Here is a 67,833-nt window from a genome sequence, read left to right on the forward strand (position 1 = left end):
CTAGTGGGTAAATTAGACTGTAACAAGGACCCAATTGCTCTCACATGACAAGTCTACCCTGTAATAAATTCCAAGATGAATTTTGCTTGGAAAGTTAAATTTAAGTTTCTTTTACATGTAGTCTCAGATGGACTATCCTCCACTCAGAGTGTGGAATTGTGAAAGGAGGCTTGTTTTTTGTTTGTTTGTTTGTTTGTTTGTCTGTTTTTGAGACAGAGACTCTGGCTTTCCTGGGACTTGCTATGTGGACCAGGCTGGCTTCAAACTCCCAGAGAGTTTGCCTTTGTGTGTGCCACCATCCCTGGGTATTTTGATTCATGACTTGATTTGTAAAACAAGTCCTATGTTTCTGTAGGAGCCATGTTTTCTGCATCCATCTTCTCACTGGCCAGAAGGTCAAGGAGAGAGACCATGTACACTGCTCATCACAGATGTAAGGTGACTCCAGCTATCAGTGTCATTCTCAAGAAAGAAAAAGGAAAGAAAAGAAGAGAAGAGAAATGAAAAGCAAAGTAAAGGATAGAAATGAAAAGAAAAAAAAGAAAAGAAAGAAAGAAAAGAAAAAGGTGTGTCTGGAAATGCACACCTTTAATCCCAGCAATTGGAAGACAGATGTAAGAGTACCTCTGTGAGTTTGAGGACAGTTTCCTTTACAGAGTGAGTTCAAAGACAACCACCTTAAAACCAAAAATAAACAAAACAAAATAAACCACAAACCCACCAACCCAAACATCTCTGCCCAAAAGGGAAAGTCCATGGTAGTCACATTGCACAAACCCATATTCAATGACTCTTAAATATTCTGGGGGATAGGGCAACCAGGTGAACAGTGTATAGCTATATTAATTTGAACAAGAAATTCTAGCTTGTTTTCTAGAATGTTGTGTGAATGAGCCCTTACACCATAATAAATCAATGATGAGATATTACTTTAAGACCCTAGAATACTTGTTTGTTTTTCCTACACACATTTCTATTTTATTGTGACAAAGGGGAGATTGACATCTTCACCCCAGGAATAACCAGTAAAACTTATCCCCCAAAACATCCAGGGACTGAACCATCAACAAAGGGGCACACATGGTTCCAACCACATATTTGGCAGAGGAAGGCCTTGTCGGACATCATGGGAGGAATGGTCCATGGTCAGGTAAAGGCTTAACAGAGGCCCCAACAAAGGGAATCTGAGGGGGAGGGGAGACATGGGAGTGTGTTTGTTGGGTGGAACAGCATGTACTTGGAGGAAGGGGAAGGAGTAGGGGCAGTGGTTGGTGATCTTATGGGAGGGGGGATATCATTAAAAAAAAACTAAGGAAAGAAAGAAAGAAAGGAAGAAAGAAAGAAAGAAAGAAAGAAAGAAAGAAAGAAAGAAAGAAAAGAAAGAAAGAGAGAAAGAAAGAAAGAACACTAACTTGGATGTATGGCAAGGTGGGGAAAATCCAAGAGGAATTGGGGGAAGGGAATGAGTATGATCAGAATATACAACAAAATTATCAAAGGAGTTTTTAAATATATTATGTATATTTATTCTATACTTTCAGCACATGCTTTGAACTGAAAGCCTACTTTATATGTCTACATATCCAGAATAATATAAAGATTTCTTAGGGAGCTGCTGGAGTCAGCTCCCTACATTAAAAAAATAATGCCCTAAAAAACATAGTTTAAAAAAGTTTTGTGTCAGAAAAAAAAATTAAAAGAACAAAGTAAAACGTGGCATGAATTTTTAGATTTTATATCAAAACAAATAAAAAGGAAGAAATAAAAGGAGGCAAAACACTAATCCACCGTGGCCTGCACAGTTCAGGTGGCAACCCTCCCCCTGGGCATCACAGATGAGGCTTCCGGGTCCTGTTACTTGTGAGGTCTCTTGGATGTTTAGTTGGTGTCCATCATGGCTCGATAAGCATCCAGCTGTGCGTCCAACTCCTCTGCAGTAAGCTGCTGCTTCGAATTGCTGCTGGCCCCTCTACCTCCTCCCCTGTAGCCTCCACGTGTCCATCTCCTGGTGCCTCCACCGCCAAAACCTCTAGAGCCAGGGTTTCCTGTCATGCCCCTTCTGTTCATGCTTTGTGCAGGTCTTCCTTGCATACCAAACTGTGAGGTGACAAGCCGGATCTTCATAGGGTGGCAATCCAGAGGGACATCATTGTACTGTTTCATAGCCTTCAGTGCATCTGCTTTGCGTTCGAAGTGCACATCTGCTTTGCCCAAACTTTGTCCAGAGCGATCATAGCGCACAGAGGCTTTTTTCAACCTCCCAAATTCAGCAAAGAGTTCCTGAATATCATCATCAGACACTCGGAAATCCAGGTTTGACACAAGCAGCTTCCCACTGGTCTCCTCGCAGGCTCCACCCCTGAAGCCACTGTGGAATGGACCATGCTGCCACTTGTCCTGAAGTTGATTCACTCTGCTGTATGGTGCCAGCAGGTTCCTCCTGCTGTGGGCGAAGGCACGCCAGTTCCTCCTAGGCCAGCAGCCGGGTTTTACCCCTGTGGTGGACTGCACTGCTTCCCGGCCACCCTGGGATCCAGCTCTTCCCCTACCCCGGCCTCTGCCCAGGGCCTGGCCCCGACCCTGACCCCAGCCCTGGCCCAATCCCTGGCCAAGGCCCCATGCTAGAGCTCCTTGCTGACTATGGTTCAGCTTGATGATGTCATCCAAAGACATGTCCAATTTGTCTACCATAATGAGCACAGGTTCGGGCCTCAGATCCAGGGTACCTGGATTGAAAACAAAATTTTAAACTTGTCTTAACCACTCCTGGGCATATACGCAGAGGATTCCCCAGCATGTAATAAGGATACATGCTCCACTATGTTCATAGGAGCCCTATTTATAAGAGCCAGAAGCTGGAAAGAACCTAGGTATCCCTCAACAGAAGAATGGATGCAAAAAATGTGGTATATATACACAATGGAGTACTATACAGCCATTAGAAACAATGAATTCATGAAATTCTTAGGCAAATGGATGGAGCTGGAGAACATCATACTAAGTGAGGTAACCCAGTCTCAAAAGATCAATTATGGTCTAAACTCAGTAATAAGTGGATATTAATCTAGAAAACTGGAATACCCAAAACATAACCCACACATCAAATGAGGTACAAGAAGAACAGAGGAGTGGCCCCTTGTTCTGGAAAGACTCCATGTAGCAGTATATGGCAAAACCAGAACAGGGAATTGGGAAAGGGTAGGTGGGAGATCAGAGGGAGGGAAGGGGGCTTATGGGACTTTTGGTGAGTGCTGGGAGAGAGAAGAGAAAATCATTTGAAATGTAAATAAAAAATACATCAAATAAAAAATAACTAAAACAAAAAAAAAAAAACAAAAACCGTACACCCGTAGTTTCAACATATTGTATCATTAAGCAATAGGGAAGGGTTCCTGAGAACTTGATTAGGAAAAACAAGTATTTTGAACTTGAACAGTATGTACCAACAAAGGCTTGAATTTAACCCATATGGATAGAAGTATCTTCTCCTCTCTGTTTTGCAAATGATAGAACTGGTTACATACAATTCTGATCTACTCAGAATGATTCCTATGTGTCTAATAACACCGCAATTTCTAAAAAACATTGGAAACATTTCAACATACAAACCTAATGAGCTGAGCACAGTCTCTTGTTCCTAACGTCCGAGGATACAATTCACCCAGAGAAGTCTTCTGACCTCTACCCAACTGCTGTCGAAACACACTACCATGGAGACACTCTTGGAGCCCTCCTAGAAGGATGTTAAGAAGGATAATTAAAAGTATAGATATTATATTAAAAGAAGGAAGGGGCTTAGTGTTTAAGGCATTAGGCTGAGCAATCAATTCCTTTGGAATGAAACTCACTGGGTCCCAGTCTAAGATTCATCTCAATGTCCTTAAGAGTAGAGACAGAGAACATTTGTTTGTTTGTTTCTTTTGGTTACCTTTAAGACCTAGTCAGACTATGTAGCCTAGAACTTCACACATAGCCCAGGCTGGCCTCAGAATCGAGGATTTCCTTGCCCCCCTCTCCTGAGTAGTGAGATAAAACCCATGGGCCTCTATGCCCAGCTCAAAGAAATATTTTTGAGAGAAACATTTTTCTTCTAAATCTTTGAAATGAAAACCATCCTCACTCTATTAGTCAACATTCTCTAGAGAAGCAGAAGGAACAGTAAGTATCTCTACATACAGAAAGGGGATTTATTTGCATGACTTACAAGCTGTGGTCCCTCTATTTCAATGGATGACTGTGAATGGAAAGTTCGTGACTCCAGAATCCACTCAGTCCACAGGGCTGGAGGTCTCAACTGGTCTTCAGAAGAGATGCTGGGATCCCAGGGAAGGAATGGACTTGCTAGCAAGGTGAGAGCAAGCAGGCAAAGAGCAAAATCTCCTCCTCACTTGCCTTTATGTAGGCTTCCACAAGAAGGTGTGGCCCAGCTTAGATTCAGTCTAACCTGCTTGACCCTGATTGAATTGGCTGAGGCCAGATTCAGATTAAAGGTGTGTGTGTGTGTGCCTGCCTCAAGATTTGGATAACAAGTAGATCTCCCCATGATACATTAAGCCAAAATCCCAAACAGAGGTGTCCTCTGTTTTTAGATGTTTCAATAAATCCAGATGCAATCACATTGATTACAGCTGTTTGTAAATCAGAGTAGTGATCTGTTTGTTTTCAGAGATGGGGTGAGGCTTTCTTTCTGGTCTCAAACTTCTGGGTTAAGAGTTTATTAGACTGTCTTTGCTCCTCAAATGTTGTCTGTTTGTTCTGTGTTTGAGACTGTCTTTACTGTGTAACCCAGCTTCTGTTGAACTCACTGGTAGACCAGGTTGGTGAGGATCTCTCAGAGATACCCATGAGATAGTGGAATTAAATGTGTGTGTCACCTCACCCAAGCAGTAACCCTCAGAGGAGTTGGGAATATGGGCACTCAGCATGATATTTGGCTAAGGTAAAAATTTCACCTTTTAAAATTTTTGTTTTTCAGGGCTTGCTTTCTTTCTTACTTTCCCTGTCTGTCTCTCCTCCTAATTCTTGCTTTCTTTCTTTCTTTCTTCTTCTTTTTTGTTTTTGTTTTTTGTTTTTTGTTTTTTGTTTTTTGTTTTTTTTTGAGACAGAGTTTCTCTGTATAGCCCTGGCTATCCTGGAAGTCACTCTGTTGACCAGGCTGGCCTTGAACTCAGAGATCTGCCTGCCTCTGCCTCCCAAGTGCTGGGATTAAAGGCATGAGCCACCACTGCCAGGCTTTTTCCTTTCCTTTCCTTTTCTTTTTGTTTTCACCTGATGGGTAAGAGAAAAACAAAGAATGATACAAAATGCTGAGCCTGATATTTATAATTATTCTATCAGTTTTGAAGAAGAGTACCTAATAAGTTACTCTTTTTCTGAGATGAATGTTTTTCAAAATCATCACAGCCAATAAAACAGAATATTACCCTCACATAATGTCTGTGCAACCCTCCAACCAGAACCACTGTTCATTGAAGGTGTTGCTGAATGACTTCATGTATAGACCATGTAAATACACACACCATTTCTTACATGAATGTAACCTGTTGCCTGTGGCCTAAGAATGATGACAATCACTCATGTCAAATAGCTTTGGCGTTGCTTGAAGTCTGTATCCAAGCAATTGGCCTACAATTCCTTCCTTGGTGCAATAGAACTGTCAACTCTTAGCATACTTACTATGGAGGTCAAACCCTGTGGTGATGTGAGGATCATTGAAGGACAGCTTTGCTACAGTTAACTCCAGTGGCTAAACATAGTTCTCATTTTGTGTGCGTGGTATAGTAAGAGACAGGATTTTAAGCTCTACTAAAATCAAATCAAACAAAAGACTTTAACTATTTATTAAGATTTTTATCTATTTATCTATCTATTAATGGACTTTATTAATTGTAGTAGTTGCATGGAAGTCTATAATGTGGAAATATACTTATTACTCATGAGCTATTAGCAACTTTTTGCTGTTATAAAAGTAAATCCATTAGTATATGAATGCACCTTTTGTGTACTCGATGAATTTTTAACGTGGGTGGTCAAAGGGAAGATATACTCATAAATAAGATAGGTAAATATTAGGTATGAGAGTGAATATCAATTCATATTCTGTGGGGTCTGACAGTCTACTTTGTATGGACCTTCACCAGCACCATGGATGTTGTGTATTTCTTCTAACTTGTCAAACTGATGAGGAGTAAAACAAGATAAACTCTGTCTTTCTTGAAAAATAAAACTATAGCTTATCACAAAGTCTTGATTTCTAGTGGGAAAGTTAGACTGTAACAAGGACCCAATCACTGTAACATGACAATTCTGCCCTGTAATAAATTCCAAGCAGCACTCTGTTTTGAAAGTTAAATTTAAATTTTTGTTACATGTAGACTCATTGGGCTATCCTGCACTCTGGGTGTGGTATTATTGTGATAGGAGGCTTGTTTTTGTTTTCTTTTTATTTGTGTGTTTTTGAGACAGAGACTCTGACTGTCCTGGGACTTGCTATGTGGACCAGGATGGCTTCAAACTCCGAGAAAATTCCATATCATCCCTGGGTATTTTGATCCATGACTTGATTTGTAAAAAATGTACTGTGTTTCAGTAGGAGCCATTTTTTCCTGCTTCTAGCTGCTCACTGGCCAGGTCAAGATAGAGAGACCATGTACACTGTGATCATCACAGATGTAACACCCATCTGATGACTCCAGGTTTCAATGTCATATTCTGGAAAACAAAAGAAAGGAAAGGAAAGTTAAAGAAAAGACAAGAAAAGAAAAGTAAAGAAAAGAAAACAAAGGAAAAGAAAAGGGTGTGTCTGGAAATTCACACCTTTAATCCCTCCACTTGGAGAACAGATATAAGAGGATCTCTGCCAGTTAGAGGGTAGCATGCTTTAAGGAGTGAGTTCAAGGACAGCCAGGTTACAAAACAAAACAAAATGAAACAAAACGAAAAACCACCAACCCACCAACCCAAACATCTCTGCCCCAAAGGGAAAGTTCTTGGGAGTCAAGTTGAGCAAACACAGATTCAATGTCTGTTAAACATTTTGGGGGATAGGGCAACCAGGTGAACAGTGTATAGCTATATTAATTTGAACAACAAATTCTAGATTGTTTTCTAGAATGTTGTGTGAATGAGCCCTTGTATTACAATAATTTGTCATTAAGGATTTGTTATTATTTTATGACCCTACAATACTTGCTTTTTTTTCTACACACATTTCTATTTTATTGTGGCAAAGGGGAGAATGACATCTTCTCCCCAAGAGTAACCAGTACAATTTATCTCCAAAATCACCAAGGGACTAAACCATCAATAAAGGGGCACACATAGTTCCAGCCAAAAATGTGGCAGAGGAAGGCCTTGTTGGGCATCAGTGGGAGGAATGGTCCTTGGTCAGGTAAAGGCTCAACAGAGGTCCCAACAAAGGGAAACTCAAGGGGGAGGCAGGAGTGTGTTGGGTGGAACAGACTGTACATGGAGGCAGGGGAAGGAGTAGGGGCAGTGGTTGGTGGTCTGATGGGAGGGGGAATATCAAGAAAGGACTTACCTTACTAACTTGGATGTATGGCAAGGAGGGGAAAATCCAAGAGGAACTGGGGGAAGGGAATGAGTATGATCAGACTATACGACAAAATTATCAAAGGAGTTTTTAATCATATTATGTATATTTATTCTTTACTTTCAGCACATGCTTTGAATTGAAAGCCTACTTTATATGTCTACATACCCAGAATAATATAAAGATTTCTTAGGGAGCTGACTCTAGCACCTCCCTACATTAAAAAAAATTGATCCCCTAAAAAAACATAGTTTAAAACAGTTTTGTGTCAGAAAAAAAAATTAAAAAGAACAAAGTAAAACATGGCGTGAGTTTTTAGATTTTATTTCAAAACAGATAAAAAGGAAGAAATAAAAGGAGGCAAAACACTAATCCACCGTGGCCTGCACAGTTCAGGTGGCAACCCTCCCCCTGGACATCACAGATGAGGCTTCCGGGTCCTGTTACTTGTGAGGTCTCTTGGTTGTTTAGTTGGTGTCCATCATGGCTCGATAAGCATCCAGCTGTGCGTCCAACTCCTCTGCAGTAAGCTGCTGCTTCGAGTTGCTGCTGGCCCCTCTACCTCCTCCCCTGTAGCCTCCACGTGTCCATCTCCTGGTGCCTCCACCGCCAAAACCTCTAGAGCCAGGGTTTCCTGTCATGCCCCTTCTGTTCATGCTTTGTGCAGGTCTTCCTTGCATACCAAACTGTGAGGTGACAAGCCGGATCTTCATAGGGCGGCCATCCAGAGGGACATCATTGTACTGTTTCATAGCCTTCAGTGCATCTGCTTTGCGTTCGAAGTGCACATCTGCTTTGCCCAAACTTTGTCCAGAGCGATCATAGCGCACAGAGGCTTTTTTCAACCTCCCAAATTCAGCAAAGAGTTCCTGAATATCATCATCAGACACTCGGAAATCCAGGTTTGACACAAGCAGCTTCCCACTGGTCTCCTCGCAGGCTCCACCCCTGAAGCCACTGTGGAATGGACCATGCTGCCACTTGTCCTGAAGTTGATTCACTCTGCTGTATGGTGCCAGCAGGTTCCTCCTGCTGTGGGCGAAGGCACGCCAGTTCCTCCTAGGCCAGCAGCCGGGTTTTACCCCTGTGGTGGACTGCACTGCTTCCCGGCCACCCTGGGATCCAGCTCTTCCCCTACCCCGGCCTCTGCCCAGGGCCTGGCCCCGACCCTGACCCCAGCCCTGGCCCAATCCCTGGCCAAGGCCCCATGCTAGAGCTCCTTGCTGACTATGGTTCAGCTTGATGATGTCATCCAAAGACATGTCCAATTTGTCTACCATAATGAGCACAGGTTCGGGCCTCAGATCCAGGGTACCTGGATTGAAAACAAAATTTTAAACTTGTCTTAACCACTCCTGGGCATATACGCAGAGGATTCCCCAGCATGTAATAAGGATACATGCTCCACTATGTTCATAGGAGCCCTATTTATAAGAGCCAGAAGCTGGAAAGAACCTAGGTATCCCTCAACAGAAGAATGGATGCAAAAAATGTGGTATATATACACAATGGAGTACTATACAGCCATTAGAAACAATGAATTCATGAAATTCTTAGGCAAATGGATGGAGCTGGAGAACATCATACTAAGTGAGGTAACCCAGTCTCAAAAGATCAATCATGGTCTAAACTCAGTAATAAGTGGATATTAATCTAGAAACCTGGAATACCCAAAACATAACCCACACATCAAATGAGGTACAAGAAGAACAGAGGAGTGGCCCCTTGTTCTGGAAAGACTCAGTGTAGCAGTATAGGGCAAAACCAGAACAGGGAATTGGGAAAGGGTAGGTGGGAGATCAGAGGGAGGGAAGGGGGCTTATGGGACTTTTGGTGAGTGCTGGGAGAGAGAAGAGAAAATCATTTGAAATGTAAATAAAAAATACATCAAATAAAAAATAACTAAAAAAAAAAAAAACAAAAACCATACACCCGTAGTTTCAACACATTGTATCATTAAGCAATAGGGAAGGGTTCCTGAGAACTTGATTAGGAAAAACAAGTATTTTGAACTTGAACAGTATGTACCAACAAAGGCTTGAATTTAACCCATATGGATAGAAGTATCTTCTCCTCTCTGTTTTGCAAATGATAGAACTGGTTACATACAATTCTGATCTACTCAGAATGATTCCTATGTGTCTAATAACACCGCAATTTCTAAAAAACATTGGAAACATTTCAACATACAAACCTAAAGAGCTGAGCACAGTCTCTTGTTCCTAACGTCCGAGGATACAATTCACCCAGAGAAGTCTTCTGACCTCTACCCAACTGCTGTCGAAACACACTACCATGGAGACACTCTTGGAGCCCTCCTAGAAGGATGTTAAGAAGGAGAATTAAAAGTATAGATATTATATTAAAAGAAGGAAGGGGCTTAGTGTTTAAGGCATTAGGCTGAGCAATCAATTCCTTTGGAATGAAACTCACTGGGTCCCAGTCTAAGATTCATCTCAATGTCCTTAAGAGTAGAGACAGAGAACATTTGTTTGTTTGTTTCTTTTGGTTACCTTTAAGACCTAGTCAGACTATGTAGCCTAGAACTTCACACATAGCCCAGGCTGGCCTCAGAATCGAGGATTTCCTTGCCTCCCTCTCCTGAGTAGTGAGATAAAACCCATGGGCCTCTATGCCCAGCTCAAAGAAATATTTTTGAGGGAAACATTTTTCTTCTAAATCTTTGAAATGAAAACCATCCTCACTCTATTAGTCAACATTCTCTAGAGAAGCAGAAGGAACAGTAAGTATCTCTACATACAGAAAGGGGATTTATTTGCATGACTTACAAGCTGTGGTCCCTCTATTTCAATGGATGACTGTGAATGGAAAGTTCGTGACTCCAGAATCCACTCAGTCCACAGGGCTGGAGGTCTCAACTGGTCTTCAGAAGAGATGCTGGGATCCCAGGGAAGGAATGGACTTGCTAGCAAGGTGAGAGCAAGCAGGCAAAGAGCAAAATCTCCTCCTCACTTGCCTTTATGTAGGCTTCCACAAGAAGGTGTGGCCCAGCTTAGATTCAGTCTAACCTGCTTGACCCTGATTGAATTGGCTGAGGCCAGATTCAGATTAAAGGTGTGTGTGTGTGTGCCTGCCTCAAGATTTGGATAACAAGTAGATCTCCCCATGATACATTAAGCCAAAATCCCAAACAGAGGTGTCCTCTGTTTTTAGATGTTTCAATAAATCCAGATGCAATCACATTGATTACAGCTGTTTGTAAATCAGAGTAGTGATCTGTTTGTTTTCAGAGATGGGGTGAGGCTTTCTTTCTGGTCTCAAACTTCTGGGTTAAGAGTTTATTAGACTGTCTTTGCTCCTCAAATGTTGTCTGTTTGTTCTGTGTTTGAGACTGTCTTTACTGTGTAACCCAGCTTCTGTTGAACTCACTGGTAGACCAGGTTGGTGAGGATCTCTCAGAGATACCCATGAGATAGTGGAATTAAATGTGTGTGTCACCTCACCCAAGCAGTAACCCTCAGAGGAGTTGGGAATATGGGCACTCAGCATGATATTTGGCTAAGGTAAAAATTTCACCTTTTAAAATTTTTGTTTTTCAGGGCTTGCTTTCTTTCTTACTTTCCCTGTCTGTCTCTCCTCCTAATTCTTGCTTTCTTTCTTTCTTTCTTCTTCTTTTTTGTTTTTTGTTTTTTGTTTTTTGTTTTTTGTTTTTTGTTTTTTTTTTTTTTTTGAGACAGAGTTTCTCTGTATAGCCCTGGCTATCCTGGAAGTCACTCTGTTGACCAGGCTGGCCTTGAACTCAGAGATCTGCCTGCCTCTGCCTCCCAAGTGCTGGGATTAAAGGCATGAGCCACCACTGCCAGGCTTTTTCCTTTCCTTTCCTTTTCTTTTTGTTTTCACCTGATGGGTAAGAGAAAAACAAAGAATGATACAAAATGCTGAGCCTGATATTTATAATTATTCTATCAGTTTTGAAGAAGAGTACCTATAAGTTACTCTTTTTCTGAGATGAATGTTTTTCAAAATCATCACAGCCAATAAAACAGAATATTACCCTCACATAATGTCTGTGCAACCCTCCAACCAGAACCACTGTTCATTGAAGGTGTTGCTGAATGACTTCATGTATAGACCATGTAAATACACACACCATTTCTTACATGAATGTAACCTGTTGCCTGTGGCCTAAGAATGATGACAATCACTCATGTCAAATAGCTTTGGCGTTGCTTGAAGTCTGTATCCAAGCAATTGGCCTACAATTCCTTCCTTGGTGCAATAGAACTGTCAACTCTTAGCATACTTACTATGGAGGTCAAACCCTGTGGTGATGTGAGGATCATTGAAGGACAGCTTTGCTACAGTTAACTCCAGTGGCTAAACATAGTTCTCATTTTGTGTGCGTGGTATAGTAAGAGACAGGATTTTAAGCTCTACTAAAATCAAATCAAACAAAAGACTTTAACTATTTATTAAGATTTTTATCTATTTATCTATCTATTAATGGACTTTATTAATTGTAGTAGTTGCATGGAAGTCTATAATGTGGAAATATACTTATTACTCATGAGCTATTAGCAACTTTTTGCTGTTATAAAAGTAAATCCATTAGTATATGAATGCACCTTTTGTGTACTCGATGAATTTTTAACGTGGGTGGTCAAAGGGAAGATATACTCATAAATAAGATAGGTAAATATTAGGTATGAGAGTGAATATCAATTCATATTCTGTGGGGTCTGACAGTCTACTTTGTATGGACCTTCACCAGCACCATGGATGTTGTGTATTTCTTCTAACTTGTCAAACTGATGAGGAGTAAAACAAGATAAACTCTGTCTTTCTTGAAAAATAAAACTATAGCTTATCACAAAGTCTTGATTTCTAGTGGGAAAGTTAGACTGTAACAAGGACCCAATCACTGTAACATGACAATTCTGCCCTGTAATAAATTCCAAGCAGCACTCTGTTTTGAAAGTTAAATTTAAATTTTTGTTACATGTAGACTCATTGGGCTATCCTGCACTCTGGGTGTGGTATTATTGTGATAGGAGGCTTGTTTTTGTTTTCTTTTTATTTGTGTGTTTTTGAGACAGAGACTCTGACTGTCCTGGGACTTGCTATGTGGACCAGGATGGCTTCAAACTCCGAGAAAATTCCATATCATCCCTGGGTATTTTGATCCATGACTTGATTTGTAAAAAATGTACTGTGTTTCAGTAGGAGCCATTTTTTCCTGCTTCTAGCTGCTCACTGGCCAGGTCAAGATAGAGAGACCATGTACACTGTGATCATCACAGATGTAACACCCATCTGATGACTCCAGGTTTCAATGTCATATTCTGGAAAACAAAAGAAAGGAAAGGAAAGTTAAAGAAAAGACAAGAAAAGAAAAGAAAAGAAAAGTAAAGAAAAGAAAACAAAGGAAAAGAAAAGGGTGTGTCTGGAAATTCACACCTTTAATCCCTCCACTTGGAGAACAGATATAAGAGGATCTCTGCCAGTTAGAGGGTAGCATGCTTTAAGGAGTGAGTTCAAGGACAGCCAGGTTACAAAACAAAACAAAATGAAACAAAACGAAAAACCACCAACCCACCAACCCAAACATCTCTGCCCCAAAGGGAAAGTTCTTGGGAGTCAAGTTGAGCAAACACAGATTCAATGTCTGTTAAACATTTTGGGGGATAGGGCAACCAGGTGAACAGTGTATAGCTATATTAATTTGAACAACAAATTCTAGATTGTTTTCTAGAATGTTGTGTGAATGAGCCCTTGTATTACAATAATTTGTCATTAAGGATTTGTTATTATTTTATGACCCTACAATACTTGCTTTTTTTTCTACACACATTTCTATTTTATTGTGGCAAAGGGGAGAATGACATCTTCTCCCCAAGAGTAACCAGTACAATTTATCTCCAAAATCACCAAGGGACTAAACCATCAATAAAGGGGCACACATAGTTCCAGCCAAAAATGTGGCAGAGGAAGGCCTTGTTGGGCATCAGTGGGAGGAATGGTCCTTGGTCAGGTAAAGGCTCAACAGAGGTCCCAACAAAGGGAAACTCAAGGGGGAGGCAGGAGTGTGTTGGGTGGAACAGACTGTACATGGAGGCAGGGGAAGGAGTAGGGGCAGTGGTTGGTGGTCTGATGGGAGGGGGAATATCAAGAAAGGACTTACCTTACTAACTTGGATGTATGGCAAGGAGGGGAAAATCCAAGAGGAACTGGGGGAAGGGAATGAGTATGATCAGACTATACGACAAAATTATCAAAGGAGTTTTTAATCATATTATGTATATTTATTCTTTACTTTCAGCACATGCTTTGAATTGAAAGCCTACTTTATATGTCTACATACCCAGAATAATATAAAGATTTCTTAGGGAGCTGACTCTAGCACCTCCCTACATTAAAAAAAATTGATCCCCTAAAAAAACATAGTTTAAAACAGTTTTGTGTCAGAAAAAAAAATTAAAAAGAACAAAGTAAAACATGGCGTGAGTTTTTAGATTTTATTTCAAAACAGATAAAAAGGAAGAAATAAAAGGAGGCAAAACACTAATCCACCGTGGCCTGCACAGTTCAGGTGGCAACCCTCCCCCTGGACATCACAGATGAGGCTTCCGGGTCCTGTTACTTGTGAGGTCTCTTGGTTGTTTAGTTGGTGTCCATCATGGCTCGATAAGCATCCAGCTGTGCGTCCAACTCCTCTGCAGTAAGCTGCTGCTTCGAGTTGCTGCTGGCCCCTCTACCTCCTCCCCTGTAGCCTCCACGTGTCCATCTCCTGGTGCCTCCACCGCCAAAACCTCTAGAGCCAGGGTTTCCTGTCATGCCCCTTCTGTTCATGCTTTGTGCAGGTCTTCCTTGCATACCAAACTGTGAGGTGACAAGCCGGATCTTCATAGGGCAGCCATCCAGAGGGACATCATTGTACTGTTTCATAGCCTTCAGTGCATCTGCTTTGCGTTCGAAGTGCACATCTGCTTTGCCCAAACTTTGTCCAGAGCGATCATAGCGCACAGAGGCTTTTTTCAACCTCCCAAATTCAGCAAAGAGTTCCTGAATATCATCATCAGACACTCGGAAATCCAGGTTTGACACAAGCAGCTTCCCACTGGTCTCCTCGCAGGCTCCACCCCTGAAGCCACTGTGGAATGGACCATGCTGCCACTTGTCCTGAAGTTGATTCACTCTGCTGTATGATGCCAGCAGGTTCCTCCTGCTGTGGGCGAAGGCACGCCAGTTCCTCCTAGGCCAGCAGCCGGGTTTTACCCCTGTGGTGGACTGCACTGCTTCCCGGCCACCCTGGGATCCAGCTCTTCCCCTACCCCGGCCTCTGCCCAGGGCCTGGCCCCGACCCTGACCCCAGCCCTGGCCCAATCCCTGGCCAAGGCCCCATGCTAGAGCTCCTTGCTGACTATGGTTCAGCTTGATGATGTCATCCAAAGACATGTCCAATTTGTCTACCATAATGAGCACAGGTTCGGGCCTCAGATCCAGGGTACCTGGATTGAAAACAAAATTTTAAACTTGTCTTAACCACTCCTGGGCATATACGCAGAGGATTCCCCAGCATGTAATAAGGATACATGCTCCACTATGTTCATAGGAGCCCTATTTATAAGAGCCAGAAGCTGGAAAGAACCTAGGTATCCCTCAACAGAAGAATGGATGCAAAAAATGTGGTATATATACACAATGGAGTACTATACAGCCATTAGAAACAATGAATTCATGAAATTCTTAGGCAAATGGATGGAGCTGGAGAACATCATACTAAGTGAGGTAACCCAGTCTCAAAAGATCAATCATGGTCTAAACTCAGTAATAAGTGGATATTAATCTAGAAACCTGGAATACCCAAAACATAACCCACACATCAAATGAGGTACAAGAAGAACAGAGGAGTGGCCCCTTGTTCTGGAAAGACTCAGTGTAGCAGTATAGGGCAAAACCAGAACAGGGAATTGGGAAAGGGTAGGTGGGAGATCAGAGGGAGGGAAGGGGGCTTATGGGACTTTTGGTGAGTGCTGGGAGAGAGAAGAGAAAATCATTTGAAATGTAAATAAAAAATACATCAAATAAAAAATAACTAAAAAAAAAAAAAACAAAAACCGTACACCCGTAGTTTCAACACATTGTATCATTAAGCAATAGGGAAGGGTTCCTGAGAACTTGATTAGGAAAAACAAGTATTTTGAACTTGAACAGTATGTACCAACAAAGGCTTGAATTTAACCCATATGGATAGAAGTATCTTCTCCTCTCTGTTTTGCAAATGATAGAACTGGTTACATACAATTCTGATCTACTCAGAATGATTCCTATGTGTCTAATAACACCGCAATTTCTAAAAAACATTGGAAACATTTCAACATACAAACCTAAAGAGCTGAGCACAGTCTCTTGTTCCTAACGTCCGAGGATACAATTCACCCAGAGAAGTCTTCTGACCTCTACCCAACTACTGTCGAAACACACTACCATGGAGACACTCTTGGAGCCCTCCTAGAAGGATGTTAAGAAGGAGAATTAAAAGTATAGATATTATATTAAAAGAAGGAAGGGGCTTAGTGTTTAAGGCATTAGGCTGAGCAATCAATTCCTTTGGAATGAAACTCACTGGGTCCCAGTCTAAGATTCATCTCAATGTCCTTAAGAGTAGAGACAGAGAACATTTGTTTGTTTGTTTCTTTTGGTTACCTTTAAGACCTAGTCAGACTATGTAGCCTAGAACTTCACACATAGCCCAGGCTGGCCTCAGAATCGAGGATTTCCTTGCCTCCCTCTCCTGAGTAGTGAGATAAAACCCATGGGCCTCTATGCCCAGCTCAAAGAAATATTTTTGAGGGAAACATTTTTCTTCTAAATCTTTGAAATGAAAACCATCCTCACTCTATTAGTCAACATTCTCTAGAGAAGCAGAAGGAACAGTAAGTATCTCTACATACAGAAAGGGGATTTATTTGCATGACTTACAAGCTGTGGTCCCTCTATTTCAATGGATGACTGTGAATGGAAAGTTCGTGACTCCAGAATCCACTCAGTCCACAGGGCTGGAGGTCTCAACTGGTCTTCAGAAGAGATGCTGGGATCCCAGGGAAGGAATGGACTTGCTAGCAAGGTGAGAGCAAGCAGGCAAAGAGCAAAATCTCCTCCTCACTTGCCTTTATGTAGGCTTCCACAAGAAGGTGTGGCCCAGCTTAGATTCAGTCTAACCTGCTTGACCCTGATTGAATTGGCTGAGGCCAGATTCAGATTAAAGGTGTGTGTGTGTGTGCCTGCCTCAAGATTTGGATAACAAGTAGATCTCCCCATGATACATTAAGCCAAAATCCCAAACAGAGGTGTCCTCTGTTTTTAGATGTTTCAATAAATCCAGATGCAATCACATTGATTACAGCTGTTTGTAAATCAGAGTAGTGATCTGTTTGTTTTCAGAGATGGGGTGAGGCTTTCTTTCTGGTCTCAAACTTCTGGGTTAAGAGTTTATTAGACTGTCTTTGCTCCTCAAATGTTGTCTGTTTGTTCTGTGTTTGAGACTGTCTTTACTGTGTAACCCAGCTTCTGTTGAACTCACTGGTAGACCAGGTTGGTGAGGATCTCTCAGAGATACCCATGAGATAGTGGAATTAAATGTGTGTGTCACCTCACCCAAGCAGTAACCCTCAGAGGAGTTGGGAATATGGGCACTCAGCATGATATTTGGCTAAGGTAAAAATTTCACCTTTTAAAATTTTTGTTTTTCAGGGCTTGCTTTCTTTCTTACTTTCCCTGTCTGTCTCTCCTCCTAATTCTTGCTTTCTTTCTTTCTTTCTTCTTCTTTTTTGTTTTTGTTTTTTGTTTTTTGTTTTTTGTTTTTTTTTTTTTTTGAGACAGAGTTTCTCTGTATAGCCCTGGCTATCCTGGAAGTCACTCTGTTGACCAGGCTGGCCTTGAACTCAGAGATCTGCCTGCCTCTGCCTCCCAAGTGCTGGGATTAAAGGCATGAGCCACCACTGCCAGGCTTTTTCCTTTCCTTTCCTTTTCTTTTTGTTTTCACCTGATGGGTAAGAGAAAAACAAAGAATGATACAAAATGCTGAGCCTGATATTTATAATTATTCTATCAGTTTTGAAGAAGAGTACCTAATAAGTTACTCTTTTTCTGAGATGAATGTTTTTCAAAATCATCACAGCCAATAAAACAGAATATTACCCTCACATAATGTCTGTGCAACCCTCCAACCAGAACCACTGTTCATTGAAGGTGTTGCTGAATGACTTCATGTATAGACCATGTAAATACACACACCATTTCTTACATGAATGTAACCTGTTGCCTGTGGCCTAAGAATGATGACAATCACTCATGTCAAATAGCTTTGGCGTTGCTTGAAGTCTGTATCCAAGCAATTGGCCTACAATTCCTTCCTTGGTGCAATAGAACTGTCAACTCTTAGCATACTTACTATGGAGGTCAAACCCTGTGGTGATGTGAGGATCATTGAAGGACAGCTTTGCTACAGTTAACTCCAGTGGCTAAACATAGTTCTCATTTTGTGTGCGTGGTATAGTAAGAGACAGGATTTTAAGCTCTACTAAAATCAAATCAAACAAAAGACTTTAACTATTTATTAAGATTTTTATCTATTTATCTATCTATTAATGGACTTTATTAATTGTAGTAGTTGCATGGAAGTCTATAATGTGGAAATATACTTATTACTCATGAGCTATTAGCAACTTTTTGCTGTTATAAAAGTAAATCCATTAGTATATGAATGCACCTTTTGTGTACTCGATGAATTTTTAACGTGGGTGGTCAAAGGGAAGATATACTCATAAATAAGATAGGTAAATATTAGGTATGAGAGTGAATATCAATTCATATTCTGTGGGGTCTGACAGTCTACTTTGTATGGACCTTCACCAGCACCATGGATGTTGTGTATTTCTTCTAACTTGTCAAACTGATGAGGAGTAAAACAAGATAAACTCTGTCTTTCTTGAAAAATAAAACTATAGCTTATCACAAAGTCTTGATTTCTAGTGGGAAAGTTAGACTGTAACAAGGACCCAATCACTGTAACATGACAATTCTGCCCTGTAATAAATTCCAAGCAGCACTCTGTTTTGAAAGTTAAATTTAAATTTTTGTTACATGTAGACTCATTGGGCTATCCTGCACTCTGGGTGTGGTATTATTGTGATAGGAGGCTTGTTTTTGTTTTCTTTTTATTTGTGTGTTTTTGAGACAGAGACTCTGACTGTCCTGGGACTTGCTATGTGGACCAGGATGGCTTCAAACTCCGAGAAAATTCCATATCATCCCTGGGTATTTTGATCCATGACTTGATTTGTAAAAAATGTACTGTGTTTCAGTAGGAGCCATTTTTTCCTGCTTCTAGCTGCTCACTGGCCAGGTCAAGATAGAGAGACCATGTACACTGTGATCATCACAGATGTAACACCCATCTGATGACTCCAGGTTTCAATGTCATATTCTGGAAAACAAAAGAAAGGAAAGGAAAGTTAAAGAAAAGACAAGAAAAGAAAAGAAAAGAAAAGTAAAGAAAAGAAAACAAAGGAAAAGAAAAGGGTGTGTCTGGAAATTCACACCTTTAATCCCTCCACTTGGAGAACAGATATAAGAGGATCTCTGCCAGTTAGAGGGTAGCATGCTTTAAGGAGTGAGTTCAAGGACAGCCAGGTTACAAAACAAAACAAAATGAAACAAAACGAAAAACCACCAACCCACCAACCCAAACATCTCTGCCCCAAAGGGAAAGTTCTTGGGAGTCAAGTTGAGCAAACACAGATTCAATGTCTGTTAAACATTTTGGGGGATAGGGCAACCAGGTGAACAGTGTATAGCTATATTAATTTGAACAACAAATTCTAGATTGTTTTCTAGAATGTTGTGTGAATGAGCCCTTGTATTACAATAATTTGTCATTAAGGATTTGTTATTATTTTATGACCCTACAATACTTGCTTTTTTTTCTACACACATTTCTATTTTATTGTGGCAAAGGGGAGAATGACATCTTCTCCCCAAGAGTAACCAGTACAATTTATCTCCAAAATCACCAAGGGACTAAACCATCAATAAAGGGGCACACATAGTTCCAGCCAAAAATGTGGCAGAGGAAGGCCTTGTTGGGCATCAGTGGGAGGAATGGTCCTTGGTCAGGTAAAGGCTCAACAGAGGTCCCAACAAAGGGAAACTCAAGGGGGAGGCAGGAGTGTGTTGGGTGGAACAGACTGTTCATGGAGGCAGGGGAAGGAGTAGGGGCAGTGGTTGGTGGTCTTATGGGAGGGGGAATATCAGGAAAGGACTTACCTTACTAACTTGGATGTATGGCAAGGAGGGGAAAATCCAAGAGGAACTGGGGGAAGGGAATGAGTATGATCAGACTATACGACAAAATTATCAAAGGAGTTTTTAATCATATTATGTATATTTATTCTTTACTTTCAGCACATGCTTTGAATTGAAAGCCTACTTTATATGTCTACATACCCAGAATAATATAAAGATTTCTTAGGGAGCTGACTCTAGCACCTCCCTACATTAAAAAAAATTGATCCCCTAAAAAAACATAGTTTAAAACAGTTTTGTGTCAGAAAAAAAAAATTAAAAAGAACAAAGTAAAACATGGCGTGAGTTTTTAGATTTTATTTCAAAACAGATAAAAAGGAAGAAATAAAAGGAGGCAAAACACTAATCCACCGTGGCCTGCACAGTTCAGGTGGCAACCCTCCCCCTGGACATCACAGATGAGGCTTCCGGGTCCTGTTACTTGTGAGGTCTCTTGGTTGTTTAGTTGGTGTCCATCATGGCTCGATAAGCATCCAGCTGTGCGTCCAACTCCTCTGCAGTAAGCTGCTGCTTCGAGTTGCTGCTGGCCCCTCTACCTCCTCCCCTGTAGCCTCCACGTGTCCATCTCCTGGTGCCTCCACCGCCAAAACCTCTAGAGCCAGGGTTTCCTGTCATGCCCCTTCTGTTCATGCTTTGTGCAGGTCTTCCTTGCATACCAAACTGTGAGGTGACAAGCCGGATCTTCATAGGGCAGCCATCCAGAGGGACATCATTGTACTGTTTCATAGCCTTCAGTGCATCTGCTTTGCGTTCGAAGTGCACATCTGCTTTGCCCAAACTTTGTCCAGAGCGATCATAGCGCACAGAGGCTTTTTTCAACCTCCCAAATTCAGCAAAGAGTTCCTGAATATCATCATCAGACACTCGGAAATCCAGGTTTGACACAAGCAGCTTCCCACTGGTCTCCTCGCAGGCTCCACCCCTGAAGCCACTGTGGAATGGACCATGCTGCCACTTGTCCTGAAGTTGATTCACTCTGCTGTATGGTGCCAGCAGGTTCCTCCTGCTGTGGGCGAAGGCACGCCAGTTCCTCCTAGGCCAGCAGCCGGGTTTTACCCCTGTGGTGGACTGCACTGCTTCCCGGCCACCCTGGGATCCAGCTCTTCCCCTACCCCGGCCTCTGCCCAGGGCCTGGCCCCGACCCTGACCCCAGCCCTGGCCCAATCCCTGGCCAAGGCCCCATGCTAGAGCTCCTTGCTGACTATGGTTCAGCTTGATGATGTCATCCAAAGACATGTCCAATTTGTCTACCATAATGAGCACAGGTTCGGGCCTCAGATCCAGGGTACCTGGATTGAAAACAAAATTTTAAACTTGTCTTAACCACTCCTGGGCATATACGCAGAGGATTCCCCAGCATGTAATAAGGATACATGCTCCACTATGTTCATAGGAGCCCTATTTATAAGAGCCAGAAGCTGGAAAGAACCTAGGTATCCCTCAACAGAAGAATGGATGCAAAAAATGTGGTATATATACACAATGGAGTACTATACAGCCATTAGAAACAATGAATTCATGAAATTCTTAGGCAAATGGATGGAGCTGGAGAACATCATACTAAGTGAGGTAACCCAGTCTCAAAAGATCAATCATGGTCTAAACTCAGTAATAAGTGGATATTAATCTAGAAACCTGGAATACCCAAAACATAACCCACACATCAAATGAGGTACAAGAAGAACAGAGGAGTGGCCCCTTGTTCTGGAAAGACTCAGTGTAGCAGTATAGGGCAAAACCAGAACAGGGAATTGGGAAAGGGTAGGTGGGAGATCAGAGGGAGGGAAGGGGGCTTATGGGACTTTTGGTGAGTGCTGGGAGAGAGAAGAGAAAATCATTTGAAATGTAAATAAAAAATACATCAAATAAAAAATAACTAAAAAAAACAAAAAACAAAAACCGTACACCCGTAGTTTCAACACATTGTATCATTAAGCAATAGGGAAGGGTTCCTGAGAACTTGATTAGGAAAAACAAGTATTTTGAACTTGAACAGTATGTACCAACAAAGGCTTGAATTTAACCCATATGGATAGAAGTATCTTCTCCTCTCTGTTTTGCAAATGATAGAACTGGTTACATACAATTCTGATCTACTCAGAATGATTCCTATGTGTCTAATAACACCACAATTTCTAAAAAACATTGGAAACATTTCAACATACAAACCTAAAGAGCTGAGCACAGTCTCTTGTTCCTAACGTCCGAGGATACAATTCACCCAGAGAAGTCTTCTGACCTCTACCCAACTGCTGTCGAAACACACTACCATGGAGACACTCTTGGAGCCCTCCTAGAAGGATGTTAAGAAGGAGAATTAAAAGTATAGATATTATATTAAAAGAAGGAAGGGGCTTAGTGTTTAAGGCATTAGGCTGAGCAATCAATTCCTTTGGAATGAAACTCACTGGGTCCCAGTCTAAGATTCATCTCAATGTCCTTAAGAGTAGAGACAGAGAACATTTGTTTGTTTGTTTCTTTTGGTTACCTTTAAGACCTAGTCAGACTATGTAGCCTAGAACTTCACACATAGCCCAGGCTGGCCTCAGAATCGAGGATTTCCTTGCCTCCCTCTCCTGAGTAGTGAGATAAAACCCATGGGCCTCTATGCCCAGCTCAAAGAAATATTTTTGAGGGAAACATTTTTCTTCTAAATCTTTGAAATGAAAACCATCCTCACTCTATTAGTCAACATTCTCTAGAGAAGCAGAAGGAACAGTAAGTATCTCTACATACAGAAAGGGGATTTATTTGCATGACTTACAAGCTGTGGTCCCTCTATTTCAATGGATGACTGTGAATGGAAAGTTCGTGACTCCAGAATCCACTCAGTCCACAGGGCTGGAGGTCTCAACTGGTCTTCAGAAGAGATGCTGGGATCCCAGGGAAGGAATGGACTTGCTAGCAAGGTGAGAGCAAGCAGGCAAAGAGCAAAATCTCCTCCTCACTTGCCTTTATGTAGGCTTCCACAAGAAGGTGTGGCCCAGCTTAGATTCAGTCTAACCTGCTTGACCCTGATTGAATTGGCTGAGGCCAGATTCAGATTAAAGGTGTGTGTGTGTGTGCCTGCCTCAAGATTTGGATAACAAGTAGATCTCCCCATGATACATTAAGCCAAAATCCCAAACAGAGGTGTCCTCTGTTTTTAGATGTTTCAATAAATCCAGATGCAATCACATTGATTACAGCTGTTTGTAAATCAGAGTAGTGATCTGTTTGTTTTCAGAGATGGGGTGAGGCTTTCTTTCTGGTCTCAAACTTCTGGGTTAAGAGTTTATTAGACTGTCTTTGCTCCTCAAATGTTGTCTGTTTGTTCTGTGTTTGAGACTGTCTTTACTGTGTAACCCAGCTTCTGTTGAACTCACTGGTAGACCAGGTTGGTGAGGATCTCTCAGAGATACCCATGAGATAGTGGAATTAAATGTGTGTGTCACCTCACCCAAGCAGTAACCCTCAGAGGAGTTGGGAATATGGGCACTCAGCATGATATTTGGCTAAGGTAAAAATTTCACCTTTTAAAATTTTTGTTTTTCAGGGCTTGCTTTCTTTCTTACTTTCCCTGTCTGTCTCTCCTCCTAATTCTTGCTTTCTTTCTTTCTTTCTTCTTCTTTTTTGTTTTTGTTTTTTGTTTTTTGTTTTTTGTTTTTTGTTTTTTTTTTTTTTTGAGACAGAGTTTCTCTGTATAGCCCTGGCTATCCTGGAAGTCACTCTGTTGACCAGGCTGGCCTTGAACTCAGAGATCTGCCTGCCTCTGCCTCCCAAGTGCTGGGATTAAAGGCATGAGCCACCACTGCCAGGCTTTTTCCTTTCCTTTCCTTTTCTTTTTGTTTTCACCTGATGGGTAAGAGAAAAACAAAGAATGATACAAAATGCTGAGCCTGATATTTATAATTATTCTATCAGTTTTGAAGAAGAGTACCTAATAAGTTACTCTTTTTCTGAGATGAATGTTTTTCAAAATCATCACAGCCAATAAAACAGAATATTACCCTCACATAATGTCTGTGCAACCCTCCAACCAGAACCACTGTTCATTGAAGGTGTTGCTGAATGACTTCATGTATAGACCATGTAAATACACACACCATTTCTTACATGAATGTAACCTGTTGCCTGTGGCCTAAGAATGATGACAATCACTCATGTCAAATAGCTTTGGCGTTGCTTGAAGTCTGTATCCAAGCAATTGGCCTACAATTCCTTCCTTGGTGCAATAGAACTGTCAACTCTTAGCATACTTACTATGGAGGTCAAACCCTGTGGTGATGTGAGGATCATTGAAGGACAGCTTTGCTACAGTTAACTCCAGTGGCTAAACATAGTTCTCATTTTGTGTGCGTGGTATAGTAAGAGACAGGATTTTAAGCTCTACTAAAATCAAATCAAACAAAAGACTTTAACTATTTATTAAGATTTTTATCTATTTATCTATCTATTAATGGACTTTATTAATTGTAGTAGTTGCATGGAAGTCTATAATGTGGAAATATACTTATTACTCATGAGCTATTAGCAACTTTTTGCTGTTATAAAAGTAAATCCATTAGTATATGAATGCACCTTTTGTGTACTCGATGAATATTTAACGTGGGTGGTCAAAGGGAAGATATACTCATAAATAAGATAGGTAAATATTAGGTATGAGAGTGAATATCAATTCATATTCTGTGGGGTCTGACAGTCTACTTTGTATGGACCTTCACCAGCACCATGGATGTTGTGTATTTCTTCTAACTTGTCAAACTGATGAGGAGTAAAACAAGATAAACTCTGTCTTTCTTGAAAAATAAAACTATAGCTTATCACAAAGTCTTGATTTCTAGTGGGAAAGTTAGACTGTAACAAGGACCCAATCACTGTAACATGACAATTCTGCCCTGTAATAAATTCCAAGCAGCACTCTGTTTTGAAAGTTAAATTTAAATTTTTGTTACATGTAGACTCATTGGGCTATCCTGCACTCTGGGTGTGGTATTATTGTGATAGGAGGCTTGTTTTTGTTTTCTTTTTATTTGTGTGTTTTTGAGACAGAGACTCTGACTGTCCTGGGACTTGCTATGTGGACCAGGATGGCTTCAAACTCCGAGAAAATTCCATATCATCCCTGGGTATTTTGATCCATGACTTGATTTGTAAAAAATGTACTGTGTTTCAGTAGGAGCCATTTTTTCCTGCTTCTAGCTGCTCACTGGCCAGGTCAAGATAGAGAGACCATGTACACTGTGATCATCACAGATGTAACACCCATCTGATGACTCCAGGTTTCAATGTCATATTCTGGAAAACAAAAGAAAGGAAAGGAAAGTTAAAGAAAAGACAAGAAAAGAAAAGAAAAGAAAAGTAAAGAAAAGAAAACAAAGGAAAAGAAAAGGGTGTGTCTGGAAATTCACACCTTTAATCCCTCCACTTGGAGAACAGATATAAGAGGATCTCTGCCAGTTAGAGGGTAGCATGCTTTAAGGAGTGAGTTCAAGGACAGCCAGGTTACAAAACAAAACAAAATGAAACAAAACGAAAAACCACCAACCCACCAACCCAAACATCTCTGCCCCAAAGGGAAAGTTCTTGGGAGTCAAGTTGAGCAAACACAGATTCAATGTCTGTTAAACATTTTGGGGGATAGGGCAACCAGGTGAACAGTGTATAGCTATATTAATTTGAACAACAAATTCTAGATTGTTTTCTAGAATGTTGTGTGAATGAGCCCTTGTATTACAATAATTTGTCATTAAGGATTTGTTATTATTTTATGACCCTACAATACTTGCTTTTTTTTCTACACACATTTCTATTTTATTGTGGCAAAGGGGAGAATGACATCTTCTCCCCAAGAGTAACCAGTACAATTTATCTCCAAAATCACCAAGGGACTAAACCATCAATAAAGGGGCACACATAGTTCCAGCCAAAAATGTGGCAGAGGAAGGCCTTGTTGGGCATCAGTGGGAGGAATGGTCCTTGGTCAGGTAAAGGCTCAACAGAGGTCCCAACAAAGGGAAACTCAAGGGGGAGGCAGGAGTGTGTTGGGTGGAACAGACTGTACATGGAGGCAGGGGAAGGAGTAGGGGCAGTGGTTGGTGGTCTGATGGGAGGGGGAATATCAGGAAAGGACTTACCTTACTAACTTGGATGTATGGCAAGGAGGGGAAAATCCAAGAGGAACTGGGGGAAGGGAATGAGTATGATCAGACTATACGACAAAATTATCAAAGGAGTTTTTAATCATATTATGTATATTTATTCTTTACTTTCAGCACATGCTTTGAATTGAAAGCCTACTTTATATGTCTACATACCCAGAATAATATAAAGATTTCTTAGGGAGCTGACTCTAGCACCTCCCTACATTAAAAAAAATTGATCCCCTAAAAAAACATAGTTTAAAACAGTTTTGTGTCAGAAAAAAAAAATTAAAAAGAACAAAGTAAAACATGGCGTGAGTTTTTAGATTTTATTTCAAAACAGATAAAAAGGAAGAAATAAAAGGAGGCAAAACACTAATCCACCGTGGCCTGCACAGTTCAGGTGGCAACCCTCCCCCTGGACATCACAGATGAGGCTTCCGGGTCCTGTTACTTGTGAGGTCTCTTGGTTGTTTAGTTGGTGTCCATCATGGCTCGATAAGCATCCAGCTGTGCGTCCAACTCCTCTGCAGTAAGCTGCTGCTTCGAGTTGCTGCTGGCCCCTCTACCTCCTCCCCTGTAGCCTCCACGTGTCCATCTCCTGGTGCCTCCACCGCCAAAACCTCTAGAGCCAGGGTTTCCTGTCATGCCCCTTCTGTTCATGCTTTGTGCAGGTCTTCCTTGCATACCAAACTGTGAGGTGACAAGCCGGATCTTCATAGGGCGGCCATCCAGAGGGACATCATTGTACTGTTTCATAGCCTTCAGTGCATCTGCTTTGCGTTCGAAGTGCACATCTGCTTTGCCCAAACTTTGTCCAGAGCGATCATAGCGCACAGAGGCTTTTTTCAACCTCCCAAATTCAGCAAAGAGTTCCTGAATATCATCATCAGACACTCGGAAATCCAGGTTTGACACAAGCAGCTTCCCACTGGTCTCCTCGCAGGCTCCACCCCTGAAGCCACTGTGGAATGGACCATGCTGCCACTTGTCCTGAAGTTGATTCACTCTGCTGTATGGTGCCAGCAGGTTCCTCCTGCTGTGGGCGAAGGCACGCCAGTTCCTCCTAGGCCAGCAGCCGGGTTTTACCCCTGTGGTGGACTGCACTGCTTCCCGGCCACCCTGGGATCCAGCTCTTCCCCTACCCCGGCCTCTGCCCAGGGCCTGGCCCCGACCCTGACCCCAGCCCTGGCCCAATCCCTGGCCAAGGCCCCATGCTAGAGCTCCTTGCTGACTATGGTTCAGCTTGATGATGTCATCCAAAGACATGTCCAATTTGTCTACCATAATGAGCACAGGTTCGGGCCTCAGATCCAGGGTACCTGGATTGAAAACAAAATTTTAAACTTGTCTTAACCACTCCTGGGCATATACGCAGAGGATTCCCCAGCATGTAATAAGGATACATGCTCCACTATGTTCATAGGAGCCCTATTTATAAGAGCCAGAAGCTGGAAAGAACCTAGGTATCCCTCAACAGAAGAATGGATGCAAAAAATGTGGTATATATACACAATGGAGTACTATACAGCCATTAGAAACAATGAATTCATGAAATTCTTAGGCAAATGGATGGAGCTGGAGAACATCATACTAAGTGAGGTAACCCAGTCTCAAAAGATCAATCATGGTCTAAACTCAGTAATAAGTGGATATTAATCTAGAAACCTGGAATACCCAAAACATAACCCACACATCAAATGAGGTACAAGAAGAACAGAGGAGTGGCCCCTTGTTCTGGAAAGACTCAGTGTAGCAGTATAGGGCAAAACCAGAACAGGGAATTGGGAAAGGGTAGGTGGGAGATCAGAGGGAGGGAAGGGGGCTTATGGGACTTTTGGTGAGTGCTGGGAGAGAGAAGAGAAAATCATTTGAAATGTAAATAAAAAATACATCAAATAAAAAATAACTAAAAAAAAAAAAAAACAAAAACCGTACACCCGTAGTTTCAACACATTGTATCATTAAGCAATAGGGAAGGGTTCCTGAGAACTTGATTAGGAAAAACAAGTATTTTGAACTTGAACAGTATGTACCAACAAAGGCTTGAATTTAACCCATATGGATAGAAGTATCTTCTCCTCTCTGTTTTGCAAATGATAGAACTGGTTACATACAATTCTGATCTACTCAGAATGATTCCTATGTGTCTAATAACACCGCAATTTCTAAAAAACATTGGAAACATTTCAACATACAAACCTAAAGAGCTGAGCACAGTCTCTTGTTCCTAACGTCCGAGGATACAATTCACCCAGAGAAGTCTTCTGACCTCTACCCAACTGCTGTCGAAACACACTACCATGGAGACACTCTTGGAGCCCTCCTAGAAGGATGTTAAGAAGGAGAATTAAAAGTATAGATATTATATTAAAAGAAGGAAGGGGCTTAGTGTTTAAGGCATTAGGCTGAGCAATCAATTCCTTTGGAATGAAACTCACTGGGTCCCAGTCTAAGATTCATCTCAATGTCCTTAAGAGTAGAGACAGAGAACAGTTGTTTGTTTGTTTCTTTTGGTTACCTTTAAGACCTAGTCAGACTATGTAGCCTAGAACTTCACACATAGCCCAGGCTGGCCTCAGAATCGAGGATTTCCTTGCCTCCCTCTCCTGAGTAGTGAGATAAAACCCATGGGCCTCTATGCCCAGCTCAAAGAAATATTTTTGAGGGAAACATTTTTCTTCTAAATCTTTGAAATGAAAACCATCCTCACTCTATTAGTCAACATTCTCTAGAGAAGCAGAAGGAACAGTAAGTATCTCTACATACAGAAAGGGGATTTATTTGCATGACTTACAAGCTGTGGTCCCTCTATTTCAATGGATGACTGTGAATGGAAAGTTCGTGACTCCAGAATCCACTCAGTCCACAGGGCTGGAGGTCTCAACTGGTCTTCAGAAGAGATGCTGGGATCCCAGGGAAGGAATGGACTTGCTAGCAAGGTGAGAGCAAGCAGGCAAAGAGCAAAATCTCCTCCTCACTTGCCTTTATGTAGGCTTCCACAAGAAGGTGTGGCCCAGCTTAGATTCAGTCTAACCTGCTTGACCCTGATTGAATTGGCTGAGGCCAGATTCAGATTAAAGGTGTGTGTGTGTGTGCCTGCCTCAAGATTTGGATAACAAGTAGATCTCCCCATGATACATTAAGCCAAAATCCCAAACAGAGGTGTCCTCTGTTTTTAGATGTTTCAATAAATCCAGATGCAATCACATTGATTACAGCTGTTTGTAAATCAGAGTAGTGATCTGTTTGTTTTCAGAGATGGGGTGAGGCTTTCTTTCTGGTCTCAAACTTCTGGGTTAAGAGTTTATTAGACTGTCTTTGCTCCTCAAATGTTGTCTGTTTGTTCTGTGTTTGAGACTGTCTTTACTGTGTAACCCAGCTTCTGTTGAACTCACTGGTAGACCAGGTTGGTGAGGATCTCTCAGAGATACCCATGAGATAGTGGAATTAAATGTGTGTGTCACCTCACCCAAGCAGTAACCCTCAGAGGAGTTGGGAATATGGGCACTCAGCATGATATTTGGCTAAGGTAAAAATTTCACCTTTTAAAATTTTTGTTTTTCAGGGCTTGCTTTCTTTCTTACTTTCCCTGTCTGTCTCTCCTCCTAATTCTTGCTTTCTTTCTTTCTTTCTTCTTCTTTTTTGTTTTTGTTTTTTGTTTTTTGTTTTTTGTTTTTTGTTTTTTGTTTTTTTTTTTTTTGAGACAGAGTTTCTCTGTATAGCCCTGGCTATCCTGGAAGTCACTCTGTTGACCAGGCTGGCCTTGAACTCAGAGATCTGCCTGCCTCTGCCTCCCAAGTGCTGGGATTAAAGGCATGAGCCACCACTGCCAGGCTTTTTCCTTTCCTTTCCTTTTCTTTTTGTTTTCACCTGATGGGTAAGAGAAAAACAAAGAATGATACAAAATGCTGAGCCTGATATTTATAATTATTCTATCAGTTTTGAAGAAGAGTACCTAATAAGTTACTCTTTTTCTGAGATGAATGTTTTTCAAAATCATCACAGCCAATAAAACAGAATATTACCCTCACATAATGTCTGTGCAACCCTCCAACCAGAACCACTGTTCATTGAAGGTGTTGCTGAATGACTTCATGTATAGACCATGTAAATACACACACCATTTCTTACATGAATGTAACCTGTTGCCTGTGGCCTAAGAATGATGACAATCACTCATGTCAAATAGCTTTGGCGTTGCTTGAAGTCTGTATCCAAGCAATTGGCCTACAATTCCTTCCTTGGTGCAATAGAACTGTCAACTCTTAGCATACTTACTATGGAGGTCAAACCCTGTGGTGATGTGAGGATCATTGAAGGACAGCTTTGCTACAGTTAACTCCAGTGGCTAAACATAGTTCTCATTTTGTGTGCGTGGTATAGTAAGAGACAGGATTTTAAGCTCTACTAAAATCAAATCAAACAAAAGACTTTAACTATTTATTAAGATTTTTATCTATTTATCTATCTATTAATGGACTTTATTAATTGTAGTAGTTGCATGGAAGTCTATAATGTGGAAATATACTTATTACTCATGAGCTATTAGCAACTTTTTGCTGTTATAAAAGTAAATCCATTAGTATATGAATGCACCTTTTGTGTACTCGATGAATTTTTAACGTGGGTGGTCAAAGGGAAGATATACTCATAAATAAGATAGGTAAATATTAGGTATGAGAGTGAATATCAATTCATATTCTGTGGGGTCTGACAGTCTACTTTGTATGGACCTTCACCAGCACCATGGATGTTGTGTATTTCTTCTAACTTGTCAAACTGATGAGGAGTAAAACAAGATAAACTCTGTCTTTCTTGAAAAATAAAACTATAGCTTATCACAAAGTCTTGATTTCTAGTGGGAAAGTTAGACTGTAACAAGGACCCAATCACTGTAACATGACAATTCTGCCCTGTAATAAATTCCAAGCAGCACTCTGTTTTGAAAGTTAAATTTAAATTTTTGTTACATGTAGACTCATTGGGCTATCCTGCACTCTGGGTGTGGTATTATTGTGATAGGAGGCTTGTTTTTGTTTTCTTTTTATTTGTGTGTTTTTGAGACAGAGACTCTGACTGTCCTGGGACTTGCTATGTGGACCAGGATGGCTTCAAACTCCGAGAAAATTCCATATCATCCCTGGGTATTTTGATCCATGACTTGATTTGTAAAAAATGTACTGTGTTTCAGTAGGAGCCATTTTTTCCTGCTTCTAGCTGCTCACTGGCCAGGTCAAGATAGAGAGACCATGTACACTGTGATCATCACAGATGTAACACCCATCTGATGACTCCAGGTTTCAATGTCATATTCTGGAAAACAAAAGAAAGGAAAGGAAAGTTAAAGAAAAGACAAGAAAAGAAAAGAAAAGAAAAGTAAAGAAAAGAAAACAAAGGAAAAGAAAAGGGTGTGTCTGGAAATTCACACCTTTAATCCCTCCACTTGGAGAACAGATATAAGAGGATCTCTGCCAGTTAGAGGGTAGCATGCTTTAAGGAGTGAGTTCAAGGACAGCCAGGTTACAAAACAAAACAAAATGAAACAAAACGAAAAACCACCAACCCACCAACCCAAACATCTCTGCCCCAAAGGGAAAGTTCTTGGGAGTCAAGTTGAGCAAACACAGATTCAATGTCTGTTAAACATTTTGGGGGATAGGGCAACCAGGTGAACAGTGTATAGCTATATTAATTTGAACAACAAATTCTAGATTGTTTTCTAGAATGTTGTGTGAATGAGCCCTTGTATTACAATAATTTGTCATTAAGGATTTGTTATTATTTTATGACCCTACAATACTTGCTTTTTTTTCTACACACATTTCTATTTTATTGTGGCAAAGGGGAGAATGACATCTTCTCCCCAAGAGTAACCAGTACAATTTATCTCCAAAATCACCAAGGGACTAAACCATCAATAAAGGGGCACACATAGTTCCAGCCAAAAATGTGGCAGAGGAAGGCCTTGTTGGGCATCAGTGGGAGGAATGGTCCTTGGTCAGGTAAAGGCTCAACAGAGGTCCCAACAAAGGGAAACTCAAGGGGGAGGCAGGAGTGTGTTGGGTGGAACAGACTGTACATGGAGGCAGGGGAAGGAGTAGGGGCAGTGGTTGGTGGTCTGATGGGAGGGGGAATATCAAGAAAGGACTTACCTTACTAACTTGGATGTATGGCAAGGAGGGGAAAATCCAAGAGGAACTGGGGGAAGGGAATGAGTATGATCAGACTATACGACAAAATTATCAAAGGAGTTTTTAATCATATTATGTATATTTATTCTTTACTTTCAGCACATGCTTTGAATTGAAAGCCTACTTTATATGTCTACATACCCAGAATAATATAAAGATTTCTTAGGGAGCTGACTCTAGCACCTCCCTACATTAAAAAAAATTGATCCCCTAAAAAAACATAGTTTAAAACAGTTTTGTGTCAGAAAAAAAAAATTAAAAAGAACAAAGTAAAACATGGCGTGAGTTTTTAGATTTTATTTCAAAACAGATAAAAAGGAAGAAATAAAAGGAGGCAAAACACTAATCCACCGTGGCCTGCACAGTTCAGGTGGCAACCCTCCCCCTGGACATCACAGATGAGGCTTCCGGGTCCTGTTACTTGTGAGGTCTCTTGGTTGTTTAGTTGGTGTCCATCATGGCTCGATAAGCATCCAGCTGTGCGTCCAACTCCTCTGCAGTAAGCTGCTGCTTCGAGTTGCTGCTGGCCCCTCTACCTCCTCCCCTGTAGCCTCCACGTGTCCATCTCCTGGTGCCTCCACCGCCAAAACCTCTAGAGCCAGGGTTTCCTGTCATGCCCCTTCTGTTCATGCTTTGTGCAGGTCTTCCTTGCATACCAAACTGTGAGGTGACAAGCCGGATCTTCATAGGGCGGCCATCCAGAGGGACATCATTGTACTGTTTCATAGCCTTCAGTGCATCTGCTTTGCGTTCGAAGTGCACATCTGCTTTGCCCAAACTTTGTCCAGAGCGATCATAGCGCACAGAGGCTTTTTTCAACCTCCCAAATTCAGCAAAGAGTTCCTGAATATCATCATCAGACACTCGGAAATCCAGGTTTGACACAAGCAGCTTCCCACTGGTCTCCTCGCAGGCTCCACCCCTGAAGCCACTGTGGAATGGACCATGCTGCCACTTGTCCTGAAGTTGATTCACTCTGCTGTATGGTGCCAGCAGGTTCCTCCTGCTGTGGGCGAAGGCACGCCAGTTCCTCCTAGGCCAGCAGCCGGGTTTTACCCCTGTGGTGGACTGCACTGCTTCCCGGCCACCCTGGGATCCAGCTCTTCCCCTACCCCGGCCTCTGCCCAGGGCCTGGCCCCGACCCTGACCCCAGCCCTGGCCCAATCCCTGGCCAAGGCCCCATGCTAGAGCTCCTTGCTGACTATGGTTCAGCTTGATGATGTCATCCAAAGACATGTCCAATTTGTCTACCATAATGAGCACAGGTTCGGGCCTCAGATCCAGGGTACCTGGATTGAAAACAAAATTTTAAACTTGTCTTAACCACTCCTGGGCATATACGCAGAGGATTCCCCAGCATGTAATAAGGATACATGCTCCACTATGTTCATAGGAGCCCTATTTATAAGAGCCAGAAGCTGGAAAGAACCTAGGTATCCCTCAACAGAAGAATGGATGCAAAAAATGTGGTATATATACACAATGGAGTACTATACAGCCATTAGAAACAATGAATTCATGAAATTCTTAGGCAAATGGATGGAGCTGGAGAACATCATACTAAGTGAGGTAACCCAGTCTCAAAAGATCAATCATGGTCTAAACTCAGTAATAAGTGGATATTAATCTAGAAACCTGGAATACCCAAAACATAACCCACACATCAAATGAGGTACAAGAAGAACAGAGGAGTGGCCCCTTGTTCTGGAAAGACTCAGTGTAGCAGTATAGGGCAAAACCAGAACAGGGAATTGGGAAAGGGTAGGTGGGAGATCAGAGGGAGGGAAGGGGGCTTATGGGACTTTTGGTGAGTGCTGGGAGAGAGAAGAGAAAATCATTTGAAATGTAAATAAAAAATACATCAAATAAAAAATAACTAAAAAAAAAAAAAAACAAAAACCGTACACCCGTAGTTTCAACACATTGTATCATTAAGCAATAGGGAAGGGTTCCTGAGAACTTGATTAGGAAAAACAAGTATTTTGAACTTGAACAGTATGTACCAACAAAGGCTTGAATTTAACCCATATGGATAGAAGTATCTTCTCCTCTCTGTTTTGCAAATGATAGAACTGGTTACATACAATTCTGATCTACTCAGAATGATTCCTATGTGTCTAATAACACCGCAATTTCTAAAAAACATTGGAAACATTTCAACATACAAACCTAAAGAGCTGAGCACAGTCTCTTGTTCCTAACGTCCGAGGATACAATTCACCCAGAGAAGTCTTCTGACCTCTACCCAACTGCTGTCGAAACACACTACCATGGAGACACTCTTGGAGCCCTCCTAGAAGGATGTTAAGAAGGAGAATTAAAAGTATAGATATTATATTAAAAGAAGGAAGGGGCTTAGTGTTTAAGGCATTAGGCTGAGCAGTCAATTCCTTTGGAATGAAACTCACTGGGTCCCAGTCTAAGATTCATCTCAATGTCCTTAAGAGTAGAGACAGAGAACAGTTGTTTGTTTGTTTCTTTTGGTTACCTTTAAGACCTAGTCAGACTATGTAGCCTAGAACTTCACACATAGCCCAGGCTGGCCTCAGAATCGAGGATTTCCTTGCCTCCCTCTCCTGAGTAGTGAGATAAAACCCATGGGCCTCTATGCCCAGCTCAAAGAAATATTTTTGAGGGAAACATTTTTCTTCTAAATCTTTGAAATGAAAACCATCCTCACTCTATTAGTCAACATTCTCTAGAGAAGCAGAAGGAACAGTAAGTATCTCTACATACAGAAAGGGGATTTATTTGCATGACTTACAAGCTGTGGTCCCTCTATTTCAATGGATGACTGTGAATGGAAAGTTCGTGACTCCAGAATCCACTCAGTCCACAGGGCTGGAGGTCTCAACTGGTCTTCAGAAGAGATGCTGGGATCCCAGGGAAGGAATGGACTTGCTAGCAAGGTGAGAGCAAGCAGGCAAAGAGCAAAATCTCCTCCTCACTTGCCTTTATGTAGGCTTCCACAAGAAGGTGTGGCCCAGCTTAGATTCAGTCTAACCTGCTTGACCCTGATTGAATTGGCTGAGGCCAGATTCAGATTAAAGGTGTGTGTGTGTGTGCCTGCCTCAAGATTTGGATAACAAGTAGATCTCCCCATGATACATTAAGCCAAAATCCCAAACAGAGGTGTCCTCTGTTTTTAGATGTTTCAATAAATCCAGATGCAATCACATTGATTACAGCTGTTTGTAAATCAGAGTAGTGATCTGTTTGTTTTCAGAGATGGGGTGAGGCTTTCTTTCTGGTCTCAAACTTCTGGGTTAAGAGTTTATTAGACTGTCTTTGCTCCTCAAATGTTGTCTGTTTGTTCTGTGTTTGAGACTGTCTTTACTGTGTAACCCAGCTTCTGTTGAACTCACTGGTAGACCAGGTTGGTGAGGATCTCTCAGAGATACCCATGAGATAGTGGAATTAAATGTGTGTGTCACCTCACCCAAGCAGTAACCCTCAGAGGAGTTGGGAATATGGGCACTCAGCATGATATTTGGCTAAGGTAAAAATTTCACCTTTTAAAATTTTTGTTTTTCAGGGCTTGCTTTCTTTCTTACTTTCCCTGTCTGTCTCTCCTCCTAATTCTTGCTTTCTTTCTTTCTTTCTTCTTCTTTTTTGTTTTTGTTTTTTGTTTTTTGTTTTTTTTTTTTTTTTTTTTGAGACAGAGTTTCTCTGTATAGCCCTGGCTATCCTGGAAGTCACTCTGTTGACCAGGCTGGCCTTGAACTCAGAGATCTGCCTGCCTCTGCCTCCCAAGTGCTGGGATTAAAGGCATGAGCCACCACTGCCAGGCTTTTTCCTTTCCTTTCCTTTTCTTTTTGTTTTCACCTGATGGGTAAGAGAAAAACAAAGAATGATACAAAATGCTGAGCCTGATATTTATAATTATTCTATCAGTTTTGAAGAAGAGTACCTAATAAGTTACTCTTTTTCTGAGATGAATGTTTTTCAAAATCATCACAGCCAATAAAACAGAATATTACCCTCACATAATGTCTGTGCAACCCTCCAACCAGAACCACTGTTCATTGAAGGTGTTGCTGAATGACTTCATGTATAGACCATGTAAATACACACACCAATTCTTACATGAATGTAACCTGTTGCCTGTGGCCTAAGAATGATGACAATCACTCATGTCAAATAGCTTTGGCGTTGCTTGAAGTCTGTATCCAAGCAACTGGCCTACAATTCCTTCCTTGGTGCAATAGAACTGTCAACTCTTAGCATACTTACTATGGAGGTCAAACCCTGTGGTGATGTGAGGATCATTGAAGGACAGCTTTGCTACAGTTAACTCCAGTGGCTAAACATAGTTCTCATTTTGTGTGTGTGGTATAGTAAGAGACAGGATTTTAAGCTCTACTAAAATCAAATCAAACAAAAGACTTTAACTATTTATTAAGATTTTTATCTATTTATCTATCTATTAATGGACTTTATTAATTGTAGTAGTTGCATGGAAGTCTATAATGTGGAAATATACTTATTACTCATGAGCTATTAGCAACTTTTTGCTGTTATAAAAGTAAATCCATTAGTATATGAATGCACCTTTTGTGTACTCGATGAATTTTTAACGTGGGTGGTCAAAGGGAAGATATACTCATAAATAAGATAGGTAAATATTAGGTATGAGAGTGAATATCAATTCATATTCTGTGGGGTCTGACAGTCTACTTTGTATGGACCTTCACCAGCACCATGGATGTTGTGTATTTCTTCTAACTTGTCAAACTGATGAGGAGTAAAACAAGATAAACTCTGTCTTTCTTGAAAAATAAAACTATAGCTTATCACAAAGTCTTGATTTCTAGTGGGAAAGTTAGACTGTAACAAGGACCCAATCACTGTAACATGACAATTCTGCCCTGTAATAAATTCCAAGCAGCACTCTGTTTTGAAAGTTAAATTTAAATTTTTGTTACATGTAGACTCATTGGGCTATCCTGCACTCTGGGTGTGGTATTATTGTGATAGGAGGCTTGTTTTTGTTTTCTTTTTATTTGTGTGTTTTTGAGACAGAGACTCTGACTGTCCTGGGACTTGCTATGTGGACCAGGATGGCTTCAAACTCCGAGAAAATTCCATATCATCCCTGGGTATTTTGATCCATGACTTGATTTGTAAAAAATGTACTGTGTTTCAGTAGGAGCCATTTTTTCCTGCTTCTAGCTGCTCACTGGCCAGGTCAAGATAGAGAGACCATGTACACTGTGATCATCACAGATGTAACACCCATCTGATGACTCCAGGTTTCAATGTCATATTCTGGAAAACAAAAGAAAGGAAAGGAAAGTTAAAGAAAAGACAAGAAAAGAAAAGAAAAGAAAAGTAAAGAAAAGAAAACAAAGGAAAAGAAAAGGGTGTGTCTGGAAATTCACACCTTTAATCCCTCCACTTGGAGAACAGATATAAGAGGATCTCTGCCAGTTAGAGGGTAGCATGCTTTAAGGAGTGAGTTCAAGGACAGCCAGGTTACAAAACAAAACAAAATGAAACAAAACGAAAAACCACCAACCCACCAACCCAAACATCTCTGCCCCAAAGGGAAAGTTCTTGGGAGTCAAGTTGAGCAAACACAGATTCAATGTCTGTTAAACATTTTGGGGGATAGGGCAACCAGGTGAACAGTGTATAGCTATATTAATTTGAACAACAAATTCTAGATTGTTTTCTAGAATGTTGTGTGAATGAGCCCTTGTATTACAATAATTTGTCATTAAGGATTTGTTATTATTTTATGACCCTACAATACTTGCTTTTTTTTCTACACACATTTCTATTTTATTGTGGCAAAGGGGAGAATGACATCTTCTCCCCAAGAGTAACCAGTACAATTTATCTCCAAAATCACCAAGGGACTAAACCATCAATAAAGGGGCACACATAGTTCCAGCCAAAAATGTGGCAGAGGAAGGCCTTGTTGGGCATCAGTGGGAGGAATGGTCCTTGGTCAGGTAAAGGCTCAACAGAGGTCCCAACAAAGGGAAACTCAAGGGGGAGGCAGGAGTGTGTTGGGTGGAACAGACTGTACATGGAGGCAGGGGAAGGAGTAGGGGCAGTGGTTGGTGGTCTGATGGGAGGGGGAATATCAAGAAAGGACTTACCTTACTAACTTGGATGTATGGCAAGGAGGGGAAAATCCAAGAGGAACTGGGGGAAGGGAATGAGTATGATCAGACTATACGACAAAATTATCAAAGGAGTTTTTAATCATATTATGTATATTTATTCTTTACTTTCAGCACATGCTTTGAATTGAAAGCCTACTTTATATGTCTACATACCCAGAATAATATAAAGATTTCTTAGGGAGCTGACTCTAGCACCTCCCTACATTAAAAAAAATTGATCCCCTAAAAAAACATAGTTTAAAACAGTTTTGTGTCAGAAAAAAAAAATTAAAAAGAACAAAGTAAAACATGGCGTGAGTTTTTAGATTTTATTTCAAAACAGATAAAAAGGAAGAAATAAAAGGAGGCAAAACACTAATCCACCGTGGCCTGCACAGTTCAGGTGGCAACCCTCCCCCTGGACATCACAGATGAGGCTTCCGGGTCCTGTTACTTGTGAGGTCTCTTGGTTGTTTAGTTGGTGTCCATCATGGCTCGATAAGCATCCAGCTGTGCGTCCAACTCCTCTGCAGTAAGCTGCTGCTTCGAGTTGCTGCTGGCCCCTCTACCTCCTCCCCTGTAGCCTCCACGTGTCCATCTCCTGGTGCCTCCACCGCCAAAACCTCTAGAGCCAGGGTTTCCTGTCATGCCCCTTCTGTTCATGCTTTGTGCAGGTCTTCCTTGCATACCAAACTGTGAGGTGACAAGCCGGATCTTCATAGGGCGGCCATCCAGAGGGACATCATTGTACTGTTTCATAGCCTTCAGTGCATCTGCTTTGCGTTCGAAGTGCACATCTGCTTTGCCCAAACTTTGTCCAGAGCGATCATAGCGCACAGAGGCTTTTTTCAACCTCCCAAATTCAGCAAAGAGTTCCTGAATATCATCATCAGACACTCGGAAATCCAGGTTTGACACAAGCAGCTTCCCACTGGTCTCCTCGCAGGCTCCACCCCTGAAGCCACTGTGGAATGGACCATGCTGCCACTTGTCCTGAAGTTGATTCACTCTGCTGTATGGTGCCAGCAGGTTCCTCCTGCTGTGGGCGAAGGCACGCCAGTTCCTCCTAGGCCAGCAGCCGGGTTTTACCCCTGTGGTGGACTGCACTGCTTCCCGGCCACCCTGGGATCCAGCTCTTCCCCTACCCCGGCCTCTGCCCAGGGCCTGGCCCCGACCCTGACCCCAGCCCTGGCCCAATCCCTGGCCAAGGCCCCATGCTAGAGCTCCTTGCTGACTATGGTTCAGCTTGATGATGTCATCCAAAGACATGTCCAATTTGTCTACCATAATGAGCACAGGTTCGGGCCTCAGATCCAGGGTACCTGGATTGAAAACAAAATTTTAAACTTGTCTTAACCACTCCTGGGCATATACGCAGAGGATTCCCCAGCATGTAATAAGGATACATGCTCCACTATGTTCATAGGAGCCCTATTTATAAGAGCCAGAAGCTGGAAAGAACCTAGGTATCCCTCAACAGAAGAATGGATGCAAAAAATGTGGTATATATACACAATGGAGTACTATACAGCCATTAGAAACAATGAATTCATGAAATTCTTAGGCAAATGGATGGAGCTGGAGAACATCATACTAAGTGAGGTAACCCAGTCTCAAAAGATCAATCATGGTCTAAACTCAGTAATAAGTGGATATTAATCTAGAAACCTGGAATACCCAAAACATAACCCACACATCAAATGAGGTACAAGAAGAACAGAGGAGTGGCCCCTTGTTCTGGAAAGACTCAGTGTAGCAGTATAGGGCAAAACCAGAACAGGGAATTGGGAAAGGGTAGGTGGGAGATCAGAGGGAGGGAAGGGGGCTTATGGGACTTTTGGTGAGTGCTGGGAGAGAGAAGAGAAAATCATTTGAAATGTAAATAAAAAATACATCAAATAAAAAATAACTAAAAAAAAAAAAAAAACAAAAACCGTACACCCGTAGTTTCAACACATTGTATCATTAAGCAATAGGGAAGGGTTCCTGAGAACTTGATTAGGAAAAACAAGTATTTTGAACTTGAACAGTATGTACCAACAAAGGCTTGAATTTAACCCATATGGATAGAAGTATCTTCTCCTCTCTGTTTTGCAAATGATAGAACTGGTTACATACAATTCTGATCTACTCAGAATGATTCCTATGTGTCTAATAACACCGCAATTTCTAAAAAACATTGGAAACATTTCAACATACAAACCTAAAGAGCTGAGCACAGTCTCTTGTTCCTAACGTCCGAGGATACAATTCACCCAGAGAAGTCTTCTGACCTCTACCCAACTGCTGTCGAAACACACTACCATGGAGACACTCTTGGAGCCCTCCTAGAAGGATGTTAAGAAGGAGAATTAAAAGTATAGATATTATATTAAAAGAAGGAAGGGGCTTAGTGTTTAAGGCATTAGGCTGAGCAATCAATTCCTTTGGAATGAAACTCACTGGGTCCCAGTCTAAGATTCATCTCAATGTCCTTAAGAGTAGAGACAGAGAACATTTGTTTGTTTGTTTCTTTTGGTTACCTTTAAGACCTAGTCAGACTATGTAGCCTAGAACTTCACACATAGCCCAGGCTGGCCTCAGAATCGAGGATTTCCTTGCCTCCCTCTCCTGAGTAGTGAGATAAAACCCATGGGCCTCTATGCCCAGCTCAAAGAAATATTTTTGAGGGAAACATTTTTCTTCTAAATCTTTGAAATGAAAACCATCCTCACTCTATTAGTCAACATTCTCTAGAGAAGCAGAAGGAACAGTAAGTATCTCTACATACAGAAAGGGGATTTATTTGCATGACTTACAAGCTGTGGTCCCTCTATTTCAATGGATGACTGTGAATGGAAAGTTCGTGACTCCAGAATCCACTCAGTCCACAGGGCTGGAGGTCTCAACTGGTCTTCAGAAGAGATGCTGGGATCCCAGGGAAGGAATGGACTTGCTAGCAAGGTGAGAGCAAGCAGGCAAAGAGCAAAATCTCCTCCTCACTTGCCTTTATGTAGGCTTCCACAAGAAGGTGTGGCCCAGCTTAGATTCAGTCTAACCTGCTTGACCCTGATTGAATTGGCTGAGGCCAGATTCAGATTAAAGGTGTGTGTGTGTGTGCCTGCCTCAAGATTTGGATAACAAGTAGATCTCCCCATGATACATTAAGCCAAAATCCCAAACAGAGGTGTCCTCTGTTTTTAGATGTTTCAATAAATCCAGATGCAATCACATTGATTACAGCTGTTTGTAAATCAGAGTAGTGATCTGTTTGTTTTCAGAGATGGGGTGAGGCTTTCTTTCTGGTCTCAAACTTCTGGGTTAAGAGTTTATTAGACTGTCTTTGCTCCTCAAATGTTGTCTGTTTGTTCTGTGTTTGAGACTGTCTTTACTGTGTAACCCAGCTTCTGTTGAACTCACTGGTAGACCAGGTTGGTGAGGATCTCTCAGAGATACCCATGAGATAGTGGAATTAAATGTGTGTGTCACCTCACCCAAGCAGTAACCCTCAGAGGAGTTGGGAATATGGGCACTCAGCATGATATTTGGCTAAGGTAAAAATTTCACCTTTTAAAATTTTTGTTTTTCAGGGCTTGCTTTCTTTCTTACTTTCCCTGTCTTTCTCTCCTCCTAATTCTTGCTTTCTTTCTTTCTTTCTTCTTCTTTTTTGTTTTTGTTTTTTTGTTTTTTGTTTTTTGTTTTTTGTTTTTTTTTTGAGACAGAGTTTCTCTGTATAGCCCTGGCTATCCTGGAAGTCACTCTGTTGACCAGGCTGGCCTTGAACTCAGAGATCTGCCTGCCTCTGCCTCCCAAGTGCTGGGATTAAAGGCATGAGCCACCACTGCCAGGCTTTTTCCTTTCCTTTCCTTTTCTTTTTGTTTTCACCTGATGGGTAAGAGAAAAACAAAGAATGATACAAAATGCTGAGCCTGATATTTATAATTATTCTATCAGTTTTGAAGAAGAGTACCTAATAAGTTACTCTTTTTCTGAGATGAATGTTTTTCAAAATCATCACAGCCAATAAAACAGAATATTACCCTCACATAATGTCTGTGCAACCCTCCAACCAGAACCACTGTTCATTGAAGGTGTTGCTGAATGACTTCATGTATAGACCATGTAAATACACACACCATTTCTTACATGAATGTAACCTGTTGCCTGTGGCCTAAGAATGATGACAATCACTCATGTCAAATAGCTTTGGCGTTGCTTGAAGTCTGTATCCAAGCAATTGGCCTACAGTTCCTTCCTTGGTGCAATAGAACTGTCAACTCTTAGCATACTTACTATGGAGGTCAAACCCTGTGGTGATGTGAGGATCATTGAAGGACAGCTTTGCTACAGTTAACTCCAGTGGCTAAACATAGTTCTCATTTTGTGTGCGTGGTATAGTAAGAGACAGGATTTTAAGCTCTACTAAAATCAAATCAAACAAAAGACTTTAACTATTTATTAAGATTTTTATCTATTTATCTATCTATTAATGGACTTTATTAATTGTAGTAGTTGCATGGAAGTCTATAATGTGGAAATATACTTATTACTCATGAGCTATTAGCAACTTTTTGCTGTTATAAAAGTAAATCCATTAGTATATGAATGCACCTTTTGTGTACTCGATGAATTTTTAACGTGGGTGGTCAAAGGGAAGATATACTCATAAATAAGATAGGTAAATATTAGGTATGAGAGTGAATATCAATTCATATTCTGTGGGGTCTGACAGTCTACTTTGTATGGACCTTCACCAGCACCATGGATGTTGTGTATTTCTTCTAACTTGTCAAACTGATGAGGAGTAAAACAAGATAAACTCTGTCTTTCTTGAAAAATAAAACTATAGCTTATCACAAAGTCTTGATTTCTAGTGGGAAAGTTAGACTGTAACAAGGACCCAATCACTGTAACATGACAATTCTGCCCTGTAATAAATTCCAAGCAGCACTCTGTTTTGAAAGTTAAATTTAAATTTTTGTTACATGTAGACTCATTGGGCTATCCTGCACTCTGGGTGTGGTATTATTGTGATAGGAGGCTTGTTTTTGTTTTCTTTTTATTTGTGTGTTTTTGAGACAGAGACTCTGACTGTCCTGGGACTTGCTATGTGGACCAGGATGGCTTCAAACTCCGAGAAAATTCCATATCATCCCTGGGTATTTTGATCCATGACTTGATTTGTAAAAAATGTACTGTGTTTCAGTAGGAGCCATTTTTTCCTGCTTCTAGCTGCTCACTGGCCAGGTCAAGATAGAGAGACCATGTACACTGTGATCATCACAGATGTAACACCCATCTGATGACTCCAGGTTTCAATGTCATATTCTGGAAAACAAAAGAAAGGAAAGGAAAGTTAAAGAAAAGACAAGAAAAGAAAAGAAAAGAAAAGTAAAGAAAAGAAAACAAAGGAAAAGAAAAGGGTGTGTCTGGAAATTCACACCTTTAATCCCTCCACTTGGAGAACAGATATAAGAGGATCTCTGCCAGTTAGAGGGTAGCATGCTTTAAGGAGTGAGTTCAAGGACAGCCAGGTTACAAAACAAAACAAAATGAAACAAAACGAAAAACCACCAACCCACCAACCCAAACATCTCTGCCCCAAAGGGAAAGTTCTTGGGAGTCAAGTTGAGCAAACACAGATTCAATGTCTGTTAAACATTTTGGGGGATAGGGCAACCAGGTGAACAGTGTATAGCTATATTAATTTGAACAACAAATTCTAGATTGTTTTCTAGAATGTTGTGTGAATGAGCCCTTGTATTACAATAATTTGTCATTAAGGATTTGTTATTATTTTATGACCCTACAATACTTGCTTTTTTTTCTACACACATTTCTATTTTATTGTGGCAAAGGGGAGAATGACATCTTCTCCCCAAGAGTAACCAGTACAATTTATCTCCAAAATCACCAAGGGACTAAACCATCAATAAAGGGGCACACATAGTTCCAGCCAAAAATGTGGCAGAGGAAGGCCTTGTTGGGCATCAGTGGGAGGAATGGTCCTTGGTCAGGTAAAGGCTCAACAGAGGTCCCAACAAAGGGAAACTCAAGGGGGAAGCAGGAGTGTGTTGGGTGGAACAGACTGTACATGGAGGCAGGGGAAGGAGTAGGGGCAGTGGTTGGTGGTCTGATGGGAGGGGGAATATCAAGAAAGGACTTACCTTACTAACTTGGATGTATGGCAAGGAGGGGAAAATCCAAGAGGAACTGGGGGAAGGGAATGAGTATGATCAGACTATACGACAAAATTATCAAAGGAGTTTTTAATCATATTATGTATATTTATTCTTTACTTTCAGCACATGCTTTGAATTGAAAGCCTACTTTATATGTCTACATACCCAGAATAATATAAAGATTTCTTAGGGAGCTGACTCTAGCACCTCCCTACATTAAAAAAAATTGATCCCCTAAAAAAACATAGTTTAAAACAGTTTTGTGTCAGAAAAAAAAAATTAAAAAGAACAAAGTAAAACATGGCGTGAGTTTTTAGATTTTATTTCAAAACAGATAAAAAGGAAGAAATAAAAGGAGGCAAAACACTAATCCACCGTGGCCTGCACAGTTCAGGTGGCAACCCTCCCCCTGGACATCACAGATGAGGCTTCCGGGTCCTGTTACTTGTGAGGTCTCTTGGTTGTTTAGTTGGTGTCCATCATGGCTCGATAAGCATCCAGCTGTGCGTCCAACTCCTCTGCAGTAAGCTGCTGCTTCGAGTTGCTGCTGGCCCCTCTACCTCCTCCCCTGTAGCCTCCACGTGTCCATCTCCTGGTGCCTCCACCGCCAAAACCTCTAGAGCCAGGGTTTCCTGTCATGCCCCTTCTGTTCATGCTTTGTGCAGGTCTTCCTTGCATACCAAACTGTGAGGTGACAAGCCGGATCTTCATAGGGCGGCCATCCAGAGGGACATCATTGTACTGTTTCATAGCCTTCAGTGCATCTGCTTTGCGTTCGAAGTGCACATCTGCTTTGCCCAAACTTTGTCCAGAGCGATCATAGCGCACAGAGGCTTTTTTCAACCTCCCAAATTCAGCAAAGAGTTCCTGAATATCATCATCAGACACTCGGAAATCCAGGTTTGACACAAGCAGCTTCCCACTGGTCTCCTCGCAGGCTCCACCCCTGAAGCCACTGTGGAATGGACCATGCTGCCACTTGTCCTGAAGTTGATTCACTCTGCTGTATGGTGCCAGCAGGTTCCTCCTGCTGTGGGCGAAGGCACGCCAGTTCCTCCTAGGCCAGCAGCCGGGTTTTACCCCTGTGGTGGACTGCACTGCTTCCCGGCCACCCTGGGATCCAGCTCTTCCCCTACCCCGGCCTCTGCCCAGGGCCTGGCCCCGACCCTGACCCCAGCCCTGGCCCAATCCCTGGCCAAGGCCCCATGCTAGAGCTCCTTGCTGACTATGGTTCAGCTTGATGATGTCATCCAAAGACATGTCCAATTTGTCTACCATAATGAGCACAGGTTCGGGCCTCAGATCCAGGGTACCTGGATTGAAAACAAAATTTTAAACTTGTCTTAACCACTCCTGGGCATATACGCAGAGGATTCCCCAGCATGTAATAAGGATACATGCTCCACTATGTTCATAGGAGCCCTATTTATAAGAGCCAGAAGCTGGAAAGAACCTAGGTATCCCTCAACAGAAGAATGGATGCAAAAAATGTGGTATATATACACAATGGAGTACTATACAGCCATTAGAAACAATGAATTCATGAAATTCTTAGGCAAATGGATGGAGCTGGAGAACATCATACTAAGTGAGGTAACCCAGTCTCAAAAGATCAATCATGGTCTAAACTCAGTAATAAGTGGATATTAATCTAGAAACCTGGAATACCCAAAACATAACCCACACATCAAATGAGGTACAAGAAGAACAGAGGAGTGGCCCCTTGTTCTGGAAAGACTCAGTGTAGCAGTATAGGGCAAAACCAGAACAGGGAATTGGGAAAGGGTAGGTGGGAGATCAGAGGGAGGGAAGGGGGCTTATGGGACTTTTGGTGAGTGCTGGGAGAGAGAAGAGAAAATCATTTGAAATGTAAATAAAAAATACATCAAATAAAAAATAACTAAAAAAAAACAAAAACAAAAACCGTACACCCGTAGTTTCAACACATTGTATCATTAAGCAATAGGGAAGGGTTCCTGAGAACTTGATTAGGAAAAACAAGTATTTTGAACTTGAACAGTATGTACCAACAAAGGCTTGAATTTAACCCATATGGATAGAAGTATCTTCTCCTCTCTGTTTTGCAAATGATAGAACTGGTTACATACAATTCTGATCTACTCAGAATGATTCCTATGTGTCTAATAACACCGCAATTTCTAAAAAACATTGGAAACATTTCAACATACAAACCTAAAGAGCTGAGCACAGTCTCTTGTTCCTAACGTCCGAGGATACAATTCACCCAGAGAAGTCTTCTGACCTCTACCCAACTGCTGTCGAAACACACTACCATGGAGACACTCTTGGAGCCCTCCTAGAAGGATGTTAAGAAGGAGAATTAAAAGTATAGATATTATATTAAAAGAAGGAAGGGGCTTAGTGTTTAAGGCATTAGGCTGAGCAGTCAATTCCTTTGGAATGAAACTCACTGGGTCCCAGTCTAAGATTCATCTCAATGTCCTTAAGAGTAGAGACAGAGAACAGTTGTTTGTTTGTTTCTTTTGGTTACCTTTAAGACCTAGTCAGACTATGTAGCCTAGAACTTCACACATAGCCCAGGCTGGCCTCAGAATCGAGGATTTCCTTGCCTCCCTCTCCTGAGTAGTGAGATAAAACCCATGGGCCTCTATGCCCAGCTCAAAGAAATATTTTTGAGGGAAACATTTTTCTTCTAAATCTTTGAAATGAAAACCATCCTCACTCTATTAGTCAACATTCTCTAGAGAAGCAGAAGGAACAGTAAGTATCTCTACATACAGAAAGGGGATTTATTTGCATGACTTACAAGCTGTGGTCCCTCTATTTCAATGGATGACTGTGAATGGAAAGTTCGTGACTCCAGAATCCACTCAGTCCACAGGGCTGGAGGTCTCAACTGGTCTTCAGAAGAGATGCTGGGATCCCAGGGAAGGAATGGACTTGCTAGCAAGGTGAGAGCAAGCAGGCAAAGAGCAAAATCTCCTCCTCACTTGCCTTTATGTAGGCTTCCACAAGAAGGTGTGGCCCAGCTTAGATTCAGTCTAACCTGCTTGACCCTGATTGAATTGGCTGAGGCCAGATTCAGATTAAAGGTGTGTGTGTGTGTGCCTGCCTCAAGATTTGGATAACAAGTAGATCTCCCCATGATACATTAAGCCAAAATCCCAAACAGAGGTGTCCTCTGTTTTTAGATGTTTCAATAAATCCAGATGCAATCACATTGATTACAGCTGTTTGTAAATCAGAGTAGTGATCTGTTTGTTTTCAGAGATGGGGTGAGGCTTTCTTTCTGGTCTCAAACTTCTGGGTTAAGAGTTTATTAGACTGTCTTTGCTCCTCAAATGTTGTCTGTTTGTTCTGTGTTTGAGACTGTCTTTACTGTGTAACCCAGCTTCTGTTGAACTCACTGGTAGACCAGGTTGGTGAGGATCTCTCAGAGATACCCATGAGATAGTGGAATTAAATGTGTGTGTCACCTCACCCAAGCAGTAACCCTCAGAGGAGTTGGGAATATGGGCACTCAGCATGATATTTGGCTAAGGTAAAAATTTCACCTTTTAAAATTTTTGTTTTTCAGGGCTTGCTTTCTTTCTTACTTTCCCTGTCTGTCTCTCCTCCTAATTCTTGCTTTCTTTCTTTCTTTCTTCTTCTTTTTTGTTTTTGTTTTTTGTTTTTTGTTTTTTTTTTTTTTTTTTTTTGAGACAGAGTTTCTCTGTATAGCCCTGGCTATCCTGGAAGTCACTCTGTTGACCAGGCTGGCCTTGAACTCAGAGATCTGCCTGCCTCTGCCTCCCAAGTGCTGGGATTAAAGGCATGAGCCACCACTGCCAGGCTTTTTCCTTTCCTTTCCTTTTCTTTTTGTTTTCACCTGATGGGTAAGAGAAAAACAAAGAATGATACAAAATGCTGAGCCTGATATTTATAATTATTCTATCAGTTTTGAAGAAGAGTACCTAATAAGTTACTCTTTTTCTGAGATGAATGTTTTTCAAAATCATCACAGCCAATAAAACAGAATATTACCCTCACATAATGTCTGTGCAACCCTCCAACCAGAACCACTGTTCATTGAAGGTGTTGCTGAATGACTTCATGTATAGACCATGTAAATACACACACCATTTCTTACATGAATGTAACCTGTTGCCTGTGGCCTAAGAATGATGACAATCACTCATGTCAAATAGCTTTGGCGTTGCTTGAAGTCTGTATCCAAGCAATTGGCCTACAGTTCCTTCCTTGGTGCAATAGAACTGTCAACTCTTAGCATACTTACTATGGAGGTCAAACCCTGTGGTGATGTGAGGATCATTGAAGGACAGCTTTGCTACAGTTAACTCCAGTGGCTAAACATAGTTCTCATTTTGTGTGCGTGGTATAGTAAGAGACAGGATTTTAAGCTCTACTAAAATCAAATCAAACAAAAGACTTTAACTATTTATTAAGATTTTTATCTATTTATCTATCTATTAATGGACTTTATTAATTGTAGTAGTTGCATGGAAGTCTATAATGTGGAAATATACTTATTACTCATGAGCTATTAGCAACTTTTTGCTGTTATAAAAGTAAATCCATTAGTATATGAATGCACCTTTTGTGTACTCGATGAATTTTTAACGTGGGTGGTCAAAGGGAAGATATACTCATAAATAAGATAGGTAAATATTAGGTATGAGAGTGAATATCAATTCATATTCTGTGGGGTCTGACAGTCTACTTTGTATGGACCTTCACCAGCACCATGGATGTTGTGTATTTCTTCTAACTTGTCAAACTGATGAGGAGTAAAACAAGATAAACTCTGTCTTTCTTGAAAAATAAAACTATAGCTTATCACAAAGTCTTGATTTCTAGTGGGAAAGTTAGACTGTAACAAGGACCCAATCACTGTAACATGACAATTCTGCCCTGTAATAAATTCCAAGCAGCACTCTGTTTTGAAAGTTAAATTTAAATTTTTGTTACATGTAGACTCATTGGGCTATCCTGCACTCTGGGTGTGGTATTATTGTGATAGGAGGCTTGTTTTTGTTTTCTTTTTATTTGTGTGTTTTTGAGACAGAGACTCTGACTGTCCTGGGACTTGCTATGTGGACCAGGATGGCTTCAAACTCCGAGAAAATTCCATATCATCCCTGGGTATTTTGATCCATGACTTGATTTGTAAAAAATGTACTGTGTTTCAGTAGGAGCCATTTTTTCCTGCTTCTAGCTGCTCACTGGCCAGGTCAAGATAGAGAGACCATGTACACTGTGATCATCACAGATGTAACACCCATCTGATGACTCCAGGTTTCAATGTCATATTCTGGAAAACAAAAGAAAGGAAAGGAAAGTTAAAGAAAAGACAAGAAAAGAAAAGAAAAGAAAAGTAAAGAAAAGAAAACAAAGGAAAAGAAAAGGGTGTGTCTGGAAATTCACACCTTTAATCCCTCCACTTGGAGAACAGATATAAGAGGATCTCTGCCAGTTAGAGGGTAGCATGCTTTAAGGAGTGAGTTCAAGGACAGCCAGGTTACAAAACAAAACAAAATGAAACAAAACGAAAAACCACCAACCCACCAACCCAAACATCTCTGCCCCAAAGGGAAAGTTCTTGGGAGTCAAGTTGAGCAAACACAGATTCAATGTCTGTTAAACATTTTGGGGGATAGGGCAACCAGGTGAACAGTGTATAGCTATATTAATTTGAACAACAAATTCTAGATTGTTTTCTAGAATGTTGTGTGAATGAGCCCTTGTATTACAATAATTTGTCATTAAGGATTTGTTATTATTTTATGACCCTACAATACTTGCTTTTTTTTCTACACACATTTCTATTTTATTGTGGCAAAGGGGAGAATGACATCTTCTCCCCAAGAGTAACCAGTACAATTTATCTCCAAAATCACCAAGGGACTAAACCATCAATAAAGGGGCACACATAGTTCCAGCCAAAAATGTGGCAGAGGAAGGCCTTGTTGGGCATCAGTGGGAGGAATGGTCCTTGGTCAGGTAAAGGCTCAACAGAGGTCCCAACAAAGGGAAACTCAAGGGGGAGGCAGGAGTGTGTTGGGTGGAACAGACTGTACATGGAGGCAGGGGAAGGAGTAGGGGCAGTGGTTGGTGGTCTGATGGGAGGGGGAATATCAAGAAAGGACTTACCTTACTAACTTGGATGTATGGCAAGGAGGGGAAAATCCAAGAGGAACTGGGGGAAGGGAATGAGTATGATCAGACTATACGACAAAATTATCAAAGGAGTTTTTAATCATATTATGTATATTTATTCTTTACTTTCAGCACATGCTTTGAATTGAAAGCCTACTTTATATGTCTACATACCCAGAATAATATAAAGATTTCTTAGGGAGCTGACTCTAGCACCTCCCTACATTAAAAAAAATTGATCCCCTAAAAAAACATAGTTTAAAACAGTTTTGTGTCAGAAAAAAAAATTAAAAAGAACAAAGTAAAACATGGCGTGAGTTTTTAGATTTTATTTCAAAACAGATAAAAAGGAAGAAATAAAAGGAGGCAAAACACTAATCCACCGTGGCCTGCACAGTTCAGGTGGCAACCCTCCCCCTGGACATCACAGATGAGGCTTCCGGGTCCTGTTACTTGTGAGGTCTCTTGGTTGTTTAGTTGGTGTCCATCATGGCTCGATAAGCATCCAGCTGTGCGTCCAACTCCTCTGCAGTAAGCTGCTGCTTCGAGTTGCTGCTGGCCCCTCTACCTCCTCCCCTGTAGCCTCCACGTGTCCATCTCCTGGTGCCTCCACCGCCAAAACCTCTAGAGCCAGGGTTTCCTGTCATGCCCCTTCTGTTCATGCTTTGTGCAGGTCTTCCTTGCATACCAAACTGTGAGGTGACAAGCCGGATCTTCATAGGGCGGCCATCCAGAGGGACATCATTGTACTGTTTCATAGCCTTCAGTGCATCTGCTTTGCGTTCGAAGTGCACATCTGCTTTGCCCAAACTTTGTCCAGAGCGATCATAGCGCACAGAGGCTTTTTTCAACCTCCCAAATTCAGCAAAGAGTTCCTGAATATCATCATCAGACACTCGGAAATCCAGGTTTGACACAAGCAGCTTCCCACTGGTCTCCTCGCAGGCTCCACCCCTGAAGCCACTGTGGAATGGACCATGCTGCCACTTGTCCTGAAGTTGATTCACTCTGCTGTATGGTGCCAGCAGGTTCCTCCTGCTGTGGGCGAAGGCACGCCAGTTCCTCCTAGGCCAGCAGCCGGGTTTTACCCCTGTGGTGGACTGCACTGCTTCCCGGCCACCCTGGGATCCAGCTCTTCCCCTACCCCGGCCTCTGCCCAGGGCCTGGCCCCGACCCTGACCCCAGCCCTGGCCCAATCCCTGGCCAAGGCCCCATGCTAGAGCTCCTTGCTGACTATGGTTCAGCTTGATGATGTCATCCAAAGACATGTCCAATTTGTCTACCATAATGAGCACAGGTTCGGGCCTCAGATCCAGGGTACCTGGATTGAAAACAAAATTTTAAACTTGTCTTAACCACTCCTGGGCATATACGCAGAGGATTCCCCAGCATGTAATAAGGATACATGCTCCACTATGTTCATAGGAGCCCTATTTATAAGAGCCAGAAGCTGGAAAGAACCTAGGTATCCCTCAACAGAAGAATGGATGCAAAAAATGTGGTATATATACACAATGGAGTACTATACAGCCATTAGAAACAATGAATTCATGAAATTCTTAGGCAAATGGATGGAGCTGGAGAACATCATACTAAGTGAGGTAACCCAGTCTCAAAAGATCAATCATGGTCTAAACTCAGTAATAAGTGGATATTAATCTAGAAACCTGGAATACCCAAAACATAACCCACACATCAAATGAGGTACAAGAAGAACAGAGGAGTGGCCCCTTGTTCTGGAAAGACTCAGTGTAGCAGTATAGGGCAAAACCAGAACAGGGAATTGGGAAAGGGTAGGTGGGAGATCAGAGGGAGGGAAGGGGGCTTATGGGACTTTTGGTGAGTGCTGGGAGAGAGAAGAGAAAATCATTTGAAATGTAAATAAAAAATACATCAAATAAAAAATAACTAAAAAAAAAAAAAAACAAAAACCGTACACCCGTAGTTTCAACACATTGTATCATTAAGCAATAGGGAAGGGTTCCTGAGAACTTGATTAGGAAAAACAAGTATTTTGAACTTGAACAGTATGTACCAACAAAGGCTTGAATTTAACCCATATGGATAGAAGTATCTTCTCCTCTCTGTTTTGCAAATGATAGAACTGGTTACATACAATTCTGATCTACTCAGAATGATTCCTATGTGTCTAATAACACCGCAATTTCTAAAAAACATTGGAAACATTTCAACATACAAACCTAAAGAGCTGAGCACAGTCTCTTGTTCCTAACGTCCGAGGATACAATTCACCCAGAGAAGTCTTCTGACCTCTACCCAACTGCTGTCGAAACACACTACCATGGAGACACTCTTGGAGCCCTCCTAGAAGGATGTTAAGAAGGAGAATTAAAAGTATAGATATTATATTAAAAGAAGGAAGGGGCTTAGTGTTTAAGGCATTAGGCTGAGCAATCAATTCCTTTGGAATGAAACTCACTGGGTCCCAGTCTAAGATTCATCTCAATGTCCTTAAGAGTAGAGACAGAGAACATTTGTTTGTTTGTTTCTTTTGGTTACCTTTAAGACCTAGTCAGACTATGTAGCCTAGAACTTCACACATAGCCCAGGCTGGCCTCAGAATCGAGGATTTCCTTGCCTCCCTCTCCTGAGTAGTGAGATAAAACCCATGGGCCTCTATGCCCAGCTCAAAGAAATATTTTTGAGGGAAACATTTTTCTTCTAAATCTTTGAAATGAAAACCATCCTCACTCTATTAGTCAACATTCTCTAGAGAAGCAGAAGGAACAGTAAGTATCTCTACATACAGAAAGGGGATTTATTTGCATGACTTACAAGCTGTGGTCCCTCTATTTCAATGGATGACTGTGAATGGAAAGTTCGTGACTCCAGAATCCACTCAGTCCACAGGGCTGGAGGTCTCAACTGGTCTTCAGAAGAGATGCTGGGATCCCAGGGAAGGAATGGACTTGCTAGCAAGGTGAGAGCAAGCAGGCAAAGAGCAAAATCTCCTCCTCACTTGCCTTTATGTAGGCTTCCACAAGAAGGTGTGGCCCAGCTTAGATTCAGTCTAACCTGCTTGACCCTGATTGAATTGGCTGAGGCCAGATTCAGATTAAAGGTGTGTGTGTGTGTGCCTGCCTCAAGATTTGGATAACAAGTAGATCTCCCCATGATACATTAAGCCAAAATCCCAAACAGAGGTGTCCTCTGTTTTTAGATGTTTCAATAAATCCAGATGCAATCACATTGATTACAGCTGTTTGTAAATCAGAGTAGTGATCTGTTTGTTTTCAGAGATGGGGTGAGGCTTTCTTTCTGGTCTCAAACTTCTGGGTTAAGAGTTTATTAGACTGTCTTTGCTCCTCAAATGTTGTCTGTTTGTTCTGTGTTTGAGACTGTCTTTACTGTGTAACCCAGCTTCTGTTGAACTCACTGGTAGACCAGGTTGGTGAGGATCTCTCAGAGATACCCATGAGATAGTGGAATTAAATGTGTGTGTCACCTCACCCAAGCAGTAACCCTCAGAGGAGTTGGGAATATGGGCACTCAGCATGATATTTGGCTAAGGTAAAAATTTCACCTTTTAAAATTTTTGTTTTTCAGGGCTTGCTTTCTTTCTTACTTTCCCTGTCTTTCTCTCCTCCTAATTCTTGCTTTCTTTCTTTCTTTCTTCTTCTTTTTTGTTTTTGTTTTTTTGTTTTTTGTTTTTTGTTTTTTGTTTTTTTTTTGAGACAGAGTTTCTCTGTATAGCCCTGGCTATCCTGGAAGTCACTCTGTTGACCAGGCTGGCCTTGAACTCAGAGATCTGCCTGCCTCTGCCTCCCAAGTGCTGGGATTAAAGGCATGAGCCACCACTGCCAGGCTTTTTCCTTTCCTTTCCTTTTCTTTTTGTTTTCACCTGATGGGTAAGAGAAAAACAAAGAATGATACAAAATGCTGAGCCTGATATTTATAATTATTCTATCAGTTTTGAAGAAGAGTACCTAATAAGTTACTCTTTTTCTGAGATGAATGTTTTTCAAAATCATCACAGCCAATAAAACAGAATATTACCCTCACATAATGTCTGTGCAACCCTCCAACCAGAACCACTGTTCATTGAAGGTGTTGCTGAATGACTTCATGTATAGACCATGTAAATACACACACCATTTCTTACATGAATGTAACCTGTTGCCTGTGGCCTAAGAATGATGACAATCACTCATGTCAAATAGCTTTGGCGTTGCTTGAAGTCTGTATCCAAGCAATTGGCCTACAGTTCCTTCCTTGGTGCAATAGAACTGTCAACTCTTAGCATACTTACTATGGAGGTCAAACCCTGTGGTGATGTGAGGATCATTGAAGGACAGCTTTGCTACAGTTAACTCCAGTGGCTAAACATAGTTCTCATTTTGTGTGCGTGGTATAGTAAGAGACAGGATTTTAAGCTCTACTAAAATCAAATCAAACAAAAGACTTTAACTATTTATTAAGATTTTTATCTATTTATCTATCTATTAATGGACTTTATTAATTGTAGTAGTTGCATGGAAGTCTATAATGTGGAAATATACTTATTACTCATGAGCTATTAGCAACTTTTTGCTGTTATAAAAGTAAATCCATTAGTATATGAATGCACCTTTTGTGTACTCGATGAATTTTTAACGTGGGTGGTCAAAGGGAAGATATACTCATAAATAAGATAGGTAAATATTAGGTATGAGAGTGAATATCAATTCATATTCTGTGGGGTCTGACAGTCTACTTTGTATGGACCTTCACCAGCACCATGGATGTTGTGTATTTCTTCTAACTTGTCAAACTGATGAGGAGTAAAACAAGATAAACTCTGTCTTTCTTGAAAAATAAAACTATAGCTTATCACAAAGTCTTGATTTCTAGTGGGAAAGTTAGACTGTAACAAGGACCCAATCACTGTAACATGACAATTCTGCCCTGTAATAAATTCCAAGCAGCACTCTGTTTTGAAAGTTAAATTTAAATTTTTGTTACATGTAGACTCATTGGGCTATCCTGCACTCTGGGTGTGGTATTATTGTGATAGGAGGCTTGTTTTTGTTTTCTTTTTATTTGTGTGTTTTTGAGACAGAGACTCTGACTGTCCTGGGACTTGCTATGTGGACCAGGATGGCTTCAAACTCCGAGAAAATTCCATATCATCCCTGGGTATTTTGATCCATGACTTGATTTGTAAAAAATGTACTGTGTTTCAGTAGGAGCCATTTTTTCCTGCTTCTAGCTGCTCACTGGCCAGGTCAAGATAGAGAGACCATGTACACTGTGATCATCACAGATGTAACACCCATCTGATGACTCCAGGTTTCAATGTCATATTCTGGAAAACAAAAGAAAGGAAAGGAAAGTTAAAGAAAAGACAAGAAAAGAAAAGAAAAGAAAAGTAAAGAAAAGAAAACAAAGGAAAAGAAAAGGGTGTGTCTGGAAATTCACACCTTTAATCCCTCCACTTGGAGAACAGATATAAGAGGATCTCTGCCAGTTAGAGGGTAGCATGCTTTAAGGAGTGAGTTCAAGGACAGCCAGGTTACAAAACAAAACAAAATGAAACAAAACGAAAAACCACCAACCCACCAACCCAAACATCTCTGCCCCAAAGGGAAAGTTCTTGGGAGTCAAGTTGAGCAAACACAGATTCAATGTCTGTTAAACATTTTGGGGGATAGGGCAACCAGGTGAACAGTGTATAGCTATATTAATTTGAACAACAAATTCTAGATTGTTTTCTAGAATGTTGTGTGAATGAGCCCTTGTATTACAATAATTTGTCATTAAGGATTTGTTATTATTTTATGACCCTACAATACTTGCTTTTTTTTCTACACACATTTCTATTTTATTGTGGCAAAGGGGAGAATGACATCTTCTCCCCAAGAGTAACCAGTACAATTTATCTCCAAAATCACCAAGGGACTAAACCATCAATAAAGGGGCACACATAGTTCCAGCCAAAAATGTGGCAGAGGAAGGCCTTGTTGGGCATCAGTGGGAGGAATGGTCCTTGGTCAGGTAAAGGCTCAACAGAGGTCCCAACAAAGGGAAACTCAAGGGGGAGGCAGGAGTGTGTTGGGTGGAACAGACTGTACATGGAGGCAGGGGAAGGAGTAGGGGCAGTGGTTGGTGGTCTGATGGGAGGGGGAATATCAAGAAAGGACTTACCTTACTAACTTGGATGTATGGCAAGGAGGGGAAAATCCAAGAGGAACTGGGGGAAGGGAATGAGTATGATCAGACTATACGACAAAATTATCAAAGGAGTTTTTAATCATATTATGTATATTTATTCTTTACTTTCAGCACATGCTTTGAATTGAAAGCCTACTTTATATGTCTACATACCCAGAATAATATAAAGATTTCTTAGGGAGCTGACTCTAGCACCTCCCTACATTAAAAAAAATTGATCCCCTAAAAAAACATAGTTTAAAACAGTTTTGTGTCAGAAAAAAAAATTAAAAAGAACAAAGTAAAACATGGCGTGAGTTTTTAGATTTTATTTCAAAACAGATAAAAAGGAAGAAATAAAAGGAGGCAAAACACTAATCCACCGTGGCCTGCACAGTTCAGGTGGCAACCCTCCCCCTGGACATCACAGATGAGGCTTCCGGGTCCTGTTACTTGTGAGGTCTCTTGGTTGTTTAGTTGGTGTCCATCATGGCTCGATAAGCATCCAGCTGTGCGTCCAACTCCTCTGCAGTAAGCTGCTGCTTCGAGTTGCTGCTGGCCCCTCTACCTCCTCCCCTGTAGCCTCCACGTGTCCATCTCCTGGTGCCTCCACCGCCAAAACCTCTAGAGCCAGGGTTTCCTGTCATGCCCCTTCTGTTCATGCTTTGTGCAGGTCTTCCTTGCATACCAAACTGTGAGGTGACAAGCCGGATCTTCATAGGGCGGCCATCCAGAGGGACATCATTGTACTGTTTCATAGCCTTCAGTGCATCTGCTTTGCGTTCGAAGTGCACATCTGCTTTGCCCAAACTTTGTCCAGAGCGATCATAGCGCACAGAGGCTTTTTTCAACCTCCCAAATTCAGCAAAGAGTTCCCGAATATCATCATCTGACACTCGGAAATCCAGGTTTGACACAAGCAGCTTCCCACTGGTCTCCTCGCAGGCTCCACCCCTGAAGCCACTGTGGAATGGACCATGCTGCCACTTGTCCTGAAGTTGATTCACTCTGCTGTATGGTGCCAGCAGGTTCCTCCTGCTGTGGGCGAAGGCACGCCAGTTCCTCCTAGGCCAGCAGCCGGGTTTTACCTGTGGTGGACTGCACTGCTCCCTGGCCACCCTGGGATCCAGCTCTTGTCCTACCCCGGCCTCTGCCCAGGCTCTGGCCCCGACCCTGACCCCAGCCCTGGCCCAATCCCTGGCCAAGGCCCCATGCTAGAGCTCCTTGCTGATTATGGTTCAGCTTGATGATGTCATCCAAAGACATGTCCAATTTGTCTACCATGATGAGCACAGGTTCAGGCCTCAGATCCAGGGTTACCTGGATTGAAAACAAAATTTTAAACTTGTCTTAATCACTCCTGGGCATATACCCAGAGGATTCCCCAGCATGTAATAAGGATACATGCTCCACTATGTTCATAGGAGCCCTATTTATAATAGCCAGAAGCTGGAAAGAACCTAGGTATCCCTCAACAGAAGAATGGATGCAAAAAATGTGGTATATAAACATAATGGAGTACTATACAGCCATTAGAAACAATGAATTCATGAAATGCTTAGGCAAATGGATGGAGCTGGAGAACATCATACTAAGTGAGGTAACCCTGTCTCAGAAGATCAATCATGGTCTACACTCACTAATAAGGGGATATTAATCTAGAAAACTGGAATACCAAAAACATAACCCACACATCAAATGAGGTAGAAGAAGAACTGGGGAGTGGCCACTTTTTCTGGAAAGACTCAGTGTAGCAGTATAGGGCTAAACCAGAATATGGAATTGGGAAGGGGGGGGTGGGAGAACAGAGGGAGGGAAGGGGGCTTATGGCACTTTTGGTGAGGGGGGGCCCAGAAAACGGGAAATCATTTGAAATGTAAATAAAATATATATCAAATAAAAAATAACTAAAAAAAAAAAAGTACACCCCTAGTTTCAGCATATTTTATCATTAAGCAATAAGGAAGGGTTCCTGAGAACTTGATTAGGAAAAACAAGTATTTTGAACTTGAACAGTATATACCAAAAAAGACTTGAATTTAACCCATATGGATAGAAGTATCTTCTCCTCTCTGTTTTGCAAATAATGAACTGGTTACATACAATTCTGTTCTACTCAGAATGATTCCTATGTGTCTATTAACACCGCAATTTCCAAAAAACCTGGGAAACATTTCAACATGCAAACCTAATGAGCTGAGCACAGTCTCTTGGTCCTAACGTCTGAGGATACAATTCACCCAGAGAAGTCTTCTGACCTCTACCTGACTGCTGTCTAAACACACTACCATGGAGACACTCTTGGAGTCCTCCTAGAAGGATGTTAAGAAGGAGAATTAAAAGTATGGATATTATATTAAAAGAAGGAAGGGGCTTAATGTTTTAGACATTAGGCTGAGCAATCAATTCCTTTGGAATGAAACTCACTGGGTCCCAGTCTAAGATTCATCTCAATGTCCTTAAGAGTAGAGACAGAGAACATTTGTTTGTTTGTTTCTTTTGATTACCTTTAAGACCTAGTCAGACTATGTAGCCTAGAACTTCACACATAGCCCTGGCTGGCCTCAGAATCGAGGATTTCCTTGCCTCCCTCTCCTGAGTAGTGAGATAAAACCCATGGGCCTCTATGCCCAGCTCAAAGAAATATTTTTGAGGGAAACATTTTTCTTCTAAATCTTTGAAATGAAAATCATCCGCACTCTATTAGTCAACATTCTCTAGAGAAGCAGAAGGAACAGTAAGTATCTCTACATACACAAAGGGGATTTATTTGCATGACTTACAAGCTGTGGTCCCTCTATTTCAATGGATGACTGTGAATGGAAAGTTCGTGACTCCAGAATCCACTCAGTCCACAGGGCTGGAGGTCTCAACTGGTCTTCAGAAGAGATGCTGGGATCCCAGGGAAGGAATGGACTTGCTAGCAAGGTGAGAGCAAGCAGGCAAAGAGCAAAATCTCCTCCTTCCTTGCCTTTATGTAGGCTTCCACAAGAAGGTGTGGCCCAGCTTAGATTCAGTCTAACCTGATTGACCCTGATTGAATTGGCTGAGGCCAGATTCAGATTAAAGGTGTGTGTGTGCCTCAAGATTTGGATAACAAGTGGATCTCCCCATGGCACATTAAGCCAAAATCCAAACAGAGGTGTGCTCTGTTTTTAGATGTTTCAATAAATCCAGATGCAATCAAATTGATTACAGCTGTTTTTAAATCAGAGTAGTGATCTGTTTGTTTTCAGAGATGGGGTGAGACTTTCTTTCTGGTCTCAAACTTCTGGGTTAAGAGTTTATTAGACTGTCTTTGCTCCTCAAATGTTGTCTGTATGTTCTGTGTTTGAGACTGTCTTTACTGTGTAACCCAGCTTCTGTTGAACTCACTGGTAGACCAGGTTGGTGAGGATCTCTCAGAGATACCCATGAGATAGTGGAATTAAATGTGTGTGTCATCTCGCCCAAGCAGTAACCCTCAGAGGAGTTGGGAATATGGGCACTAAGCATGATATTTGACTAAGGTAAAAATTTCACCTTTTAAAATTTTTGTTTTTCAGGGCTTGCTTTCTTTCTTACTTTCCCTGTCTTTCTCTCCTCCTAATTCTTGCCTGCTTTCTTTCTTTCTTTCTTTCTTTCTTTCTTTCTTTCTTTCTTTCTTTCTTTCTTTCTTTCTTTCTTTCTTTCTTTCTTTTCTTTTCTTTTTTTTTTTTGGTTTTTTGTTTTTTGTTTTTTTCGATACAGAGTTTCTCTGTGTAGCCCTGGCTATCCTGGAACTCACTCTGTAGACCAGGCTGGCCTTGAACTCAGAGATCTGCCTGCCTCTGCCTCCCAAGTGCTGGGATTAAAGGCATGTGCCACCACTGCCAGGCTTTTTCCTTTCCTTTCCTTTTCTTTTTGTTTTCACCTGATGGGTAAGAGAAAAACAAAGAGTGATACAAAATGCTGAGCTTGATATTTATAATTATTCTATCAGTTTTGAAGAAGATTACCTAATAAGTTACTCTTTTTCTGAGATGAATGTTTTTCTAAATCATCACAGCCAATAAAACAGAATATTACCCTCACATAATGTCTGTGCAACCCTCCAACCAGAACCACTGTTCATTGAAGGTGTTGCTGAATGACTTCATGTATAGACCATGTAAATACACACACCATTTCTTACATGAATGTAACCTGTTGCCTGTGGCCTAAGAATGATGACAATCACTCATGTCAAATAGCTTTGGCGTTGCTTGAAGTCTGTATCCAAACAATTGGCCTACAATTCCTTCCTTGGTGCAATAGAACTGTCAACTCTTAGCATACTTACTATGGAGGTCAAACCCTGTGGTGATGTGAGGATCATTGAAGGACAGCTTTGCTACAGTTAACTCCAGTGGCTAAACATAGTTCTCATTTTGTGTGTGTGGTATAGTAAGAGACAGGTTTTTAAGCTCTACTAAAATCAAATCAAACAAAAGACTTTAACTATTTATTAAGATTTTATCTATTTATATATCTATTAATGGACTTTATTAATTGTAGTAGTTGCATGGAAGTCTATAATGTGGAAATATACTTATTACTCATGAGCTATTAGCAACTTTTTGCTGTTATAAAAGTAAATCCATTAGTATATGAATACACCTTTGGTGTACTCGATGAATTTTTAACGTGGGTGGTCAAAGGGAAGATATACTCATAAATAAGATAAGTAAATATTAGGTATGAGAGTGAATATCAATTCATATTCTGTGGTGTCCGACAGGCTACTTTGTATGGACCTTCACCAGCACCATGGATGTTGTGTATTTCTTCTAACTTGTCAAACTGATGAGGAGTAAAACAAGATAAACTCTGTCTTTCTTGAAAAATAAAACTATAGCTTATCACAAAGTCTTGATTTCTAGTGGGAAAGTTAGACTGTAACAAGGACCCAATCACTGTAACATGACAATTCTGCCCTGTAATAAATTCCAAGCAGCACTCTGTTTTGAAAGTTAAATTTAAATTTTTGTTACATGTAGACTCATTGGGCTATCCAGCACTCTGGGTGTGGTATTATTGTGATAGGAGGCTTGTTTTTGTTTTCTTTTTATTTGTGTGTTTTTGAGACAGAGACTCTGACTGTCCTGGGACTTGCTATGTGGACCAGGATGGCTTCAAACTCCGCGAAAATTCCATATCATCCCTGGGTATTTTGATCCATGACTTGATTTGTAAAAAATGTACTGTGTTTCAGTAGGAGCCATTTTTTCCTGCTTCCAGCTGCTCACTGGCCAGGTCGAGATAGGGAGACCATGTACACTGTGATCATCACAGATGTAACACCCATCTGATGACTCCAGGTTTCAATGTCATATTCTGGAAAACAAAAGAAAGGAAAGGAAAGTCAAAGAAAAGAAAAGAACAGTATAGAAAAGAAAACAAAGGAAAAGAAAAGGGTGTGTCTGGAAATTCACACCTTTAATCCCCCCACTTGGAGGACAGATATAAGAGGATCTCTGCCAGTTAGAGGGTAGCATGCTTTAAGGAGTGAGTTCAAGGACAGCCAGGTTACAAAACAAAACAAAACAAAACAAAACAAAATGAAACAAAAGGAAAAATCACCAACCCAACAACCCAAACATCTCTGCCCCAAAGGGAAAGTTCTTGGGAGTCAAGTTGAGCAAACAGAGATTCAATGTCTGTTAAACATTTTGGGGGATAGGGCAACCAGGTGAACAGTGTATAGCTATATTAATTTGAACAACAAATTCTAGATTGTTTTCTAGAATGTTGTGTGAATGAGCCCTTGTACTACAATAATTTGTCATTAAGGATTTGTTATTATTTTATGACCCTAGAATACTTGCTTTTTTTTTCTACACACATTTCTATTTTATTGTGGCAAAGGGGAGAATGACATCTTCTCCCCAAGAGTAACCAGTACAATTTATCTCCAAAATCTCCAAGGGACTAAACCATCAATAAAGGGGCACACATAGTTCCAGTCAAAAATGTGGCAGAGGAAGGCCTTGTTGGGCATCAGTGGGAGGAATGGTCCTTGGTCAGGTAAAGGCTCAACAGAGGCCCCAACAAAGGGAAACTCAAGGGGGAGGCAGGAGTGTGTTGGGTGGAACAGACTGTACATGGAGGCAGGGGAACGAGTAGGGGCAGTGGTTGGTGGTCTTATGGGAGGGGGAATATCAGGAAAGGACTTACCTTTGGAAATAAAAATGAAAATGATATTCATTTAAAAAAACCAACGGAAAAAAAAAGAAAGAAAGAAAGAAAGAAAGAAAGAAAGAAAGAAAGAAAGAAAGAAAGAAAGAAAGAAAGGAAGAAAGAAAGAAACAATGAAAGAAAGAACACTAACTGGGATGTATGGCAAGGTGGGGAAAATCCAAGAGGAACTGGGGGAAGGGAATGAGTATGATCAGAATATACCACAAAATTATCAAAGGAGTTTTTAAACATATTATGTATATTTATTCTTTACTTTCAGCACATGCTTTGAATTGAAAGCCTACTTTATATGTCTACATACCCAGAATAATATAAAGATTTCTTAGGGAGCTGACTCTAGCACCTCCCTACATTAAAAAAAAATTGATCCCTTAAAAAACCATAGTTTAAAACAGTTTGGTGTCAGAAAAAAATTAAAAAGAACAAAGTAAAACATTGCATGAATTTTTAGATTTTATTTCAAAACAGATAAAAAAGGAAGAAATAAAAGGAGGCAAAACACTAACCCACTGTGGCCTGCACAGTTCAGGTGGCAACCCTCCCCCTGGACATCACATATGAGGCTTCCGGGTCCTGTTACTTGTGAGGTCTCGTGGTTGTTTAGTTGGTGTCCATCATGGCTCTATAAGCATCCATCTGTGTGTCCAACTCCTCTGCACTAAGCTGCTGCTTCGAGTTGCTGCTGGCCCCTCTACCTCCTCCCCTGTAGCCTCCACGTGTCCATCTCCTGGTGCCTCCACCACCAAAACCTCTAGAGCCAGGGTTTCCTGTCATGCCCCTTCTGTTCATGCTTTGTGCAGGTCTTCCTTGCATACCAAACTGTGAGGTGACAAGCTGGATCTTCATAGGGCGGCCATCCAGAGGGACATCATTGTACTGTTTCATAGCCTTCAGTGCATCTGCTTTGCATTCGAAGTGCACATCTGCTTTGTCCAAACTTCGTCCAGAGCGATCATAGCGCACAGAGGCTTTTTTCAACCTCCCAAATTCAGCAAAGAGTTCCTGAATATCATCATCAGACACTCGGAAATCCAGGTTTGACACAAGCAGCTTCCCACTGGTCTCCTCGCAGGCTCCACCCCTGAAGCCAATGTGGAATGGACCATGCTGCCACTTGTCCTGAAGTTGATTCACTCTGCTGAATGGTGCCAGCAGGTTCCTCCTGCTGTGGGCGAAGGCACGCCAGTTCCTCCTAGGCCAGCAGCCGGGTTTTAACCTGTTGCCTGTGGGCCTAAGAATGATGACAATCACTCAAGTCAAATAGCTTTGACCATTGCTGGAAATCTGTATCCAAACAATTGTTCCTACAATTCCTTCCTTGGTACAATAGAACTATCAATCCTTAGCATACCTACTATGAAGGTAAAATCCTTTAGTGATGTGAGGATCATTGATGGACAGCCTTGCTACTGTGAACTCCAATGGCTAAACATTGTCCTACTTTTGGGTGTGTGCCATAGTAGGGGCCATGATATTAAGCTCTACTAAAAACAAAACAAGCAGAAATGATGCCATCTATTTATTAAGACATTATTTATCTATTAATGGACTTTATTAATTTTAGTAGTTGCATGGAAGTTTATAATGTGGGAATATAATTATTACTTGTAAGCTATTAACTAGTTTTTGCTGTTATAAAAGAAGTTTCATTAGTATACATATACACCTTTTGTGTACTCGTTGAATTTATAACATTCAAAGGGAAGATATACTTGTAAATGATAGATATATGTTATGTATCAGATTGAATATCAACTTTTATTCTGTGGTGTCTGGCAGTCCACTTGGAGTGGACATTCACCAGCACCATGGATATTGTGTGTTTCTTCTAACTTTTCAAACTGATGAGCAGTAAAACAAAATAAACTGCTTCTTTCTTGAAAAATAGAAATATTATCATAAAGCCTTGATTTCTAGTGGAAAAATTAGACTGTAAGTAGGACCCAATTATTTTTACATGACAATTCTACCCCGTAATAAATTCCAAGAAACATTCTACTTGGAAAGTTAAATTTAAAAATCTTTTACATGTAGACTCAAGTGGACTATCCTGAACTCAGCGTGTGGAATTGTGATAGGAGGCTTGTGTTTTTTTGTTTTTTTTTTTGTTTGTTTGTTTGTTTCTGAGACAGAGACTCTGGCTGTCCTAAGACTTGGGTGGACCAGGCCGTCGTCAAACTCCCAGAGAGTTTGCCTTTGTGTGTGCCTCCTTCCCTGGGTATTTTATCCATGACTTGATTTGTAAAACATGTCCTATGTTTCTGTAGGATCCACATTTCCTGCTTCCAGCTGCTCACTTGCCAGAAGGTCAAGGAGAGAGACCATGTACACTGTGTTCATCACAGATGTAAGGTGACTCCAGCTCTCAGTGTCATCTTCAAGAAAGAAAAAACAAGGCAAAGCAAAGCAAAGCAAAGCAAAGCAAAAGGTATGTCTGGAAATGTACGCTTTTAATCCCAGCAATTGGAAGACAGTTGTAAGAGGATCTATGTGAACTTTAGGATTGCCTCCTTTACAGATTGAGTTCAAGGACAGCCAATTTACAAAACAAAACTAAACAAAACAATATGAAATAAACCACCGCTAGGCGGTGGTAGTGCATGCGTGTAATCCCAGCACTCTGGGTGGCAGAGGCAGGTGGATTTCTGAGTTCGAGGCCAGCCTGGTCTACAGAGTGAGTTCCAGGACAGCCGGTGCTATACAGAGAAACCCTGTTTCCAAAAAACCAAATAAATAAATAAATAAATAAACAAACAAACCACCAACCCATCAGCGCAAATCTTCCCCTGCTAAAGGGAAAGATTTTGGGAGTCACATGGAGCAAACACAGATTCAATGTCTGTTAAACATTTTGGAGGATAGAGCATCCAGGTGATCGATGTATAGCTATGTTAATTTGAGCAAGAAATTCTGGATTGTTTTCTAGAATGGTGTGTGAATGAACCCTTGTACCACAAAAATCATTCATCAACTATGTCTTATTACTTTATGACCCCCCCAATACTTTTTTTTTCTGCACATATTTGTATTTTATTATGGCAAAGGGGAAAATGACATCTTCTCCCCAAGAGTAACCAGTAAAATTTATCCCCCATAACTCCCAGGGACTGAACCATCAACAAAGGGGCACACATGGTTCCAGCGAAAACTGTGGCAGAGGAGAGCCTTGTTGGGAATTGATGACACCTGTGCTGCCACAGTACTAAGTATCAGGCATAGGCCTGGAGATTTAACAGAAGACACACACTCAGGTCATTCTGTAAGGAGAATGCCAAAGCTTTACTGAGAGACCAGCAATAAATATACTAGAGGACAAGGAAGGGAACAGGAAAAAACAATTATAGCCATAGGTCAGGCAACTCGAAGTCCCTATCACATGGGGCAGGAAGGCTGGAATCAAGCTAAGCTGTGGGATGTTTTGCTCTCAGGAAACCTGTACAAATAGCTCAGCTTGGGGCATTGAGCTCCCAGTTCCCAACAGCTCCCCCACCCCCTTAAAAAAATGGAATATCATGTGTCTTAGGTCACCTTCTGTCCAACTCCCATTACCTGTCTCTGGGAATCTCTGCCAGTCCCAGAGTCCCTGTCTTAGGTTGGTGTGGACTGGAAAGGAGTTGCCTGTCATAGATTAACTATTCTCGGTACAGGCTGAGCCAAATTTGAGCGGATGTATTATCCTGTGCCAAAGACATAAGCACTTGTTCAGTTACTGCTCTGGACTGGTTTTGTTGTTTGCACATATGGTTTAGAAGGAACAATCCCAATGCAGCAGTTCCACAAGCCAAAAGCCCCAGTGCCATAGACCCAAACTTTTTTAATCAGGGGTGGCAATAATGCCAAAGTCTCTCTGATGGTGATACAAGGTGACAGGGAATCTCCCTTCATTATTGTGCCTTCATTTAGAGGCATAGGCACAATTCCAGGAATTCTTCAACCACAGAAGCATCTTCATACTCTCAGAAGTTTGTCAATACATACAATCTGCTACAATTCAATTTCTTCTTGTCTTCTTCCTGACTTTTCAAACTACAGAAAAGAATGGGACTAAAACACATGGATAAACATTGCAAAGCACAAGACAGTAACCAAGAAATGAAGTTCTATCTAACTATTACTAATTTTAATAAAACATAAACTATTCTCTAGTATAAGAAGTAAGGTAAAATTACTCTGTTCTACTTCTAATTTAGCTGCAGCCTTTCCCGCAGTTCTATTAGTAGCGAGCACAACTGGCCACACAGTACTACTTATCCCACTGGCATCAGGACTGGTGTATTTTCCACAAAGCTCCAATACGTTTCCATCTGTACCAGTGTCCATAATGCCAGGATGTACACAGTGCTCAGGAACCCAAATAGGACGTTCTGCATCTTTAGGAAAGATCCAACAGAACCTCTCATCCTGACCAACACTGGATAAGACCCCTACAAACTCCTGAAGATAACTCTTTCCATTTTACTAAACCCTCTGACTTCTTCACGCCTTTCCAATATCTGTCTGCAACAGTAAGATTATATCTATTAATAAAAAATATTAAAGTATAGAGAATAAAGGACAATCTAGCCTGTGGAGAGGTAAACCCCTGTTTTTTGTTTTTTCAAGATTTTTTTTTACAGTAAGATTACCTCTCTCCACTATAGCTTGCCCTTGTGGATTATATGGAATCCCTGTTATAAGAATAATATGAAAGTCTGTACAAATTTTTTTTTAAAGGATCTGCTGGTATATGCTGGACAATTATTGGTTTTTAACTGATATGGGACTCCCATGTAAGCAAAACCTTGTAAATAATGTTTTTTTTTTTTTTTGCATCTTTTACCTTTTCACCCCTGTACTTTTGTGCAGATACAAAAATACCAGAAAAGGTATCTATACATA

The 67,833-nt window shown here is 41.1% G+C and overlaps 11 protein-coding genes across 29 annotated transcripts; all 11 read right to left on the reverse strand.

Annotated features, from left to right (window-relative positions):
* Positions 1-1,878: 1,878 nt before the first annotated feature.
* Positions 1,879-2,691, reverse strand: LOC127682373 (THO complex subunit 4-like). 3 transcript variants are annotated; one of them, XM_052178740.1, is made up of 2 exons: positions 2,640-2,691; positions 1,879-2,495 (listed from the first exon to the last, which is right to left on the reverse strand). In XM_052178740.1, the coding sequence occupies exons 1-2, from the start codon at positions 2,689-2,691 to the stop codon at positions 1,879-1,881; spliced, it is 669 nt and encodes a 222-aa protein (XP_052034700.1). The 3 variants fall into 3 exon arrangements, with proteins under 3 accessions (XP_052034700.1, XP_052034699.1, XP_052034698.1); XM_052178739.1 differs by having other exon boundaries at positions 1,879-2,568; positions 2,629-2,691; XM_052178738.1 differs by having other exon boundaries at positions 1,879-2,691.
* Positions 2,692-8,019: 5,328 nt separating this feature from the next.
* On the reverse strand, positions 8,020-8,832 carry LOC127682374 (THO complex subunit 4-like). Of its 3 annotated transcripts, none has more exons than XM_052178743.1 (2): positions 8,781-8,832; positions 8,020-8,636 (listed from the first exon to the last, which is right to left on the reverse strand). In XM_052178743.1, the coding sequence occupies exons 1-2, from the start codon at positions 8,830-8,832 to the stop codon at positions 8,020-8,022; spliced, it is 669 nt and encodes a 222-aa protein (XP_052034703.1). The 3 variants fall into 3 exon arrangements, with proteins under 3 accessions (XP_052034703.1, XP_052034702.1, XP_052034701.1); XM_052178742.1 differs by having other exon boundaries at positions 8,020-8,709; positions 8,770-8,832; XM_052178741.1 differs by having other exon boundaries at positions 8,020-8,832.
* A 5,341-nt stretch (positions 8,833-14,173) lies between these two features.
* On the reverse strand, positions 14,174-14,986 carry LOC127682375 (THO complex subunit 4-like). Of its 3 annotated transcripts, none has more exons than XM_052178746.1 (2): positions 14,935-14,986; positions 14,174-14,790 (listed from the first exon to the last, which is right to left on the reverse strand). In XM_052178746.1, the coding sequence occupies exons 1-2, from the start codon at positions 14,984-14,986 to the stop codon at positions 14,174-14,176; spliced, it is 669 nt and encodes a 222-aa protein (XP_052034706.1). The 3 variants fall into 3 exon arrangements, with proteins under 3 accessions (XP_052034706.1, XP_052034705.1, XP_052034704.1); XM_052178745.1 differs by having other exon boundaries at positions 14,174-14,863; positions 14,924-14,986; XM_052178744.1 differs by having other exon boundaries at positions 14,174-14,986.
* A 5,334-nt stretch (positions 14,987-20,320) lies between these two features.
* On the reverse strand, positions 20,321-21,133 carry LOC127682377 (THO complex subunit 4-like). 3 transcript variants are annotated; one of them, XM_052178749.1, is made up of 2 exons: positions 21,082-21,133; positions 20,321-20,937 (listed from the first exon to the last, which is right to left on the reverse strand). In XM_052178749.1, the coding sequence occupies exons 1-2, from the start codon at positions 21,131-21,133 to the stop codon at positions 20,321-20,323; spliced, it is 669 nt and encodes a 222-aa protein (XP_052034709.1). The 3 variants fall into 3 exon arrangements, with proteins under 3 accessions (XP_052034709.1, XP_052034708.1, XP_052034707.1); XM_052178748.1 differs by having other exon boundaries at positions 20,321-21,010; positions 21,071-21,133; XM_052178747.1 differs by having other exon boundaries at positions 20,321-21,133.
* A 5,342-nt stretch (positions 21,134-26,475) lies between these two features.
* Positions 26,476-27,288, reverse strand: LOC127682378 (THO complex subunit 4-like). Of its 3 annotated transcripts, none has more exons than XM_052178753.1 (2): positions 27,237-27,288; positions 26,476-27,092 (listed from the first exon to the last, which is right to left on the reverse strand). In XM_052178753.1, exons 1-2 carry the CDS (start codon positions 27,286-27,288, stop codon positions 26,476-26,478), a joined length of 669 nt encoding a protein of 222 aa, XP_052034713.1. The 3 variants fall into 3 exon arrangements, with proteins under 3 accessions (XP_052034713.1, XP_052034712.1, XP_052034711.1); XM_052178752.1 differs by having other exon boundaries at positions 26,476-27,165; positions 27,226-27,288; XM_052178751.1 differs by having other exon boundaries at positions 26,476-27,288.
* A 5,348-nt stretch (positions 27,289-32,636) lies between these two features.
* Positions 32,637-33,449, reverse strand: LOC127682379 (THO complex subunit 4-like). Of its 3 annotated transcripts, none has more exons than XM_052178756.1 (2): positions 33,398-33,449; positions 32,637-33,253 (listed from the first exon to the last, which is right to left on the reverse strand). In XM_052178756.1, the coding sequence occupies exons 1-2, from the start codon at positions 33,447-33,449 to the stop codon at positions 32,637-32,639; spliced, it is 669 nt and encodes a 222-aa protein (XP_052034716.1). The 3 variants fall into 3 exon arrangements, with proteins under 3 accessions (XP_052034716.1, XP_052034715.1, XP_052034714.1); XM_052178755.1 differs by having other exon boundaries at positions 32,637-33,326; positions 33,387-33,449; XM_052178754.1 differs by having other exon boundaries at positions 32,637-33,449.
* A 5,333-nt stretch (positions 33,450-38,782) lies between these two features.
* Positions 38,783-39,595, reverse strand: LOC127682380 (THO complex subunit 4-like). 3 transcript variants are annotated; one of them, XM_052178759.1, is made up of 2 exons: positions 39,544-39,595; positions 38,783-39,399 (listed from the first exon to the last, which is right to left on the reverse strand). In XM_052178759.1, the coding sequence occupies exons 1-2, from the start codon at positions 39,593-39,595 to the stop codon at positions 38,783-38,785; spliced, it is 669 nt and encodes a 222-aa protein (XP_052034719.1). The 3 variants fall into 3 exon arrangements, with proteins under 3 accessions (XP_052034719.1, XP_052034718.1, XP_052034717.1); XM_052178758.1 differs by having other exon boundaries at positions 38,783-39,472; positions 39,533-39,595; XM_052178757.1 differs by having other exon boundaries at positions 38,783-39,595.
* A 5,339-nt stretch (positions 39,596-44,934) lies between these two features.
* LOC127682382 (THO complex subunit 4-like) lies at positions 44,935-45,747 on the reverse strand. Of its 3 annotated transcripts, none has more exons than XM_052178762.1 (2): positions 45,696-45,747; positions 44,935-45,551 (listed from the first exon to the last, which is right to left on the reverse strand). In XM_052178762.1, exons 1-2 carry the CDS (start codon positions 45,745-45,747, stop codon positions 44,935-44,937), a joined length of 669 nt encoding a protein of 222 aa, XP_052034722.1. The 3 variants fall into 3 exon arrangements, with proteins under 3 accessions (XP_052034722.1, XP_052034721.1, XP_052034720.1); XM_052178761.1 differs by having other exon boundaries at positions 44,935-45,624; positions 45,685-45,747; XM_052178760.1 differs by having other exon boundaries at positions 44,935-45,747.
* A 5,333-nt stretch (positions 45,748-51,080) lies between these two features.
* Positions 51,081-51,893, reverse strand: LOC127682383 (THO complex subunit 4-like). 3 transcript variants are annotated; one of them, XM_052178766.1, is made up of 2 exons: positions 51,842-51,893; positions 51,081-51,697 (listed from the first exon to the last, which is right to left on the reverse strand). In XM_052178766.1, the coding sequence occupies exons 1-2, from the start codon at positions 51,891-51,893 to the stop codon at positions 51,081-51,083; spliced, it is 669 nt and encodes a 222-aa protein (XP_052034726.1). The 3 variants fall into 3 exon arrangements, with proteins under 3 accessions (XP_052034726.1, XP_052034725.1, XP_052034723.1); XM_052178765.1 differs by having other exon boundaries at positions 51,081-51,770; positions 51,831-51,893; XM_052178763.1 differs by having other exon boundaries at positions 51,081-51,893.
* A 5,337-nt stretch (positions 51,894-57,230) lies between these two features.
* On the reverse strand, positions 57,231-58,041 carry LOC127682384 (THO complex subunit 4-like). Its single transcript, XM_052178767.1, has 2 exons — positions 57,979-58,041; positions 57,231-57,845 (listed from the first exon to the last, which is right to left on the reverse strand). Exons 1-2 carry the CDS (start codon positions 58,039-58,041, stop codon positions 57,231-57,233), a joined length of 678 nt encoding a protein of 225 aa, XP_052034727.1.
* A 5,514-nt stretch (positions 58,042-63,555) lies between these two features.
* Positions 63,556-67,355, reverse strand: LOC127683709 (THO complex subunit 4-like). The gene is made up of 2 exons (XM_052180971.1): positions 67,252-67,355; positions 63,556-64,186 (listed from the first exon to the last, which is right to left on the reverse strand). Exons 1-2 carry the CDS (start codon positions 67,353-67,355, stop codon positions 63,556-63,558), a joined length of 735 nt encoding a protein of 244 aa, XP_052036931.1.
* Between the last annotated feature and the right edge of the window lie 478 nt (positions 67,356-67,833).

The sequence above is a fragment of the Apodemus sylvaticus genome, chromosome 4 (genome assembly GCF_947179515.1).
Source record: "Apodemus sylvaticus chromosome 4, mApoSyl1.1, whole genome shotgun sequence".
Taxonomy (NCBI): Eukaryota; Metazoa; Chordata; class Mammalia; order Rodentia; family Muridae; genus Apodemus; species Apodemus sylvaticus.

Coding starts and splice junctions, on each gene's coding strand:
- LOC127682373 (XM_052178738.1), bottom strand. CDS start 2,691: ATGGTAGACAAATTGGACATGTCTTTGGATGACATCATCAAGCTGAAC.
- LOC127682374 (XM_052178741.1), bottom strand. CDS start 8,832: ATGGTAGACAAATTGGACATGTCTTTGGATGACATCATCAAGCTGAAC.
- LOC127682375 (XM_052178744.1), bottom strand. CDS start 14,986: ATGGTAGACAAATTGGACATGTCTTTGGATGACATCATCAAGCTGAAC.
- LOC127682377 (XM_052178747.1), bottom strand. CDS start 21,133: ATGGTAGACAAATTGGACATGTCTTTGGATGACATCATCAAGCTGAAC.
- LOC127682378 (XM_052178751.1), bottom strand. CDS start 27,288: ATGGTAGACAAATTGGACATGTCTTTGGATGACATCATCAAGCTGAAC.
- LOC127682379 (XM_052178754.1), bottom strand. CDS start 33,449: ATGGTAGACAAATTGGACATGTCTTTGGATGACATCATCAAGCTGAAC.
- LOC127682380 (XM_052178757.1), bottom strand. CDS start 39,595: ATGGTAGACAAATTGGACATGTCTTTGGATGACATCATCAAGCTGAAC.
- LOC127682382 (XM_052178760.1), bottom strand. CDS start 45,747: ATGGTAGACAAATTGGACATGTCTTTGGATGACATCATCAAGCTGAAC.
- LOC127682383 (XM_052178763.1), bottom strand. CDS start 51,893: ATGGTAGACAAATTGGACATGTCTTTGGATGACATCATCAAGCTGAAC.
- LOC127682384 (XM_052178767.1), bottom strand. CDS start 58,041: ATGGTAGACAAATTGGACATGTCTTTGGATGACATCATCAAGCTGAAC. Junction 57,846..57,978: donor TGAACCATAATCAGCAAGGA/GCTCTAGCATGG, acceptor AGTCCACCACAG/GTAAAACCCGGCTGCTGGCC.
- LOC127683709 (XM_052180971.1), bottom strand. CDS start 67,355: ATGAGAGGTTCTGTTGGATCTTTCCTAAAGATGCAGAACGTCCTATTT. Junction 64,187..67,251: donor ACACTGGTACAGATGGAAAC/GTATTGGAGCTT, acceptor CATCATTCTTAG/GCCCACAGGCAACAGGTTAA.